Source organism: Oncorhynchus nerka, linkage group LG19 (assembly GCF_034236695.1).
Source record: "Oncorhynchus nerka isolate Pitt River linkage group LG19, Oner_Uvic_2.0, whole genome shotgun sequence".
NCBI classification, from domain to species: domain Eukaryota; kingdom Metazoa; phylum Chordata; class Actinopteri; order Salmoniformes; family Salmonidae; genus Oncorhynchus; species Oncorhynchus nerka.
Window position 1 is genome coordinate 6,178,756 of NC_088414.1, and position 72,089 is coordinate 6,250,844.

Sequence of the window (72,089 nt, forward strand, 5' to 3'; positions counted from 1 at the left end):
CAACCCCTCTGTCCCTTTGCTTTCAGCAGTTCGCGAACGATTCACTTTTTTGAACAACTCTTTTTACTGACTCGAGACTCATGAATCTTTTTTCTGGGTGACTCATTCATTTTAGTCATTCGATTAACTGCTAGTCGCAATGAGTCCTACTCCCTACAGTAGGATTAAAGGGGAATTTCACCCTGTATCTGAAACGGCATATAGTCATTGCTATATTAACACCATCATGATTTTATCATAAACTTCACAATTAGAACTAGCACATTCCCCCCCCTCCCACTTGTAGAATGGGGAAGTTACAGCTCTCTGTGTATACATCGGCTCATATTGAAACTCAAAAGTCACGCATTCATAGCGATTGCTGATACCGCCCACAAACTTGAACAACGGCGTTGTTTACTTCGAACGACCAATAAAAAGTAACCTCACAACTTCTCCACGCAAGACTTTGAGTTCTTCTCTGTTTGTTATCATGCCCGTGTGGTGTTCTGTGCCTGGTTGTGCTAATTACAAACACGCGCAAAAAAATGTGTTACCGTTCACCATTCTACCTACCAGAGATTAACACCAATTCTGACAGTGATTTGCGGCTATACAGTGGTTCAGTAACCAAAGATTATCAAAGGGATTTTCAGGCAGAATTGATGGGGAATCTATTTCGACAACAGCTGAGAAGTGACGCAATACCATAGATGTTGTTTGTTTTGTTTTTAACAAAACTGAAGATTCTCAATTAGAGGTAACCTTAACGTTAGCTATCCTACTAGCCTAACTGGGTACGTTAGCTATCCTACTAGCCTAACTGGGTACGTTAGCTATCCTACTAGCCTAAATGGGTACGTTAGCTATCCTACTAGCCTAACTGGGTACGTTAGCTATCCTACTAGCCTAAATGGGTACGTTTAGCTATCCTACTAGCCTAACTGGGTACGTTAGCTATCCTACTAGCCTAAATGGGTACGTTAGCTATCCTACTAGCCTAAATGGGTACGTTAGCTATCCTACTAGCCTAAATGGGTACGTTAGCTATCCTACTAGCCTAAATGGGTACGTTAGCTATCCTACTAGCCTAAATGGGTACGTTAGCTATCCTACTAGCCTAAATGGGTACGTTAGCTATCCTACTAGCCTAAATGGGTACGTTAGCTAGCTAGCTAATGTAACAGTCCTGTATTGAACTCTGAAAGCCATCAGCTAAATCATATAGCTATATTTTGGTACCCGCACTGTCAATCAATTTCGCCTATGCCATGGTAGTCACTGCTAGACTGGTAGTCACTGCTAGACTGGTAGTCACTGCTAGACTGGTAGTTACTGCTAGACTGGTAGTCACTGCTAGACTCGTAGTCACTGCTAGACTGGTAGTCACTGCTAGACTGGTAGTCACTGCTAGACTGGTAGTCACTGCTAGACTCGTAGTCACTGCTAGACTGGTAGTCACTGCTAGACTGGCAGTCACTGCTAGACTGGTAGTCACTGCTAGACTGGTAGTCACTGCTAGACTGGTAGTCACTGCTAGACTCGTAGTCACTGCTAGACTTGTAGTCACTGCTAGACTGGTAGTCACTGCTAGACTGGTAGTCACTGCTAGACTGGTAGTTACTGCTAGACTGGTAGTCACTGCTAGACTCGTAGTCACTGCTAGACTGGTAGTCACTGCTAGACTGGTAGTCACTGCTAGACTCGTAGTCACTGCTAGACTGGTAGTCACTGCTAGACTGGCAGTCACTGCTAGACTGGTAGTCACTGCTAGACTCGTAGTCACTGCTAGACTGGTAGTCACTGCTAGACTGGTAGTCACTGCTAGACTGGTAGTCACTGCTAGACTCGTAGTCACTGCAAGACTGGTAGTCACTGCTAGACTGGCAGTCACTGCTAGACTGGTAGTCACTGCTAGACTCGTAGTCACTGCTAGACTGGTAGTCACTGCTAGACTGGTAGTCACTGCTAGACTCGTAGTCACTGCTAGACTGGTAGTCACTGCTAGACTGGTAGTCACTGCTAGACCTTCAGCAGAGTAAACATGTTTGTTTGTTTGTTCTATCTTTGACTGACGTTAGCTAATGTAAGCTAGCTAATGTTACCAAATAAAGAGTCTCTATTTGGTAGCCATCTATTCCACCCTTGTCTGGAAAATACTCCGTTACCAAAAATAGAATTGTCGATATACAGTGGGGCAAAAAAGTATTTAGTCAGCCACCTGTATTAATGGCACATGTTTGAACTTGTTATCAGTATAAAAGACACCTGTCCACATCCTCAAACAGTCACACTCCAAACTCCACTATGGCCAAGACCAAAGAGCTGTCAAAGGACACCAGAAACAAAATTGTAGACCTGCACCAGGCTGGGAAGACTGAATCTGCAATAGGTAAGCAGCTTGGTTTGAGGAAATCAACTGTGGGAGCAATTATTAGGAAATGGAAGACATACAAGACCACTGATAATCTCCCTCGATCTGGGGCTCCACGCAAGATCTCACCCCGTGGGGTCAAAATGATCACAAGAACGGTGAGCAAAAATCCCAGAACCACACGGGGGGACCTAGTGAATGACCTGCAGAGAGCTGGGACCAAAGTAACAAAGCCTACCATCAGCAAGGGCATTGAAGATGAAATGTGGCTGGGTCTTTCAGCATGACAATGATCCCAAACACACCGCCCAGGCAACGAAGGAGTGGCTTCGTAAGAATCATTTCAAGGTCCTGGAGTGGTCTAGCCAGTCTCCAGATCTCAACCCCATAGAAAATCTTTGGAGGGAGTTGAAAGTCCATGTTGCCCAGCAACAGCCCCAAAACATCACTGCTTTAGAGGAGATCTGCATGGAGGAATGGGCCAAAATACCAGCAACAGTGTGTGAAAACTTTGTGAAGACTTACAGAAAACATTTGACCTCTGTCATTGCCAACAAAGGGTATATAACAAAGTATTGAGATAAACTTTTGTTATTGACCAAATACTTATTTTCCACCATAATTTGCAAATAAATTCATTAAAAATCCTACAATGTGATTTTCTGGATTTTTTTTCTCATTTTGTCTGTCATAGTTGAAGTGTACCTATGATGAAAATTACAGGCCTCATATTTTTAAGTGGTAGAACTTGCAAAATTGGTGGCTGACTAAATACTTTTTTGCCCCACTGTAGCTAACTCACTCTGTTTGTGTGTTAGTAGCAATGATGAATGTGTATAAATAGTCTATAGTTGGTTAGGTGGTCCTCAACCAGTCTCAGTTGGCTAGCAATCTTTCTGCCAATTTAGTGACGCTAGTTAGCTAACAGCAAGCTGACAATATTGGAATGTTAACATAAGGTATGCCTAGCTAGCCAGTCAAATAGAGATCAATACAATTAGTGGGGTGGTTAAATTGTGTATTGTTTTGTATTTTGTTGTAGGTGGTACAGAATCTGATTCCACCAAAATGTGCAAAACCTGTAAGACCTTGCAGTCTAAAAAAAATGATGGAATAAGTGAGAGGAGAGATGACCTGTAAGTGCTTTAGGGCAGGGCCTGGAAGGATGACATCAGTCCATACAGCATTCTAACCACACCCCCTCATTAGGTCCTAATCTTCCTAGCTCTGAACAAGGTGAAGGTAAGTTGGCCAAAATATTCACCAGCTGACGGCTAAGATAGCTACATTTACAGTAAGCATGGTATAAACATGAAGTGGATAGTGTTTGTTTTGGTTTGTGCTATGAGGTTATAGGTGGTTGAGGCAGCCTGAGTACCACAGAGTCCCTTCCGGACCATGTAGTCAATTTAGTCTGCTTCTCTTTTAACCCATTATTATTGTACAACCTCAGGTTGTCTGGAGTCATTCCACAGGGCTGAAAAATACCCCAAAGCGGGAGCATTTTGGTTACACAAGCATGACGGAGCGGACACACCTTGAGGTTATGGAGCACGAGGAGATTGTGGGACAGAAACTAGCAAGGGACACTGAAAATGTATAAAATCAAGACAACACCAGTGATGACACAACCACCTCATTATTCCCTCTGCAAACTCTCAAAACACAATACAAAAGACACGTCTGCAAAACTCCCCTGCAAAGGGCCACTATGGACAAGAATGATCTGTCAAAGTCAATGGGCTGGGGGAGGTTTACAAACAGCACTTTGAGAAGAGGAAGTGAATGGGCTGGCTGAGGTTTACGAACAGTACTTTGAGAAGAGGAAGTTTTTTTGGGGGGGTTGTGCAGGGTTGTGCTTAGACAGTAAATATACTGTTATGTATGAGAGCTATTGAGGTGCCATTTCTCCTCCATCTCCCATACACAACCGTTCATATTGTGTAAGAACTGTCTTCCTAAGACTTTTCACACCTTCTTTCGCCACCCAGACCATTGACTTCGTTGACTGATCTTTCCCCTCAAAACCAGCTCCAACGTCCCCTCATTGTCCCTAAACAATGCTCTAGCCCAGGGGTGTCAAAGTCAAATGGACGGAGGGCCAAATAAAAAAATCAGCTACAAGACGAGGGCCGGACTGTTCGAATGTTCATTGAAAAATTTTAAATGACGCATATAGTCTAGTGAACCTAATTGAACCTACTGAAAACCTAACAAATATATTACAATATGATCAGATAAATAAAGCAATATTTTCTTATGGCTCTGTCAGTAATCTTTAATTTTCAACAGACACAAAAGACAAATTTCCTTTATATAAATATCCCCATAACATGAACATTAAATGAAAGAAACCGGTATTCAAGGCACCATCAGTAGACTATATTTTCTATTTTAGCAAAAGTGGGCTAAATTTACTTCAAAGAAAAAACAATAATAGCAATTTTCTATCATCCACTCAACTGAAATATTTTTAAAATATAATTGGATTGAAATACAAAAAAATAAAGTGCAAAAATCTATTAATCAAAAACAACACTTTGTTTAAGGAGAAGTAACATGCAGTGAAAACAAATATTAAATTTTAACTTTTAAACTTGAACTGAGTAAAAACTCTAAATATGTGATTGCACAGTAATGTTCACTTGTTTGAGGTTGAGGGTGATACTTGGTGGTGTCCCATCTTTTCCACAAGTTCATCAATGTTCGGGGTAAGGCTCTGAGCTGAAGAAATCCTCAGAATTGAGTGGAGGTGTTCAGCAGTAAGTCGACTTCTGTGTGATGTTTTGTTCAGGTTCATCAAAGAAAACAGTTGTTCACACAGGTATGTGCTGCCAAACATAGACAACGTTTGAGCAGCCTGGATGCGCAGCTGGGGCATTGTGCCGGGGAGGAAACGGGCGAACTCCGCAGCACCCACTGCCGCATATTTTGCCCTCAGTGCATCATTGCATTGGAGGTCAATCAACTCCATTTGGAGGTTTGGTGGTGAGCTTTCCACGTCAACAGCAAATGGGTTACCGAGCAGTTCCAACCTGCTTTTTTGTGCTTCAAAGTCAGCAAATCGGCGTCGAAAGTCAGCGGCAAGCATACCTATTTTATCAGCCAACTGTGTGCTCGGGAACGCACTGGTAGAGAGCTTCTCTTTCATGGTCTGGCAGCTGGGAAAGTGGCTCAAATTTTCTTTCCGCATCTGCGTCTCCCACAGAGTCAGTTTGGTTTTAAATGCCTTCACTGTACTGTACATATCAGAGATGACACGATCCCGACCCTGCAGCTGCAAGTTTATTGCATTCAGATGACTCGTAATGTCACACAGAAAAGCCATTTCACACAGAAACATTTCGTCTCGGAGTTGTGTTGTGTCTTTCCCTTTGCTGTCCAAGAACAGACAAATCTCCTCACGAAGCTCGAAACATCTTTGAAGCACCTTTCCCTGGCTTAGCCATCGCACCTCTGTGTGATAAGGCAAATCACCATGCTCCGTTTCTAACTCCGTCAGAAATGCCTTGAACTGGCGGTGATTCAAACCTTTGGCTCTGATAAAGTTAACTGTGCGCGTGATGATGCTCATTACATGCTCCATTTTCAAGGCTTTACCGCACAACGCTTCCTGGTGTATGATACAATGATAAGCTGTCAGCTCACCTGTCGCGTTTTCCTCTTGCATCTTTTCCCGTATCTTCGCCACCAGTCCGCTCCTGTGTCCACACATCGCAGGTGCTCCGTCGGTTGTCAAACCCACGAGTTTTTCCCAAGGCAGCTCCATCTCATTTACACATCTTGACACCTCTTCATACAAATCATGCCCCGTAGTTGTGCCATGCATAGGACGTAAAGCCAAAAACTCCTCTGTCACGCTTAGGTTGGAGTCCACTCCGCGGATGAAAATTGACAACTGGGCAATGTCAGAAATGTCGGTGCTCTCATCCACAGCCAAGGAATATGCAATAAAATCTTTTCCCTTTTTCACAAGCTGCTCTTTTAGATTGATGGACAACTGGTCTACTCTCTCGGCAATGGTGTTTCTGCTCAGACTCACATTTAAAAAGAGTTGCCTTTTTTCTGGGCAAACTTCGTCACAAACTTTAATCATGCAGTTTTTGATGAAATCCCCCTCCGTAAATGGCCGGGCTGATTTAGCGATCTCTTCTGCCAAAATAAAACTGGCCTTGACAGCAGCCTGGCCTTGTGATTTGGCTTTTTGAACAGAGCCTGTCGAGATTTGAGGCCTCGTTTTAATTCCTCTGCCTTTTGTAGCCTTTGTTCCATGTCCATATTCTTGTTTTTGTCCGCGTGTTTCGTTTCATAATGTCGTCTCAGATTATACTCTTTCAGTACCGCCACACTTTCTCCACACAGAAGACACACAGGTTTTCCAGCTACCTTCGTGAACATATACTCCGACTCCCACCTTGTTTGAAACCCCCGGTTCTCAGTATCCACCTTCCGTTTTGCCATTTTTGATGGGTATCTGAAAGTTAATTTTACTGTGATGCTGACGACTGCTGTGCCAATAAATATTGAAATGAAGCAGCCTACTGCTCGGTGCGTCACCTTTGCATTGTGGGAAATGTAGTATTGGTGCGTGTAAAAGATCTGCGGGCTGCCGGCTTGCTGCGGGCCGGTTCTAATAATAAATCAAGATCATCCCAGGGGCCGTAAAAAACCTTCTTGCGGGCCGGATGTGCCCCGCGGGCCTTGACTCTGACATATGTGCTCTAGCCAGTCCCATTTGGTTGATACCTGTACCCATAAAGGTGTTTTGCCCTACGTCCCTTCCACAAAAAGTGTAAAATGCTAAGACCACAACCACGTCTTTCCAGCAGACGTACCAGCAAATCTTCTGCAAGAGGACCAAACAGTTGGTGGTTAAAAAGCCCTATACCACTTTCGGCAGAGTCTTATCCAGCTGGCCGTCCACCGCAGACAGGACAAGCCCATTGCCATAAGTACAAAGCTTACTGAACCCGGGCAATTTACACAGGCAGCCCAATACTGATATTTTTTTCACAATCAGATCAATTCTGAAAAAGATCTGATGTGATTAAGACCAATTAGTGGAAAAAATACCAGAATTGGGTTGCCAGTGTGGCTCAGCATAAGATCATGTAGAACAGGGATCGCCAGTCCTGTTCCTGGAGAGCTACAGTGCATTCGGAAAGTGTTCAGATCCCTTGACTTTTTCCACATTTTGCTACGTTACAGACATATTCCAAAACAGATTTTTAAAAACAATTTGTACACACAATGCCCCATAATGATAAAGCAAAAACAGTTTTAAAAACATTTCAGCAAATATATAAAAAGTGTTCAGACCCTTTACTCAGTACTTTGTTGAAGCACCTTTGGCAGCGATTACAGCCTTGAGTCTTAATTGGGTCTTATTGGGTCTGCTTGGCACACCTGTATTGGGGGAGTTTCTCCCATTCTTCACTGCAGATCATCTCAAGCTCTGTCAGGTTGGATGGGGAGCGCCGCTGCACAGATATTTTCAGGTCTCTATTCTAGTTGGATTCTAGTTGTGCCACTCAAGGACATTCAGAATCTTGTCCCGAAGCCCCTCCTGCATTGTCTTGGCTGTGTGCTTAGGGTCGTTGTCCTGTTGGAAGGTGAATCTTCACCCCATTCTTAAGTCCTGAGCGCCCTGGAGCAGGTTTTCATCAAGGATTTCTCTGTACTTTCTCCGTTCATCTTTTCCTCGATCCTGAATAGTCTCCCAGTCCCTGATGCTGAAACACCGCACAGCGTGATGCCGCCACCACTATGTTTCACCGGAGGGATGGTGCCAGGTTTCCTCCAGACGTGATGCTTGGCATTCAGGCCAAAGAGTTCAATCTTGGTTTCATCAAACCAGAGAAATTGTTTCTCACTCTGGAGCTCTATCAGAGTGACAATTGGGTTCTTGGTAACCTCCCTGACCAAGGCAATTCTCCCCCGATTGCTTAGTTTGGCTGGGCGTCCAGTTCTAGGAAGAGTCTTTGTGGTTCCAAAATTCTTCCATTTAAGAATGATGGAGGCCACTGTATTCTTGGGGACCCTTATGCTGCAGAAAATGTTTGGTACCCTTCCCCAGATCGGTGCCTCAACACAATCCTGTCTCGGAGCTCTAGGGACCATTCCTTTGACCTCACGGCATGGTTTTTGCTCTGACATGCACTGTCAACTGTGGGACCTTATATAGACAGGTTTGTGCCTTTCCAAATCATGTTCAATCAATTGAATTTACCACAGGTGGACTCCAATCAAGTTGTAGAAACATCTCAAGGATGATCAATGGAAATAGGATGCACCTGAGCTCAATTTTGAGTCTCATAGCAAAGGGTCGGAATACTTATGGAAATAAAATATTTCTGTTTTTTATTTGTAATACATTTGCAAAAAATATATTTTTTTGCTTTGTCTTTACGGGGTATTGTGTGTAGATTGATGAGGGAAAAAAACAATTAAATTAATTTCAGAATAAGGCTGTAACATAACAAAATGTGAGAAAAGTCAAGGCGCCTGAATATGTTCCAAATGTACAGTACCCTCCTTCAGGTTTTCACTCCCAGTTGTCACTAACCTGGTTCAGCTTATCAACCCGCTAATTATTAGAATCAGATGTACAGTACCCTCCTTTAGGTTTTCACTCCCAGTTGTCACTAACCTGGTTCAGCTTATCAACCCGCTAATTAGTAGAATCAGGAATCTATCAATCATCAACATTTGTCTGCCCTTATGGATTCACAGAAGATTTTTAATATAAAGCTGTCCAGGGCTCTGTGGTGTCAAACAGAAGCTAGATATTCAGATATGCAAAGAATGTTTGTTTATTTGTCAAAATCTAAAATAGAGGAGATTGTACACTATTTAATGCTAACTCAAGAGAACAACAATGTTACATGGTAAAAGTAACATACAAACATAATCGTATGAAACGTGTAGTACAGTTCAGTGTGTCAGTGTGTCTCAGGTGTAGAGATACACGAGTGCCGAGAACTGTAGCTACAGATTGTTACACCAGATAATGTGATTTACCCAAAGATATTTTGCCGACATCTTGTCTATTTCAAGTCTTCTCTCACAGAGCTCTATGTCATGATGACAGATAGCTGTCTCGATCAAAGTGTGAGAAGACTTGAAATACGCACGATGGCGGCGCACATAGTTTGATTACTTGATGGAGCAAAAAATATATATATATATATATTTTAATAACGGAGCATTTTCTAAATTCAAACTGACCCCCTGCAACTGGACACAAACATTTTGAGAGACTCCTGTCTCCCCGAATCGAGGACAAAGACGGCACCTCTAAGGTTGATTTCTCAGGAATGGATACCCAAATCAAAATCACTGGGGTTATCTGGTGTAACAATCTGTAGCTAAGAGAACTGGTGATCAGCAGATGATGGGAGAGGTGGCCATGATAAAATTGCCATTCCAAAGAAACACAGTAAGATCAGGCAATGCTTGTAAAACTGTGGGAGGAGTGTTGTCATGATCAAACTGCCATTCAGCTCCTCGTGAGTCATCTTCTTGAAATCCAGCGTGATGTCTAATCGCTCGAGATGGGTACAGCTCACCGGATACAGTTCTGCTACAAACGAATCCTGTTTCTGTGTCTAGAATCCACTCCAGGAAGTTGTCCAGGCACCAAACGGTGTTGTCTTTAAGACAGAAAAATGATCACTATACTCTATTGAACAGTTTGAGCAAACAGTTGAACCGTGCCATCATAACATCAACATTAGGGTAGACTAGTTGAACACGCATACATGTGCACAGGCAGAGAGATTACATTTACATCCAGATCTAGCCTAATAGAAAGAAATATGGCATAACCCTCAACCATTTTACAGTGACCAGACTGTACAAATGTGCCTGGGTAGGTAGGCAGACAGTATCTACCTACAGCCATGTCTATCAAGCATGCTGTGGGAAATATTTGTTTATAGTAAAACCAGCTGCAGTTTTTTGAGATTTACAACTGTAAATTGTTCTATTATTGTTTCTCCTCACTGTTTGCTAGTAAACTTATGTAGCTAGTAAACTTATGTAGCTAGTAAACTTATGTAGCTAGTAAACTTATGTAGCTAGTAAACTTATGTAGCTAGTAAACTTATGTAGCTAGTAAACTTATGTAGCTAGTAAACTTATGTAGCTAGTAAACTTATGTAGCTAATAAACTTATGTAGCTAGCTGGCTGGAAATGCTTTACTTGTTATTTATATCTGTCGGGAATCCTATATTATATAGGATATATAGTATAGTATATAGTATAGTATATAGTATAGTATATAGTATAGTATAGTATATAGTATAGTATATAGTATAGTATAGTATATAGTATAGTATATAGTATAGTATAGTATATAGTATATAGTATATAGTATAGTATATAGTATATAGTATAGTATATAGTATAGTATATAGTATAGTATAGTATAGTATATAGTATAGTATAGTATATAGTATAGTATATAGTATAGTATATAGTATAGTATAGTATATAGTATAGTATAGTATATAGTATAGTATAGTATATAGTATAGTATAGTATATAGTATATAGTATAGTATAGTATATAGTATAGTATAGTATATAGTATAGTATAGTATATAGTATAGTATATAGTATAGTATAGTATATAGTATAGTATATAGTATATAGTATAGTATAGTATATAGTATAGTATAGTATATAGTATAGTATAGTATAGTATATAGTATAGTATAGTATAGTGTATAGTATAGTATATAGTATAGTATAGTATATAGTATAGTATAGTATATAGTATATATATATACTGCGTCATACCTATAATTCTGTGAGATTGAAATGCACCCAAGGTCATAATCATAACCAATTTCAACCTTGGTCAATTACGGTGCATACTGTAGCTAGCTAGTCAAATTATTTCCAGTTGCTGATGTTACACGTTTGCTAACAAGTTACAAATGTGAGGCGTGGCGCATAACAAGTTAGCAGGCGCTAACTTTTGCTGGTCAACCTAGCTTTAGGTGGGTGGGTGTGACATTGTAGCTTGCTGTTTAGTAGCTAGCCACATCTACGACATATCTATCGAGATACAAAAGTTCTCTGGTTGTAAAATCACTTCTATTTTTAGTTTTGGCTGTCGGTAGTTGTTTAGCTAGCTGACTTAGCGAGATAGCTAGCTGACTTAGCGAGATAGCTAGCTTACTACATAAGTTAACAAAGAGAAAAATAATAAGATTTCCCCCCCACTGTAATACGTTTATTTGGCAGCAATATGGGTTTCAGTAGATAAACTGATTACTTGATGTAGATAAACTAAAGTTAGCTAGCTAGCTAGGTGGCTTTCTGGAAAAATAACTTACTTAGCGAGGCACTGTATTTGTCATCTGCCCTCTTGGTGCTGGCATCGGCTGTAGCTGAGCTTCTAACGTTAGCTAAATCCAACTCTTTGTTTAGAATCTATATTCCGGTATGTATGGTTGATGTATGTATGGTTGAATGTCACCATGTAGCTAATAGATGCTCCATTGTCGAATTCTTGTTGAAATGTGACAGCTTGTATATTTGGAAATGAATCTGCCGATCGGAATATCACTGAAAGACTTCCTGTTCATTTATAGAAAAAGGACAACCCCCCCCCCCCCCCCCTCCAATACACCGGAAGCCGTCATTGGGTATATGATTCAGCTTGTGAGTTCCTGACCTGTCTTCCTCCTGGGCAATTACATCTCACTGTCCACGAAATGCCGCAAACATAATGAAAACAAGCCCAGGTTCCCCCAGGGTGAAATTCCCCTTTAATACACTCCGGCTCAGCGGCATAGAGAAGAAGAAGAAGAACATATTTAGAACTGATAATTGATTGCAATAATGAATACAATTAATTGATTGTTGAATGTTATGATGGACACAGATTTGTAGAACCAAAACACACACAAGCCTCTGCTCAACAAACTCCAACTCGAGAACAAATCATTTGGGGGTGGGCTGCAGTTCACGAATGACATTGTGCTTATCACCCTCACGGCAGTCATTTAAGAGTCCTTCACAATCTAGACCGGTTGCGGCCACAACCACACCTCATTTCAAATGTATGAAGAAATAGGCTAATCTTAAGCCCAGCAATCCACAAATGTACATTGTTTATAGCACACATTTACATGTCTCTTGTCACAAATGACAGCTCCAATAAGCCCGCTATGGTGAACGAGATGTGAACGAGAGACTTGCAGAATTATGACTCTTTCGATTTTTCAGTCAATCGTTCAGCGTTAGGGGGTCCTGTGTGCTCTGGGCATTACTGACTCAAATTAACGAAATGAGTCGAACAATTTGTTCTTTTGACTGAACGAGTTGAAAAAAATCTTAGTCAATAAGTAGAGACAAACTTCCCATCACTACCTTGCACACACCCTTTCCCCCTCTCTCTCCTAGAGAGGAAACAAAATAATCCTCTTGTTCCTCCTTCCTTTCTTCTTTCTGATTGGCATGACTCCCTCCTCATTCCCTTATGTATGTATGTGGGTGTGTGCTTGTGTGTGCGTGTGAGAGAGCGTGTGTGTGCGTGTGAGAGAGAGTGTGTGTGCGTGTGAGAGAGCGTGTGTGTGCGTGTGAGAGAGCGTGTGTGTGCGTGTGAGAGAGCGTGTGTGTGCGTGTGAGAGAGCGTGTGTGTGCGTGTGAGAGAGCGTGTGTGTGCGTGTGAGAGAGCGTGTGTGTGTGTGAGAGAGCGTGTGTGTGTGTGTGTGAGAGAGCGTGTGTGTGCGTGTGAGAGAGTGTGTGTGTGTGTGTGTGTGTGTGTGAGAGAGCGTGTGTGTGCGTGTGAGGTAAAAACGGCATGTCTGCGTGTGTGTGCTGGTCCACGTGTGTGTTCTGGGAGTGTGTCTCAGAGAGAGCTTCTGTAGCAGTTCCTTTTCCCCAATGCCTCATTACCACTTCTTAGGCTTGTAATTACTAGGTGACACAGGTCCCAGCAAGCCCTCTGCGCAAACACAAACACTAGTGTTGCCAGAGAGGGCAATTAAATCACAATCATCTCCATTACTCTTCACTTGAGGACACGATTGCAGAAAAGCGGAGCGATTAAGGGACTTAACAGTTCTTACACTTTGAAGTATTATATTTTTTTAAGCATATAAGATTAGGTTTTTATAATTCATAGATTATCTTTATATATATATTTTTGTTGTATGTACATTTGTTCATTTGTACACATAGAAAAACAAAATGGCATTGGAAAATGGTGTTTCCCCCTGCCTCTTCCTCTCTGCTGCAAGGAAGACGAGCCTACGTCCCACCCTGTTCCCTATTTAGTGCACTACTTTTAACCAGGGCCCAAAGGGTTCTGGCCAAAGGTAGTGCACTATATCGGAATAGGGTGCCATTTGGGACACAGCTCGTGCCTCTAACGTGTGCGGTTGTCTCTCCGACTGACATGGATTAGGAGACACCGACCCCAGACTGACCACTGTAGGAGCACATCTTCAGCTAGAGCTCTAGTGCCGATGGCCTCATTGTCCGGCAAGTGTCCAATTGAGATCCACAGAATGTAGCCACTAGCCAACACAGAAAGAGTGACAGCACATGAGATATAGATACACACAGGCAAGAGAAGGGATTGTTACAGGGAGTATCCCACAAACCAAGGTCACAAGGGTGGTGGAAGTCCATGATCCATGGGAGAAATCTCGGTAACACTTTACTTGACACCCAGCGTCATAGCACACGGTCATTACCATGTCATAATATGGTCATAACACTATCATGACACATATATTTAGATCTGTGTTGACATATATTGCGTTATTCTATGGCTGGTTATGACACCTACATAAGAGTGTTAAAACTCACATAACCTACCACACAAGGTAAAAACATTCCATTACACCATAGCCTACATGTCAACAGCATCTTTATATTGTAAACTCAGCAAAAAAAGAAACATCCCTTTTTCAGAACAGTGTCGTTCAAAACCAATTCGTAAAAATCCAAATAACTTCACATATCTTCATTGTAAAGGTTTTAAACACGGTTTCAATGAACCATAAACAATGAATGAACATGCACCTGTGGAACGGTTGTTAAAACACAGCTAACAGCTTTCTACTGACTCTGAAAAACACCAAAAGAAAGATGCCCAGGGTCCCTGCTCATCTGTGTTAACGTGCCTTCGGCATGCTGCAAGGAGGCACGAGGACTGCAGATGTGCCCAGGGTCCCTGCTCATCTGTGTTAACGTGCCTTCGGCATGCTGCAAGGAGGCACGAGGACTGCAGATGTGGCCAGGGCAATACATTTCAATGTCCGAGACGCCTAAGACAGTGCTACAGGGAGACAGGACGGACAGCTGATCGTCCTCGCAGTGGCAGATCACTTGTAACAACACCTGCACAGGATCGGTACATCCGAACATCACACCAGTGGGACAGGTACAGGATGGCAACAACAACTGCTGAGTTACACCAGGAACGCACAATCCCTCCATCAGTGCTCAGACTGTCCGCAATAGGCTGAGAGAGGCTGGACTGAGGGCCTGTAGGCCTGTTGTAAGGCAGGTCCTCACCAGACATCACCGGCAACAACGTCGCTTATGGGCACAAACCCACCGTCGCTGGACCAGACAGGACTGGCAAAAAGTGCTCTTCACTGACGAGTCGCGGTTTTGTCTCACCAGGGGTGATGGTCAGATTTGCGTTTATCATCGAAGGAAAGCATCATCGGACTGAGCTTGTTGTCATTGCAGGCAATCTCAACGCTGGGAGACATCCTCCTCCCTCATGTGGTACCCTTCCTGTAGGCTCATCCTGACATGACCCTCCAGCATGGCCTCCAGCATGGCCTCCAGCATGGCCAGCGAAGAGCCCGGATCTCAATCCCATTGAGCACGTCTGGGACCTGTTGGATCGGAGGGTGAGGGCTAGGACCATTCCCCCCAGAACTGTCTGGGAACTTGCAGGTGCCTGGGTGGAAGAGTGGGGTAACATCTCACAGCAAGAACTGGCAAGTCTGGTGCAGTCCATGAGGAGGAGATGCACTGCAGTACTTAATGCAGCTGGTGGCCACACCAGATACTGACTGTTACTTTTGATTTTGACCTTTGTTCAGGGACACATTATTCCATTTCTGTTAGTCACATGTCTGTGGAACTTGTTCAGTTTATGTCTCAGTTGTTGAATCTTATGTTCATACAAATATTTACACATGTTAAGTTTGTTTCTTTTTATGCTGAGAAAATAAACACAGTTGACAGTATCATTGAGAACGACACACAATTAATCTTTCTTTTTTTATGACCAGGTGAGTTTATATATTTTGCGGATCACCACCTTTCGGCAAAAGCTGCTCTTCCTACTGCCCGTTCCATTGTTCCATTGCTAAGAACATCCTGTTGATGTCAGACATTCACCTACCCCAATGCTCTGTTGGGATGACTGGGATGAATGAAGGAGCAGATTTCAGCAGCAGGACAAGACACCCTCTATGTGACTGACCCCCTCCCCCTGAAAAAGATTTAGATGCACTACTGTTCCACTGGAGGTCATAAGGTGAATGCACCAATTTGTAAGTCGCTCTGGATAAGAGCGTCTGCTAAATGACTTAAATGTTAAATGTTAATTGCAAACATGTTGATGTCACTGACATAAGGGACTGACATAAGGGCATGTACGTGACAGGCCTATCTGGCTTATATGATTATGATGGTCGTAATGCTTCATGACAGTGTCATAATGTGTATTTTCTCTGTTCCAAGTAAAGTGACACAGGATGGTCGTAATGCTTCATGACAGTGACATAAAGTGACACAGGACGGTCGTAATGCTCCATGACAGTGACATAAAGTTATTTTAAAACAAAGGATTTCAGAAACTTTCAAAGGAAAGGAAAGTTCTTGGAAAAAAACTCATTAGAATAAATGTGGGTTTTGGCACTTCTTATAACCAGCCGTAAAACAACACAATATATATCACAACATGTGTAACCGTATGGGTCATGACAGTGTTATGACAAGTCATGTCAGCTGTTATGACATATTATGACATGGTTATGAATGTGTCATGAAACTGGCTGTCAAGTAAAGTGTTACCGAAAATCTCATGGGTGCAACTCAACTTAGAGTGCAGCTGTATCCGCGTCTAGTTGTGGGGCTTAAGCTTGAATTAAACTGAAGGATACTAAGGTGGAGGGACCAATACAGTATGTAGGCCTATGCCACTTTGCCCCAACAGCCCCCCTCTCCTCTCTACCTCCGCTGTGCCTATACCTCGTCCCTTCTTTCTCCATGACAAGTCTCTCTCTCTCTCTACCTCCTCTACTTCCTCCTATAGCGCCACGTTGAACTCAGTGACCAGGAAGTCCACGTGGTCCCTCTCGTTGGTCTTGAAGGCCTCTGCGATGAGGCGTGCGGCGTCCCTGTGCTCCCGGCCCCTCAGGGAAACCCCGTTCACCTCCAGGATCACCTGACCCACCCGCAGCTGCCCGCAGTTATGCGCCGAACCGCCCCTCTGAGAGAAAGAAAAAGATTGGGGGAGAGCGAAAGAGAGGAAGACCAACAAAAATGAGTGATGAAGAGAGCACAAACAGATGTCAAATGCTCGTTGGTGATTGGTCACCATTACAACTGCTAACGAACCAGGAAGCAAAAGGACCTTTGTGATCTCATCTCTCGCCACAGTTCCAGTCCCTTAAACGCCATTATCTGCATGATTATCACTATACCTTTTGTTATTCAGAGCATTATTGGTTCCCTTTTTTTACCGAGCCACAATTACCCCCGGCCACTGGAGCGACATGGAGATGCCTGTGATAGGGACTGCAGCAGCAGCAGCTCAGGGAGAGTGGTACGGAGTGATAGTGGCCGCGGCGGCGCCTTCACTCTACAGGGCTACTGGCCTGGAACGATCACCACATCGTGGACTGCGCTGACCGGGGAGACTGAAGCTACAAGAGGAAAACTAACGCGTTACTACTAAAACACTATTGTAGTGCTGTACAGGGCCCGGGGAGCACCAGACGGACCTAGATATGATTCCCAAATGGATCATCCTGAATGAAGCAAACGTCTTAGGTGTTGTGAACGGTTGGGAATACTCTATATGTGTATACGTGTGAGTGTGGTGTGAGTAAGCAATCGTTCAGGAATGTTGCTAGGGTATGATGTGAGCCCTGTTTACACTCATTGATATGGCTTGTAGCTCTGAGTCTGCGTCCCAAGGATGTGCTTTGGTCAAAGGTAGTGCACTACATAGGAAACAAGGAGCCATTTGGGACGCATAGTTCCATCGGTGATTTCGAGCCAATTAACGCCCAGTCCCATATTAACCTCTCTGATAATGGCATGGGTTCTTCACTGGAACTACAGTGGAATGGGAGAGGTTATGATTGGACCATCCGACCCCCCCCCAACCAATATCGATGCTGATGAGGCCGTGTCCCCTGTGACTGATTGTGGACACTGTGATGTCATGGTAGGGGAGTTGATATGAAAATCAGCCTGGTTGGCGAGCACGCTCGGGTACCTTGTACCGACTCCCAACTCCTAAGATAGTGAGAAACGGAAAAAAACACATAAATAAAGAGAAAGGGGGGGATGAGACAAAAGAGAGGAGAGCGCGTCCATATATCATGGCTCATGCATTTGGTCTGTGCATTTCCATTACAGCCGTTGATGAGGAGAGCTACGGTCCCGGAATTAAAACCCACTCATGCCTGTCTGTCGCTAGCCCGCCTCTCTCTCTCTCTCTCTCTCTCTCTCTCTTCCTCCCCATCTCCCCTTCTCTGCACCCTTTCTCAGTCCACGTCCCCTTTATTATTAACACACTGTAAAACATATTCTCTTCTGTCTCTGTATATCTCTTACCCCTCCCTCTCTCACCCCTCCCTCTCTCACCCCTCCCTCTCTCCCCCCTCCCTCTCTTGCTCTCTTTGATTTTGAATATGCTGATTTCCCAGCAAGAGCCTTTGTCGCTCTTCTCGCAATCAGTGGCTCTTTTATTTTTCATTAGCCTTTCACGCCGTTCTCACCAAAGCATCTTTCGAGCTGGGGCTTTCAGTGGTTCACTGAACTCCAGAGAACAGCACAGCTCCCTCCCCAGCCCTCCTCTCTCCTCAGTCTTTATGCTAATCAATAGAGGCACAGACAAATCAGAGCAGAACAGAGCTACAGCCAGACTCACTCACTGTTATTACCCTCAGCTTCTTATAGCTGTGGCCTTCAGCCAAGGTGGCAACACTTTTATTCCACATAATGGTCAGTGCTCTCAGTGGATGTACTCTTTCAGGTAAAGGGAGAGAACTCAACTCTTATCTTCTTGCGTAAACAAACGAAAGGGTGCCTGGAACAAAGCTAAAAACATTTTGATGTACTCTTATAGTAATCCATTCATGTCAAGCACCTGGCAAGGTTCAAACATTTGGGGTATCTCAGATTATCCTGGCAGTTTTCACGTAGAAACTTATTTTGGGAGGGAGAATGTTTGACCTGATTTTGATATTTTACAACTTTTTTTTTATCAGGATGAAAGTGGCCATTTTAGGCCCTTTACCTCCTGTAAGACCCTTTTGATCCGAGAACTGTACACGATACAGACAACATCTTGTTGGCGTTATACTGCTCTAACATATGCTAGATACGGAAATAGAAATGTTCACATTAATTTATTCAACATTAAATATATTAATAGTGACATCTCAAGAGTACAATTTTGGATGTTGTCTTTTTAAGACATTATTTGGAACAATATACAAGTACATCACATTTCCAGAGAGGCTGGAAAGTTCTGATCCATTTTATGACCATATTTGAGAGCACACAAGAAGCATAATGTCACCAGGATGTTGTCTGTTTCGTGTGCAGTTCACAGTTCATAGGGTCAAACAGAAGGTGTGCATAGGCCTAAAATGGCCACTTTCATCATTAAAGAAAATGTGTGAAACAAATGTACAAAGCCGATCAAAACATCCTCCCCCCCAATGACGTTTCTATGTCAGAATTGCCAGAACAATCCGAGATACCAAAAATATTTTCGGGCCATCTTGAGCTAGCCCCCAACAGACATCTTACCTCAGCCACGAGATCACAGGGTTTATGTTCGACCCTGTTGCCATGGCTACTGCAATATTTGAATCTAAACCCCTCCCCCTTGGCAGCAGTTTCTCGCTAGCATACCAACACAGAGCCATATGTGGAGAGGAAGGTAGCCTAGTGGTCCGAGAGGTTAGAGCATTGGGTCAGTAACCGAAAGGTGGCTAGTTTGAATCCCAGAGCCCACAAGTTGAAACATTTGTCGATGTGCCCTTGTGCAAGGCACTTAACCCTGATTGCTCCAGGATTGCCATTGAATGGCAGACCCTGGCTGTGACCCCACTCTCTGAGGGTGACACATATAATAAACACGTGCGTTCTGAAGGTTATAAACCTATAAAAGCTCTGTTTGAGGTCTCTACTTCCAGCATGTAAACGCAGACTGATCTGACAGAGGCTGCGTTGCGTAGCCAGGTGTTGAAGAGGAGGCGGCACGGACCAATGACAGCGCAGAGTCGCAAAACAGTACCATGGTTGGATCATTTCTGACAGGTGCAGGGGATTGCCTGGCAAACTGTCATTTCGGGGATGACTTGAGGGATGTTAGGCTGTTTGACACCCACCTGTATGGTGACGATGCGTGGCAGGGGCTGGCGTGTGTTGGCACCCCCTTCGATGGCGATGCCGAGGGTGCTGGCACTCTTTGCCACCCTCACAAGTGTGGAGGTGGGTTCCAAGAGACCCGGCTGCAAAAAGACAGAGAGAGAGAGGGTGGATAACATAACTCAGCTTTTTTTACTCAAATATTCACCTTGGCGAGCCTGGTCTGCCTGGTCTGACCATGTACACTTTTGTTCTGCACCTTTGTTACCTATTGGTCCGCCCATTCAGTTTGGAACGAATCAACAATTTCCCTTCCACCCAACCACCAATCAGCAATAAGCATAAAGGGACAGGCAGAGGACACGAGAGACCTCTACTGCAGTATGAGATGTGATTAAATGGATGTAAAATCATTGAAAGGACACAGAAATGAGTCAATGAGCAAAGAAAGAAAAACTATGTGCACAAAAGAGAGAAGAAAACACAAGGAAATCACAGTTAGGATTGAGAACGAGCCCCAAGACAAAATGGAGAAGTGAAATTAGACACCTTGGCTCTATTTCTCTTCTTGTCATTCTTGTCACTTTTGGCTCCCCCCACAACCATCCATCATCCATCCATTCATCCACCCATCCATCCAGTCAACCCTCCATCCATCTCCCTCTTTTCTCTCTCTGTGTCTTCTCTCTTCCCGCTGGTGTGTCCTCCTCACCGGTTTGGAGGGGGTGTCCCCTCCTGCCCCCTGGAGATGTCGTGGGGGGCGTATGCGGGCGGGACGGGGACTGCTTTCCTTGCTGAAACGCCCTGACTCGCCAATGTCCACCCCGCTGTCCTCGCTCAGCGTCTGTCCACTGTCTGACAGCTGGGACAGGTTGGCACCTGGGGGGTGGGGGGGTGCAGGAGGTTAGAGACTGGCATAGGGACACACTCAGGTAGAAACACATACACCCATGAGTACACATAGACATGCACTTCCTCTTATTTGTGTAACCAATCCTTTGCGTCCAAATCAGCTCCCATGGTTTTCGGAGTCCAACTTCCAACCTCCTCCCTTCAGTAATCCTGGCTGTCCCCCATGCCTCTTACCTCGTGCCTGGGGGAGTGACCGCACCTCGTTGACATCAGACTCTGCATTGGGCCTATGGACCTCCACCATGACAAAGTGCTGTTTGTTGGAGCCAGGGGAGGACTTGTCCTGGCTGTGGGGAAGCGGAGGGGGTGCGGATGGGGCAGTGAGCGGCGGCGGAGGGGGTGGAGATGGAGAGGGGCGGCAGGCTTGGTGGTCCTAGTAGGGGACTGGACTCGGGGAAGGGGCCTATAGGGTGCTTGTTGACCATGGAGAGCTGGGCAGTTGCCATCTCCTTCTTAGTGGGGGCAGAGGGGTCCTTCTTGGGGGGACCTTGGGTGAGGAGGGGGTCCTTGCTCCCCCTCTGGTTAATGGGGGTTACGGGAGGGGGCGGTGAAGTAGAGCCCGGAATGGGAGGATTCGGAGGAGGGAAGCTTTTTGACCTGGTCCCGTCTGCTGGGGCGTCTCTGCACCCCTGGGGGTGGGGGTTTGAAGGTGGGGGAGATTCGGACGTGGATTGCACCTCATCCTAAGGTAAGAGGAGAACAAATAAATCACATTCCCCTCATCCCATAAAACACTCATATACTACAGCACATCTCATCATTCCACCCACACACACACACACACACACACACACACACACACACACACACACACACACACACACACACACACACACACACACACACACACACACACACACACACACACACACACTGTCACGCCTCAGAACTCAACACAACTGAATTAGTCAGGCCAGGACTCAGTTATGGTCTTTGTGTAACCTCAGGCTACATCTTCCCAGTCCGCGGCAACAAGCTCTCCCCTCCAACCAAAACCAACGGTGAAATGAACAACGAAAACAGCAACATGAGTGGCCAGAGAATGAATGAAGTGATTGGTGAAAATAAATAATAAGAGAAAGCAATCAGAACTAAACACAAATATGTTCTGGCTGAATGGAGTTCAAGTGTTTTTAAGACTCTTCAGGTCTCTGCTTTCTGTGTCCCACATTACATCACCTTGGAACCAACACAACCTCCCATCAACATCGGTTACTGTTGCTCTGGTAACCGTGGTAGGTAATTATAGCTTTTACCTCAGGTGTCAAACAGAGAACTAGTTCCTCCTTAGTAAGGAGGGAGTAGGAGGAGGAGGAAGAGGAGGAACAGGAAGAGTGTGTGAACTAATATCTGTCTGTAAGCAGACTGCTCCACAAGAAAGAAAGAAAGAAAGAAAGAAAGAAAGAAAGAAGGGATGAAGGCTATATATATATACACACATATTATGCTGTTTAATATACAGTGGGGGGAACAAGTATTTGATACACTGCCGATTTTGCAGGTTTTCCTACTTACAAAGCATGTAGAGGTCTGTAATTTTTTTTTTTGTCATAGGTACACTTCAACTGTGAGAGATGGAATCTAAAACAAAAATCCAGAAAATTACATTGTATGATTTTTAAGTATTTGATCACCTACCAATCATTAAGAATTCCAGCTCTCACAGACCTGTGTAAGGACATCAGGGATAAAATTGTAGACCTTCACAAGGCTGGGATGGGCTACAGGACAATAGGCAAGCAGCTTGGTGAGAAGGCAACAACTGTTGGCGCAATTATTAGAAAATGGAAGAAGTTCAAGATGACGGTCAATCACCCTCGGTCTGGGGCTCCATGCAAGATCCCACCTCGTGGGGCATCAATGATCATGAGGAAGTTGAGGGATCAGCCCCAGAACTACACGGCAGGACCTGCTGGGACCACAGTCTCAAAGAAAACCACTAGTAACACACTACGCCGTCATGGATTAAAATTCTGCAGCGTAAGCAAGGTCCCCCTGCTCAAGCCAGCGCATGTCCAGGCCCGTCTGAAGTTTGCCAATGACCATCTGGATGATCCAGAGGAGGAATGGGAGAAGGGCATGTGGTCTGATGAGACAAAAATAGAGCTTTTTGGTCTAAACTCCACTCGCCGCGTTTGGAGGAAGAAGAAGGATGAGTACAACCCCAAGAACACCATCCCAACCGTGAAGCATGGAGGTGGAAACATCATTCTTTGGGGATGCTTTTCTGCAAAGGGGACAGGACGACTGCACCGTATTGAGGGGAGGATGGATGGGGCCATGTATCACGAGATCTTGGCCAACAACCTCCTTCCCTCAGTAAGAGCGTTGAAGATGGGTCGTGGCTGGGTCTTCCAGCATGACAACGACCCGAAACACACAGCCAGGGCAACTAAGGAGTGGCTCCGTAAGAAGCATCTCAAGGTCCTGGAGTGGCCTAGCCAGTCTCCAGACCTGAACCCAATAGAACATCTTTGAAGGGAGCTGAAAGTCCGTATTGCCCAGCGACAGCCCTGAAACCTGTAGGATCTGGAGAAGGTCTGTATGGAGGAGTGGGCCAAAATCCCTGCTGCAGTGTGTGCAAACCTGGTCAAGAACTACAGGAAACGTATGATCTCTGTAATTGCAAACAAAGGTTTCTGTACCAAACATTAAGTTCTGCTTTTCTGATGTAAACTTATGTCATGCAATAAAATGCAAATTAATTACTTTAAAATCATACAATGTGATTTTCTGGATTTTTGTTTTAGATTCCGTCTCTCACAGTTGAAGTGTACCTATGATAAATTACAGACCTCTACATGCTTTGTAAGTAGGAGAACCTGCAAAAGACTTGTTTTCCCCACTGTATATATACAGTTCTAGTCAAGAAATCAGAACTATGATGTATGTATACTGTATATATATAAAACTGCATATCCGTTGTTTCCTCTCCCTCACTCAGTCTTGTTGTTTTTTTCCCTAACCCTCCATCTTCTGCTCTGTCCATCTTAATGAGGTTGTGGGTCTGGGTCTTACTGCAAGGCTCACCAGAGATATGTCAGGCAGCGCATCCAGACTCTCCTGAGTATCCCCCCCATTACTCTCCACCGTACTGTCATTCTGAGAGAGAGAGAGAGAGAGAGAGAGAGAGAGAGAGTAAGAGAGGGGAGAAGAGATAGGGGGGAGGGGAGATAAAGAGAGAGAGGGAGAGAGAGAGAGAGACGAGGGGATAGAGAGACAGAGAGAAAGAGGGCATGGGGAGAAAGAGAGAGAGAGAGAGAGATGAGGGGATAGAGAGAAGAAAGACAGGGAGAGAGCAAGAGAGGAGGGAGAACGAGGGAGAGTACGTGAACAGATGACAAACACAGCTGCTTGTTTATCCCAAAGCAAATGTTGATCCAAATTGCATTTCGTTGGAGTTGCTCAATCTCTCCGTGGGAGGAAAAATAACTCAATATCATTCTAAATCTACCTTTCAATCTCAAAGTTTTGGAAGGTAGATATAGAACAAACACACACCTCTTTACCTCTGTATGGCACCTTCAAATCTCTAAGCTTGGAACGCAATACCACAGGTGGGTATTAGGCACAGACACACGACACACAACCAAAAGTGCAAACACACAAATTGAAACCAAAGATATCTGCATGGTGTTGTTCACTGTTAGTGAGTTCAAAGCAGCAGTGCCCTTCATTAAACTCTAAACCAAAACCCTACTAATTATACACTCACTATCGGCACGGGGGTTACTTACCTCCATCTATCTTGCACATGTGCATGGTGAGAGGAAGCTGTTCATGTATATGTGTTTGTGTGTGACTGAGAGAGAGAGAGAGAGAGAGAGAGAGAGAGACAGAGAGAGACAGAGAGAGAGACAGAGAGAGAGACAGAGAGAGAGAGAGACAGAGAGAGAGAGACAGAGAGAGAGAGACAGAGAGAGAGAGACAGAGAGAGAGAGACAGAGAGAGAGAGACAGAGAGAGAGACAGAGAGAGAGACAGAGACAGAGAGAGAGAGACAGAGAGAGACAGAGACAGAGAGAGAGAGAGAGAGAGAGAGAGAGAGAGAGAGAGAGACAGAGAGAGAGAGAGAGAGAGAGACACACACACAGAGAAAGAGAGAGAGAGAGAGACAGAGACAGAGAGTGTGTGTGTGTGTGTGTGTTTGTTTGTATGTGAATGCACATGCATGTGATCAGCTGTCAGTGTGTGTATGTGATTGGGTTTGTGACTCTACACCTCATTTTGTGTCTAGTTGATAAATCCAATGTTTGTGATCCCCCAGACTCACTAATCTCTCCAAAACAGTAGCAGCAGCATTCAACTGTGACTCAAACATAAACAACTATAAGCTGGGCCACAGTCCAGACCACACACATGCACATGCACACGCACACCTAAACACATATACACACACACAGGTCTGGAGGTCTGGCCTTGTCCAAGGTGTACTATGGTAAGACAGCTGCAGCTTATCTCAACTGTCCAGAGTGTATTGAGTCTGTGTGTCTGTGTGTGTGCGCATATGTCTGTGTGTGTGTGTGTTTGCACATGCCTTGGTGTGTGTGCGCGTACGTGAATGCCGGTGTGTTTGTTTGAGTGTGTGTGACATAGCTAGCTGGTTAATAGTGTTGTTCTCTGGTTTGCGCCCCAGAAGGAGACATCAATAGTGGACAGTCTGACTGACTGTAATTACTCTGGCAGAAACAATGTGTGTGTGTATGCATTGCGAATAGGGAAACACATACGCACACATGCATGCAAGCACACACCAGAATGCATGCTCATGTATGCCGTACGCACACTCACATGCGCACATACGCAGACACGCACACACATCAACACACACAGTCTTGTTTTACTAACCTTGTGGGTGGACACACAATTCAAAATCCTATTTCCCTATCACCTAACCCTACACCTAACCTTAACCTTAACCCTACACCTAACCCTAACCCCAAAACCTAACCTTAACCCTACACCTAACCCTAACTCCTAACCTTAACCTTAACCCTACACCTAACCCTAACCCCAAAACCTAACCTTAACCTTAACCCTACACCTAACCCCAAAACCTAACCTTAACCCTACACCTACACCTAACCTTAACCTTAACCCTACACCTAACCCTACAGCTAACCCTAAACCTAACCTTAACCCTACACCTAACCCATAAACCTAACCTTAACCCTACACCTAACCTTAACCCTACACCTAACCTTAACCTTAACCCTACACCTAACCTTAACCTTAACCCTACACCTAACCTTAACCCTACACCTAACCTTAACCTTAACCCTACACCTAACCTTAACCCTACACCTAACTCATAAACCTAACCTTAACCCTACACCTAACCCTAACCCTACACCTACACCTAACCCTAACCTTAACCTTACACCTAACTCATAAACCTAACCTTTAACCCCTAAACCTAATTCTAACCGTGACACTAATTATAACCTTAACCCTAAACCCGGTAGAAATAGCCTTTTTCATGGTGGGGACAGGCAAAACGTCCCCAATTTGTACATTTTTTTGGTCCCCACAAGTATGTCCACACACATACAACACACACAGGGATACACAGAAATTTTCAAAAGGACAGTCACATCAACAGAAAAAGTTATATCCATTGTCTTTATGCAACCTGACAAATGAATGCAGACTAAAGCACTCCAAACTGTATTCACTTCAAAATTAGAGGCAGAGAATCACTGCAAATGGATGTAAAATAAGAGAATTGGCAACAACTCCTACCTCCATCATATCTATCAACCACAGCAGTCTTTCCTGGGGGTTTGAAAAGGGAGGGGGTAGTCGGGGTTAAACGGAGGAAGTTTCTAGATAAATACGTCTCTTTCATCTCTAGTGAAGGGTTTAGGCCAGGGTTTTAAAAATACATGTGGGCCTCCCAGGTAGCGCAGTGGTCTAGGACACTGCATCGCAGCGCAAGCTGTGCCACCAGAGACTCTGGGTTCGCGACCGGGAGGTCCGTGGGGCGACGCACAATTGACGTCGTCCGAGTTAGGGAGGGTTTGGCCGGTAGGGATATCCTTGTCTCATCACGCACCAGCGACTCCTGTGGCGGGCCGGGCGCAGTGCGCGCTAACCAGGTCGCCGGGTGCACGGTGTTTCCTCCGACACATTGGTGCGGCTGGCTTCCGGGTTGGATGCGCGCTGTGTTAAGAAGCAGTGCGGCTTGGTTGGGTTGTGTTTCGGAGGACGCATGACTTTCAACCTTCGTCTCTCCCGAGTCCGTACGGGATAGTAACTACTAGATAGTAACTACTAACAATTGGATACCACGTAATTGGGGAGAAAAACAGGGTAAAATAAAAAACGTAAAAAATACATGTGGAATTTCCATTGTTGGACATAAAAGACTGTAAAACACCAGAAAATCAGCCCCAAGTTATTTTAATTTAAGAAATCTGTTCCCAAGTATTCCCACGCATAATAGAGAGACGTGATATTATATGTAAGCAAGGTTTGAAATGATTATATTTCAGTCAATTTGCAGTCTACATATTCCAGAAAAAAATGGTCCCACGGCTGGATCTAGTTAATGATCCCTTTCCAACTCAGCAGGGGCACAGTGCTCTCATCCCTGACGATGTCCCAAATGGCACCTTATTCCCCATTTAGTGCACTACCTTTTAAGGGGCCTGGGCAAAAGTAGTGTACTATATAGGGAATAGAGTGGCATTTGTGACATAGCACCTCTGTCCTGCAGAAACCCTTGTCCTTGCCCCATGACACCTTCAAATCGGTCTGCTTCGAGACAAAAGTGACACCTAAAAATGAGGAGTGACTCAGACTCTCACCGACATACAGACAGACAGACGGACGGACAGACGGACACGGCAGCCTGACAGACAGACAAACATAGCCAGCCAGAGACAGAGCCAGACAGACAGTTTGACTGCGGCCCAGCCTCCCTACCCGTGCTGAGCTGAGGGTGGTGGAGGTCATGTAGCTGGCTGACGAGGAGGCCAGGGTATCTGGGTAGGAAACCATGGAGAGGGAGTCAGGGTGGAGGGCGGCCGCACTGGCACCCCCCTGCCGGGCCTTCAAAGCCTGGATCTCGCGGCGCAGCACCATCCCATCGAAACGCTCCAGATCCTGGGGTGTCACCAGGCCACGCACCTCTGATAGTAGGGAGAACTAAGAGGAGTGTTGGGGGAGGGGAGGGAGACAGGGTTATAGAGTTATAGGGAGCTATAACATGCATCAGGAGACCATGAGGAATGCAGACTGCAACAAAAAGCACTTTACCAATTGTGAATTCAATACATTTGATAAATCATTGTTTTATATGAGGTGCAGGACATTGACAGAAAGACAAGTGGCTTTCTAATAAGCTGAGAAAAACAGATGTCTGAGCAACCACAAAAGCCTTAACATAAATCACGGAAAGTCTCACAAAACTTGTCATTCAAGTGATGGATGTACAGAGAAAAGGCAAGCAATCACCATAAGCACTACGAGTGAGGGAACACAAGAACCCAACACACGATGCACCTCACAACAACAGACACACGCAAAACACACCGGAAAGACGTCTTTCTCTGTTTCTTGCACACATGTATGCAATGTACACAATACTAAGACACACAATTCTAAGTCTCTCTCTCTCTCTCTCTCTCTCTCTCTCTCTCTCTCTCTCTCTCTCTCTCTCTCTCTCTCTACTCTCTCTCTCTCTCTACTCTCTCTCCTCACCTTGGCGTGTGTGTTGAGCAGTTCAAACAGGGCCATGACCAGCTGCTCCACCCCTATGTGTCCGTCTCGGTACTCCTCCACGTAGTAGCCCATGGTCTGCCTCTCTGTCTCCGTCAGCAGGTGGCGGGCCTGCTCCTCCAGCATGGCTCTGCTCTGGTTCACCAGGCTGGACAGGGTCACCTGGGAGCCCGCCACACCCTTATAGAACACCGGCTGGAAGGGGAGGGGGGGAGAGGAGGAGGGTCAGAAAAAGGACAAGGTGAGGGAGAAAGTGTGTGGGTGAGAAGTAGGAAGGTGACACAGGCGAGACCAGAGGTGAGAGGGGAGGTGTGTGTCAGGCAGGAAATGAGAAACAAAGGGACAGAAAAAGAACAAAGAGAGAGAAATCATGTACATGCATTTGTCATTGCTCATCATCCATCCATCCCACCCACAGCTGGCGTGAAGGGGCCAGAGTACATCAGTCTAACACTGGTCACTAAGGCTCTCATCTCTTCCACAGAACCACAGCCTACTCTATGCAACTGACCTTCTCATATGCCACTGCCAGCTCAGCCAATCCAATCAATTCACTCAGCGATGGCGCCACGGCACTTGAGAACCAGATGAGAATTGTACCCCGAATTCATACATACACACTCTCTCTCTCTCTCTCTCTCTCTCTCTCCTCGCTCTTCCTTGTCCTGACTTTATCCCTCTCTTCCTATCTCTCTTTCTCTCGCTCTCTGTATCTCCTCACAAACAGCTTTTCTTTAATTAGCTCCTTAATCAAAGACACCACTTCAAAGTCACCAGCCGCAAGGCCATGTGTAAGAGAAAGAGAGAAAAAAGATAGGGAGAGGGAGAGAAGAGAGTGAAAGAGGAAAGAGAGAGAGATATGGGGAGAGAGAGGGGAGGGAAGGAGAGAGGGGCAACTCACTCTCCTCCCCCTCGCCCCAGACTCCTCATCCCAAACTCTTAACCACTCTCATTCGTCTGAGTTAGCCACCAGGTCTGGAGGAGTGAGGTGCTGCAACCTTTGCCAAATATAAGTCCCTACCCCAAGGTGAAGCCACACTTAGTCAGTATCCCAATTAACTGCTTACAACATACATTTACCTGAAAAAAGTGAATTTACCTTGAAAAGTGCCCATTGGGTGTGTCCCAAATGGCACCCTATTCCCCATAGAGCCCTGGTCAAAAGTAGTGCACTATGTCGGGAATAGGGTGCCATTTGGGACACAACCTGAGAGTATAGTTCAAACCTACAAGGTGTAAGAACAATCAATCCCTTAATGACAACTTATTTGATGGTTGTTAGGACATGTATGACGCCAACGATAATAATGAAAGAGATTCGCCTCTGAGACCCTGTTCTAACCTGTACCCCATGTTAAACTAAGACTCACAGGCTGACTACACCATTTGCGTCAAAATACATTTAAAAAATCTATATTATTCAATTGTTGCACCCACACTGCTCGCGCGCGCCAATGACCGTCTGAATTGCCCAGGGCTAAAAATAGAAGTCAGTTCTATTTGTGACGCAGATCGCGTTGCAAGTCCTGCCTCTCCCATCTCCTCATTGGTTTATAGAAGCAGGTACTGTGGCGGAGGAATCAGAATTAGTTGTGTAACATAGATATTTAAGATGTCTTATCTGCATAATATGCTTATGTGATATACTTGTTATTAGAATGTACCCTTCGGACTCTGGTGATGGCAGATGCACTTCTTCCCTCAGCTGGGGCTCAGTCACCTGGGGCCCACCTGGGGCCCACCTGGGGCCCAACCGGGGGCCCACCTGGGGCCCAGAGACTCCATTGGTATTGGGGGAAGTGTGTGGTAGTGTCTGGAACCATTGTATGTCATCTCTGATGTTGCACCTATCCTGGGTTAGTGTATGACCTAGAGGCTCACTCCCCTCAGTGAGCTTGTCCAGGAGTGGGGTCAAGAAGGGTTTTTACATGAGATGGGTGTATCTGGAGTTGACAATTGATTTATGCCATTGGATGAGTTGGTGTTTTTGTGCTATGAAGTACCAGGAATGAGATTGGAACCTCGTTTTAGGGACCAAACTGAACGATAATTTATAGCGAATGCTATCTGGCTACGGGATACACCTTTCTCATTTAAAAAGTCTCACCTTGTGACCCTTTCAAAACATCTGTGGTTTGTTATGTACACTAGGGGGTGGATTTTTGCTATAAAAGATCTCAGTAGCCTTTGTGTTGCCGCTCTCAACGGATCTTCAGAAACGTTGATTCGTCGACAAGCCATTGCTATTGCAAACTCTCACTATGAAAGATTTAGTTTAAGTATGACTCTGACTTGTGTGATAAGTTGGTCTCTCCTCATTTGATTGTAAAGAAATGAACCACCACAGTACCCACGTGCCATCTCCTCATTGGTTATACCCACGTGGGTGACTGAAAGACGAACGAGGTCGTGGCGGTAATGCACCTAATTTATGAAAGTTGTTAATCGCAATATAAAGTCAGGAGAAGAAAAAGCCTGGAAGGAGGAGAGATGACTAGAAACGATTCGGTTGACCGTTTTATTATGTGGATTAATTGTCGGCGTAGAGGACCTTGTGCATTTCAGGTAGAATAACAACTCAATGTTTATATCCCAGGACAAATTAGCTAGCAACAGCAAGCTATCTAAATATGACAAATTAGCTAGCAAGTGCAAGCTAGCTAGCCAAATTGCCATGAACATTTAATGCTTTTCGACCAGTCCTCAAATTAATGTAATTGGTTCAGAGTTTGTTTTGATATTTTAACCTGCATGTCGTGATCACGTTTAGTGTGGGGGGACAAAATAAATGTATGCATGATGGCGCACGATGGCGCACGGCGGGTTTGGGTTCCGTGTCAGATCTAACCTGTATCCCATGTTAAAGTAAGACTCAGATCTAACCTGTATCCCATGTTAAAGTAAGACTCAGATCTAACCTGTATCCCATGTTAAAACGTAATTGGGATAGGGGGCAGTATTTTCACATCCGGATGAAAAGCGTGTCCAAAGTAAACTGCCTGCTACTCAGGCCTAGAAGCTAAGATATGCATGTTACTAGTGGATTTGGATAGAACACACTCTGAAGTTTCTAAAACTGTTTGAATGATGTCTGTGAGTATAACAGAACTTATTTGGCAGGTGAAACCCAGAGGACAAATCATTCAGATTTTTTTTTTTTGAGGTCACTCTCTTTTCAATGGGTTTTCATTGGGAATCCAGATTTCTAAGGGACTGCTTGCAATTCCTATTGCTTCCACTGGATGTCAACAGTCTTTAGAAATTGGTTGAGGTTTTTCCTTTGAGAAAAGAAGAAGTAGCACTGTTCAGGATGAGGGTAGAGAGAAGTGTACTCTTTGTTAGAGGCGTGTGACCAGAAAGCTCGCTACACATTGTTTTCCTCCGGTATTGAACACAGTTTATCCCGTCTTAAATTTGATCGATTATTTACGTTAAAAAATACCTAAAGTTGTATTTGGAAAGTTGTTTGAAATGTTTGGACAAAGATTACAGGTAACTTATGAGATATTTTGTAGTCATGTTGCGCGAGTTGGAACCGGTGTTTTCTGGATCAAACGCGCCAAATAAATAGACATTTTGGATATATATTGACGGAATTAATGAACAAAAGGACCATTTGTGATGTTTATGGGACATATTGGAGTGCCAACATATCCCACATATCCCAGAGAAGTGTTAAACTAAGACTCAGATCTAACCTGTATCCCATGTTAAACTAAGATTCAGATCTAACCTGTATCCCATGTTAAAGTAAGACTCAGATCTAACCTGTAGCCCATGTTAAAGTAAGACTCAGATCTAACCTGTAGCCCATGTTAAACTAAGACTCATTAATTCATAATTTATCAAATACTACAATGGCCAGTGTGCTGCTGGATTCTGTCTGCATGCCAAATGGCACCCTATTCCCTATGTAGTGCACTACTTTTGACCGGGGCCCATAGTTCTGGTCAAATCTGACCCCATTCCAATGACTACCCAGAGAGAGGGATAGGACCAAAACAAGACGAGATAGAGACCAGACAGGTCCAATTCACACCACTGCACTGTCTAGCACTCTGTTGTAGATCAATGTTGTAGATCAATGTAGATCAATGCCCTTTGATAGTAGGATCAAAGTGCTTATATTCAACTTTATGACACTGCTACCAGGGCCGTAAATACATATGAGGACACCCAAATCCGGACCTCAGCAATTTTAGAGGGGGGGGGCTCAGTCGGGGTCTTAACTTCCTCTTGAGGGCCAGAGTAGTAGAATACACAGGGTTGCAATTTGGAAAGTTAGTTGTGCATCAGCAGTTTTCCTCTTGTTATATGGCATTCACTCAATTAGCCCACATGGCAGTAGATTTTTAGATACAGTTGAAGTTTACGTACACTCAGGTTGGAGTCATTAAAACTCACTTTTTTAACCACTCCCCAAATGTCTTGTTAACAAACTATAGTTTTGGCAAGTCGGTTAGGACATCTACTTCGTGCATGACACAAGTAATTTTCCAACAATTGTTTACAGACAGATTATTTCACTTATAATTCACCACAATTCCAGTGGGTCAGAAGATTAAATACACTAACTTGACTGTGCCTGTTAGAAATAGGGGGCAGTATTTCCCCTTTGGATGAATTGCGTGCCCATAGTGAACTGCATCAAAATCTGTCCTAAATTGCTAATATATGCATATTATAATAATAATAATAATAATATTGGATAGAAACCACTCTGAAGTTTCTAAAACCGTTTGAATTATGTCTGTGAGTATAACAGAACTCACAGGGCAGGCAATCTTCCAAACTAGTTTTGAAATCCTGAAAGTTGGGGCAACTTTGACGTCATCACCCCCTCCCTTCCCAACAAGTTATGGATCTGGAAACACTTCCTATGTCTTCCACTAGATGTCTTCATTCAGTAGAAAGTGTAATGGAGCATTTGCTGTGAACTTTGACCTAATGGGAAGGAAAGTACTAAGTGTCGCAAAAGATTTCCATGTGCTTGAAGGCGCGTATGTGTTGGAGTGCTTCGGCTGTTCCAATCAGCCCCAGATAAACATGAATGGCCCGGTTGGAATGCTATTCGATCTGTATGATTATAACATCCTGAAGATTGATTCTGCACTTAGTTTGACCAGTTTCGTCAACCTGTAATATGTAATTTGGAAGTTTTGATGCAAAGTTATCCTGGACCAGAAGTCATTTTTTGGGCATTTGAGCTGAAAATAGTAGCAAATGCTGCTACTTGGACACTAGAATTGAACATTATGAAACAAAATGATTTATTGTTGAACTAGGACTCCTTGCACTACATTCTGATGAAAGATCATCAAAGGTAAGGCAATATTTATGTTGTAATTTTGTATTTCTGTTGACTCCAACATGGCGGAGAAATGAGCGCCGTCTCAGATTATTGCAATGTTAGGCTTTTTCCGTAACGTAAAAAAAAAATGTGACACAGCGGTTGCATTAAGAACCAGTGTATCTTTTAATTATATGTAGAACATGTATCTTTCGTCAAAGTTTATGATGAGTATTTCTGTTATCTGGCGTAGCTTTCTATAATTCCTCCGGACATTTTGGAGAATTTTCTGAACATGGCGTCAATGTAAACCGAGATTTATGGATATAAAATGCATATTATCGAACAAAACATAAATGGACTGTGTAACATGTCATATGACTGTCATCTGATGAAGATTTTCAAGAGGTTAGTGAATGATTTTTTTTAAAATCCTGCTTTTGTCATTTTATATTTATTATTTATGTTGGACAAAATGGCTACGTTTTTTCTTTGTTTTGGTGGTGGTCTAACATAAATATATGCTGTGTTTTCGCCGTAAAACATTTTAAAAACCTGACACGCTGGGTAGATGAACAAGGTGTTTATCTTTCATTTGAGGTATTGGACTTGTTAATGTGTGGAGGTTAAATATTTCTAAGAATATTTTTGCATTCCCTGCATCACCGTTTCAGCTGAACGGGGGGTGGAGTTCCTGTAGGGGAACCCATAGGCTTAAGAAGATTTATGGCGATATAGGACTCGTTTTACTGTGGATATAGATACTTTGTACCTGTTTCCTCCAGCATCTTCACAAGGTCCTTTGCTGTTGTTCTGGCATTGATTTGCACTTTTCGCACCAAAGTACGTTCATCTCTAGGAGACAGAACGCATCTCCTTCCTGAGCAGTATGACGACTGCATGGTCCCATGGTTTTTATACTTGCGTACTATTGTTTGTACAGATGACTGTGGTACCTTCAGGTGTTTGGAAATTGCTCCCAAGGATGAAGCAGACTTGTGGAGGTTTACAATTCTTTTTTTCTGAGGTCTTGGCTGATGTCTTTTGATTTTCCCATGAGGTCAAGAAAAGAGGCACTGAGTTTGAAGGTAGGCCTTGAAATACATTCACAGGTACACCCCTAATTGACTCAAATGATGTCAATTAGCCTATCAGAAGCTTCTAAAGCCATGACATCATTTTCGGGAATTTTCCAAGCTGCTTAAAGGGCCATAACCTGAAAGGCCGCTCAGCAAGGAAGAAGCCACTGCTCCAAAACTGCTATAAAAAAGCCAGACTACAGTTTGTGACTGCACATGGGGACAAAGATCGTACTTTCTGGAGAAATGTCCTCTGGTCTGGTGAAACAAATATAGAACTGTTGGGCCATAATGACCATTGTTATTTTGGAGGAAAAAGGGGGAGGCTTACAAGCCGAAGAACACCATCCCAACCGTGAAGCACGGGGGTGGCAGCATCATGTTGTGGGGGTGCTTTGCTGCAGGAGGGACTGGTGCACTTCACAAAATAGATGGAATCATGAGGCAGGGAAATTATGTGGATATATTGAAGCAACAGCTCAAGACATCAGTGAGGAAGTTAAAGCTTGGTCGCAAATGGGTCTTCCAAATGGACAATGACCCCAAGCATACTTCCAAACAACAAAGTCAAGGTATTGGAGAGGCCATCACAAAGCCCTGACCTCAAACCCATAGAAAAGTTGTGGGCAGAACAGAAAAAGTGTGTGCGAGCAAGGAGGCCTACAAACCTGACTCAGTTACACCAGCTCTGTCAGGAGGAATCGGCCAAAATTCACCCAACTTATTGTGGGAAGCTTGTGGAAGGCTACCCAAAACATTTGACCCAAGTTAAACAATTTAAAGGCAATGCTACCAAATACTAATTGAGTGTATGTAAACTTCTGACCTACTGGGAATGTGAAGAAAGAAATATAAGCTGAAATAAATCATTCACTCTACTATTAATCTGACATTTCACATTCTTAAAATAAAGAGGTGATCCTGACCTAAAACAGGGTATTCTTACTAGGATTAAATGTCAGCAATTGTGAAAATGTAGTTTAAATGTATTTGGCTAAGGTGTATGTAAACTTCCGACTTCAACTGTAGTTAAATTAGTCTCGTTAGTCTAGCAAGCCATCTAAACTTAGTAGTAATCATAGCGAATTTCCGACCGGGCATGGAGGGTACATGGGCCCTAACCCCTAGGCCCCATTGATTTTGATATCATATTAACATGACATCTCATGGAACAATTTGTAGAATTACAGGAAATTAGCTTAGAAACTGCAACAAATTATCCCCAGCCCATGGCAAAAAGTGTGTTTTTATCATACTTTTCTGCTAACAGATCCTACTGTATGTATTAAATTATAGTTTTCAATCCCAGTGCTGAGTTAATGTGAGTTAATTTGTAGCGGCTAATTATATAGCTAATAGGCTAGATGTTTGTTGATCGACTGAGGTGAATGGAGCTACAGCAATCAAATGTGATAATGCTTGGGGTAGTTTTTGCTGTGCTCCAAATATAATTGTAGAGTTTTTAAATTGTAAAGAAATGTAGTAAATGAGCTTCAACTGTCTTAAAATGTCTTGGATGGGGGGGGGGGCATCATTAGGAAACCAGTGTGAAGGGTGTTTAGTTTATTTCCCTGTATGTCCTAATCCAGCCCCCCCAGTCCCAGTATGGACTGTTCCAGGACACTGCTGCCTGACACCACTCAGCACAGTCCCTAGTGACAATGACAACTCTCTCTGTTTCCTCACGCTCAGTGTTTTTGTAGAAATGAGAACATTATCTTTCACAGGGGGAAGAACACGTCCAAGGCTGCAGCTCAGGGATTTATAATGACAGAGGAAGAGGAGGAGGAGGAAGAGGCGAGGAGAGTTTTCACCGGGGTAAGAAAAATGTCCACGCAAAAGGGAGGACAAATCGATTTCACATGATGTGGGACAGATTAGGTGTGACCTTGGAAGGCATACATCCAGGTATTAAACCCTATCCCTACAGAGAGTGGGACCCAGCAGACACATATGTAATGGAATGGTATCAGGCCCAGGGACACATTCTCTAGTCTAGAACCCTTAAACCATGCTATACATTTCTACCTCTTCCAATTTCACCGCGTGTCGAAAAGAAGCCCAAACAGTTGATTTACAGTAAAAGCCTATGGGGAAAATATATATATATGTTCTTGTGGCTGAGCGTCTAAAGCTAGGCAGTTATCACATTCACACTGGGCATTTTAGATGGTAGGCAATTAGTGTATTGATTGACATCCATATTTCCCACTGGGGAATGCCTGCTGATTAAATCACTTTACCAGACTGTGGTCCTGCTCTCCTTAATCCAATCCGATAGAGAAATGAAAGGACTATTGTTTCGTAGCAATAACCATCAAGCTAGTGTACTGTACTGGAGCATCTTGGACCCCCTGCCAAACCATGCAGAATCAAACTCTCTCTGTGTCCTAAATGGCACCAAATTCCCTGTGTAGTGCACTACTTTTAATAACCAGGTCAAAATGTGTGATTTGGGACATATTTCCAAATCTCACTCTTCATCTTCCTGCACATATAACTGACCACCACAGAAGTGAAATCAACCTCTGACCTAGCAATTAAAGGTGCACTATGCAGAAATCGCCACGCCATTTTCCTGGTTGATAAAATTACAATAGTTTGCCTAATTTCAGTTTGTATGACAAAACAATCAAGTATTATGCAGATAATCATTGTACCATCTAAACCACTGTGAAATATATTTTCTATAACCAAAAATATTGTATTTTCAGCTGTTTGACACTGGTGTACAAAAAAACAAAAGTAAAAGATGCAAAAATTCAACTTAAGAACAGGAAGCATAGAAATAGTGCACTTAGAACAGGTCTACCACTTCTTAGACTTGCTTTCGATGAGAATGACAGCTCTATAACTCACATTACTACAGATTGTATCTTTAAGCATTAGATTCAACTTCATCAGAGGGATGAGCTCTTACCTAGCTATACCGAGGGGCAACTTACAGTGGGGCAAAAAAGTATTTTGTCAGCCACCAATTGTGCAAGTTCTCCCACTTAAAAAGATGAGAGATGCCTGTAATTTAATCATAGGTACACTTCAACTATGACAGACAAAATGAGAAAAAAAATCCAGAAAATCACATTGTAGGATTTTTAATTTATTTATTTGCAAATTATGGTGGAAAATAAGTATTTGGTCACCTACAAACAAGCAAGATTTCTGTCTCTCACAGACCTGTAACTTCTTCTTTAAGAGGCTCCTCTGTCCTCCACTCGTTACCTGTATTAATGGCACCTGTTTGAACTTGTTATCAGTATAAAAGACACCTGTCCACATCCTCAAACAGTCACACTCCAAACTCCACTATGGCCAAGACCAAAGAGCTGTCAAAGGACACCAGAAACAACATTGTAGACCTGCACCAGGCTGGGAAGACTGAATCTGCAATAGGTAAGCAGCTTGGTTTGAAGAAATCAACTGTGGGAGCAATTATTAGGAAATGGAAGACATACAAGACTACTGATAATCTCCCTTGATCTGGGGCTCCACGCAAGATCTCACCCCGTGGGGTCAAAATGATCACCAGAACGGTGAGCAAAAATCCCAGAACCACACGGGGGGACCTAGTGAATGACCTGCAGAGAGCTGGGACCAAAGTAACAAAGCCTACCATCAGCAACACACTACGCCGCCAGGGACTCAAATCCTGCAGTGCCAGACGTGTCCCCCTGCTTAAGCCAGTACATGTACAGGCCCGTCTGAAGTTTGCTAGAGAGCATTTGGATGATCCAGAAGAAGATTGGGAGAATGTCATATGGTCAGATGAAACCAAAATAGAACGTATTGGTAAAAACTCAACTCGTCGTGTTTGGAGGACAAAGAATGCTGAGTTGCATCCAAAGAACACCATACCTACTGTGAAGCATGGAGGTGGAAACATCATGCTTTGGGGCTGTTGTTCTGCAAAGGGACCAGGACGACTGATCCGTGTAAAGGAAAGAATGAATGGGGCCATGTATCATGAGATTTTGAGTGAAAACCTCCTTCCATCAGCAAGGGCATTGAAGATGAAATGTGGCTGGGTCTTTCAGCATGACGATGATCCCAAACACACCGTCCGGGCAATGAAGGAGTGGCTTCGTAAGAAGCATTTCAAGGTCCTGGAGTGGCCTAGCCAGTCTCCAGATCTCAACCCCATAGAAAATCTTTGGAGGGAGTTGAAAGTCCATGTCGCCCAGCAACAGCCCCAAAACATCACTGCTCTAGAGGAGATCTGCATGGAGGAATGGGCCAAAATACCAGCAACAGTGTGTGAAAACCTTGTGAAGATTTACAGAAAACATTTGACCTCTGTCATTGCCAACAAAGTGTATATAACAAAGTATTGAGATACTTATTTTCCACCATAATTTGAAAATAAATTCATTAAAAATCCTACAATGTGATTTTCTGGATTATTTTTTCTCATTTTGTCTGTCATAGTTTAAGTGTACCTATGATGAACATTACAGGCCTCTCTCATATTTTTAAGTGGGAGAACTTGCACAATTGGTGGCTGACTAAATACTTTTTTGCCCCACTGTATCTGTATGACTGTCCATGGAGGAGCAGTGAACCCCTGGAGCCACACAATGGCTACTAAACACACAAAGCCTTGTGACAGCTATTGATCCCCTTGAGGTGGGGGTAAGGGTCAAGGTGGGGGGAGGGTGGTCAATGAGTGTATTTGTGTGTGTGTGTGTTCCACTGTTCCATTGTCAGATGTAAACAGAACAATCCAGCATGCTATCTTCTCCACTGATTGTGTGAGCTTCTCCAATCGATGGCTGAAACGGAGAGAATCCTGTGTAAAAGCGTATCCACCTCCAAAATCTAATTGTGAGACCAGACTTTGTCATTCTTTAGACAAGGTTTCTTTCAGGGGAAAAGCTATTAGCCAATAATAGCCGTGTCAAAACCAATTAGAGCATAGCCACTGATTGGGCTATCCCATCCATTCACCATGAAATGAAAGGGGTCATATCCCTGATCCTTTGCTATGAGACTTTTGCAGTGCTGAACCCGTGCTCGGTTTGCCGTGCAACCTAATTCTTAATTAATTAGCTTATCGGTCCATTCTGGCCTTTGGCTCTAATTAAAAAAGAGAGGGATGGAGGAAGGGAAAGAGGGATGTGCACGAACAACAGTCCCTCTATGACCAGTGTGATGGACTGAATCAAGGTGGAGGACAGAGAATGGTGTGGAGCGGACGACAGTTCTCGACTTGTTAAGATGTCATCATCAGGCTGTATCTTCACAGCTGAAATGAGTTGAGAGCTGAGAGCTGTCGACGCTGTATAGGAGGTTGGGGCGGATGGATATTTAACTTTACTGAGTGCTCCTACCTGTTCATATTGAACAGCTCTGAAGCTATTATACAGTGTGTTAACAGCCTTCTCAGCTAACAGCTCTCAGACTACAACGCTGCCCGCTTGCATGTATTACAGCCAGCTCTGGTAGCATCTGGCTAGCTGCTGGGTACACTTTGAAAACATATTGAAACTCCCTCCCTACTTCAGTAGAATTGCCCTCCTTATCCACTCTCTCTCGTTCCCCTCCTCCCTTCCTCTGTCCCCCTCATCATCTCTCGCTCTCTCTGAAGAGTGCCCTGTGTTTTTGTTTACTTCAAAATCCTTTTAAGAGCGTCAGCCACAGATTGCCAATTACTTGAAAGCAAGGTGTTTAACTTAGATTGAAGGAGCTCAGAGATGTCTGGAGGGGTGAGCAGAGCTGGAGGTTTCTCTCTCACACACACACACACACACACACACACACACACACACACACACACACACACACACACACACACACACACACACACACACACACACACACACACACACACACACACACACACCAGAGGCTACAATGGGGACACACCAGAAGGCCAGAGGCTACAATGGGGATTAACCCTGCTCTGCCTGGGTGTTTTTGATTGATTTGACAGGCAGTCCATAAAAAAACAACACTGACATCGGGTCTGACATCTATCCTCCGTCTGACAGAGTGACAGATAATGGCTTCAGTCATATCACAGAATCACTGAATGAACCTTGGATGTCCAACAACATCACAACAGAGTTTGTGAAACCAATGTCCTGCCTGGGGGGGGGGGGGGGGGGGGGGGTCAGTTCAACCCCAGTCACAACCATAATCATTTGTATTTCTATGATCACAACCCTATTGGCTGATGGTGACGTCGCCCTGCTTTGACGAACACTAGTCAATTCTCTGCATTTGCCTGAACTAATGACGTGCTGTATATGTGTTAAAACGCTGGCCTGAGGCTCTGCACAGGCAGACATGACACAAGGCTCAGGGAAAGCCTGCTGGCTATTCACTAGTGGGACTCTGAATCTGTGTCCCAGATGACACAGTGTTCCCTACATAGTGCACTACTTTTGATTATGGCCCATAGGAATCTGGAGACAAGTATTTCATGTAGATTGTTTCGGATGGTTTGACCCAGGAAATCCAAGAAAACCAAATACATCCCATTTGCCCTTTTCAGGAGATAATCGGCTTCACTGGAGCACAGACACTGTGCAGATAACACACTTTCTCTGTTTACACACACATACGTACGCACGCACACCGACGCGGAACTGCAGTGTTATGCTCCCCTCCCTCTCCTCTCCTCTCCCTGTTACGCCCTGATCTGTTTCACCTGTCCTTGTGCTTGGCTCCGCCCCCTCCAGGTGTCGCCCATCTTCCCCACTTATCCTCTAGGTATTTATACCTGTGTTTTCGGTCTGTCTGTGCCAGTTCCTCTTGTTTGACAAGTTTACCAGTGGTTTGTCCTGTCAGCGCCTGTCTTTTCCCAGCATCGCTTTATCTCGTCCTACTGGTTTTTGACTCTTGCCTTGCCTGTACCTGCCTGAGCACTCTGCCTGTCCTGTACCTGCCTGAGCACTCTGCCTGAGCACTCTGCCTGTCCTGTACCTGCCTGAGCACTCTGCCTGAGCACTCTGCCTGAGCACTCTGCCTGAGCACTCTGCCTGAGCACTCTGCCTGTCCTGTACCTGCCTGAGCACTCTGCCTGAGCACTCTGCCTGAGCACTCTGCCTGAGCACTCTGCCTGAGCACTCTGCCTGAGCACTCTGCCTGAGCACTCTGCCTGTCCTGTACCTGCCTGATCACTCTGCCTGAGCACTCTGCCTGAGCACTCTGCCTGAGCACTCTGCCTGTCCTGTACCTGCCTGATCACTCTGCCTGAGCACTCTGCCTGTCCTGTACCTGCCTGAGCACTCTGCCTGAGCACTCTGCCTGAGCACTCTGCCTGAGCACTCTGCCTGAGCACTCTGCCTGTCCTGTACCTGCCTGAGCACTCTGCCTGAGCCTGACTGCCGTCCTGTACTCTGGATTATCGACCTCTGCCTGCCTTCCCCTGTTACAATAAACATTGTTACTTCACACAGTCTGCACTTGGGTCTTACCTTGATACCTGATTCTCCCCCTCGTCTAAGACATTATAAAGGACTGTACTGTCATAGTATCTGGGTTCTCATGCAGGGTATCACTTTTATGGAAATAAATATATTTTTGCATATGAACCACTATTGTTTTCACTATATATTCTACCTCTTGGTGATGTCATTCGGAAACACAATGTCAACTTTCACTGCTATGCGGACGACACACAGCTGTACATTTCGATGAAACATGGTGAAGCTCCAAAATGGCCCTCCCTGGGAGCCTGTGTTTCAGACATAAGGACAAAACAGAGATGCTTGTTCTAGGTCCCAAGAAACAAAGAGATCTTCTGTTGAATCTGATAATTCATCTTGATGGTTGTACAGTCGTCTCAAATAAAACTGTGAAGGACCTCGGATTTACTCTGGACCCTAATCTCTCTTTTGACGAACATATCAAGACTGTTTCAAGGACAGCTTTTATCCATCTACGTAACATTGCAAAAATCAGAAACTTTCTGTCCAAAAATCATGCAGAAAAATGTATCCATTCTTTTGTTACGTCTAGGTTAGACTACTGCAATGCTCTACTTTCCAGCTACCCGGATAAAGCACTAAATAAACTTCAGTTAGTGCTAAATACGGCTGCTAGAATCCTGACTAGAAACAAAAACATGATCATATTACTCCAGTGCTAGCCTCCCTACACTGGCTTCCTGTCAAGGCAAGGGCTGATTTCAAGGTTTTACTGCTAACCTACAAAGCATTACATGGGCTGGCTCCTACCTATCTTTACGATTTGGTAATGCCGTACATACCTACACGTACACTACGGTCACAAGACGCAGGCCTCTTTACTGTCCCTAGAATTTCTAAGCAAACAGCTGGAGGCAGGGCTTTCTCCTATAGAGCTCATATTTTTATGGAATGGTCTGCCTACCCATGTGAGAGACGCAGACTCGGTCTCAACATTTAAGTCTTTACTGAAGACTCATCTCTTCAGTAGGTCCTATGGTTGAGGGTAGTCTGGCCCAGCAGTGTGAAGGTGAATGGAAAGGCACTGGAGCAATGAACCGCCCTTGCTGTATCTGCCTGGCCGGTTCCCCTCTTTCCACTGGGATTCTCTGCCTCTAACCCTATTACATGGGCTGAGTCACTGGCTTACTGGTGCTCTTCCATGCCGTCCCTAGGAGGGGTGCGTCACTTGAGTGTGTTGAGTCACTGACGTGATCTTCCTGTCCGGGTTGGCGGATATCTTCGTGGGCTATACCCGGCCTTGTCTCTGGATGGCAAGTTGGTGTTTGAAGATATCCCTCACAGTGATGTGAGGGCTGTGCTTTGGCAAAGTGGGTGGGGTTATATCCTGCCTGTTTGGCCCTGTCCAGGGGTATCGTCGGACGGGGCCACAGTATCTCCCGACCCCTCCTGTCTCACTCTGAGTATTTATGCTGCAATAGTTTATGTGTTGGAGGGCTAGGGTCAGTCTGTTATATCTGGAGTATTTCTCCTGTCTTATCCAGTGTCCTGTGTGAATTTAAGTCTGTCTGTCTGTCTGTCTGTCTGTGTGTGGACCTGAGCCCTAGGACCATGCCTCAGGACTACCTGGCCTGATGACTCCTTGCTGTCCCCAGTCCACCTGGTTGTGCTGCTGCTCCAACTGTTCTGCCTGCGGCTATGGAACCCTGACCTGTTCACCGGACGTGCTACCTGTCCCAGAGCTGCTGTTTTCATCTCTCTAGAGACAGTAGGAGTGGTAGAGATACTCCAACTGTTCTGCTATGGAACCCTGACCTGTTCACCGGACGTTCTACCTGTCCCAGAGCTGCTGTTTTCCTCTCTCTAGAGACAGTAGGAGCGGTAGAGATACTCTGAATGATCGTTTATGAAAAGCAAAGTGACATTTACTCCTGAGGTGCTGACCTGTTGCACCCTCGACAAGCACTGTGATTATTATTAATTGACCCTGCTGGTCATCTATGAACATTTGAACATCTTGGCAATGTTCTGTTATAATCTCCACCCATCACAGCCAGAAGAGGACTGGCCACCCCACATAGCCTGGTTCCTCTCTAGGTTTCTTCCTAGGTTCTGGCCTTTCTATGGAGTTTTTCCTAGCCACCGCGCTTCTACACCTGCATTGCTTGCTGTTTGGGGTTTTAGGCTGGGTTTCTGTACAGCACTTTGTGACATCAGCCCCTGTGGACTCGATGCCTTGTGATATCAACGGAGAGGATCAGCACTTCAGGAGATGTGTAATCGATGGTGATTTCTTGGCGTCTCTTCCTCTCCTCTTCTTCCCTTGCTGTCCTTCCTTTTGGCAGATGCTGTCTCCCCCAAACTCTCCACCTTTCCATCTAAATCAATCTTCCCTGTGGCACTGATGGCAAAAGTCAAGCACACCCACTAGACTATACAAACCATATACACCAGGGTTCGTCAACTAGGTTTGGCCCCGGGCCAATTTCTTTCTGTGCTAATAGTCGGCGGGCCAGAACAATATTAGCACAATTTATTGGTCTACACGACAAATTGAGCAACATTTTTAACACATCTGATTAGTACATAATAAGTTCAGTGACAACAACAATCATTTTGATCTGATTACGCTCGTACAATTATTTTTCTCTGTGATTGAAAACATTCGTTCAGAACCATTAGCTTGATAGCAAGAGAAAATGTCCCTCTCAAAAAAGTATCAAAAGAGCAGAGAGATGTGCGCTCATCTTACCATCTTTTCCCAAGCCAGTGTGTCTTATTTGCAATGAAAATGTCGCCGTTTGCAAAGAATTCAATCTCAGACATAATTATGAATCTGGAACTTTGAAGCATGGACCTTTCAAAGTGGCCTTCCTGTCCCAGACAGAGGCCCGACGCAGAAACATCGAAACACCAACTGTAAGCAACGCACACAGCTTTTTATTGCCTGACATTCTGTAAATGAAACAGTTTAAATCTGCAGTGAAAAGGAAGAGGGAAAACAGTCGTGGACACGGTGGGAAAGCTTGAGGCCTTTACTAGGAAGTCGTTCGATTTCGACTTGTCATCTAGAAGGCAACGCCATTTCAGCACACTGAAGAAACAACAGGCAGAGGGACCAGGCCACAGCATTGTCACAGAGGTGATGGAAGATTTCAACAAGCAGCTGAGGGACTTCTCCACTAGATTTGAAGATTACAGCCCAAGGATATCATTGCGTTGCGTACGTGCTCTTCTCCCAGTCCGCCCAGGTGGAGAATTCTCCTCCCTTGCTAAGAAAACGATACCTTCGCTGGATGAGGCCGAAATTCAAACTGAGCTGATTGAATTCCAGACATCGAGACAAATCAGGGATGCGCTCTGGAGAGCCGAGTCCTTGTGTGCATTTTGGTGGCATGCTTATCCCTCTCTCTGGTCTCCCTACCACCCTCTAGGTCGCTGAGGCTCTGTTTCAGCAGGTCTTCCAGCACTATGGCCTTCTGGGGGATATCGTCTCTGACCGTGGTCCCCATGTCTGGAGAGCCTTCATGGAGAAGCTGGGGGTCACGGTCAACCTCACATCCAGGTACTGACCTCAGTCCAACAGGCAGGTGGAGAGGACGTGAGGCTCCAACGCTGATGCCGTCCCCCATGACACCTCTTCCGCCTCCCCTGGACATCGAGGGTAGTCACGTCACATCCACTCCGACTAGACCGCTCTCCAGCGATCGACATTGCCAGTCTGCTAACCCCCAGTCCTGGCAACCCATTCTTATGCACATCTGGCAACCTTCCTTACGCATACCTTCGCCTCATTAGGCACACCTGGACTTCATCACCACCCTGATTACTTCCGCTTTACACTCGGTTGTTATCACCCACCAGGAAGTATTGTTTATGTTTCCATGTTCGTCGTCATTCAACGACCTGCTTCCTGCTTCCTGCTTCCTGACTCCCTGCATCTACATTACAGTTGAAATGAATTACTCGTCTGGTGTAGTTTTTCTCCATCTGTTGCTGTGTGCCACTTGCATCAGACGTTAGCTATATTTTCAGCACCAGGCGCTGTTCACCTCCTCTTGATTGCGCTGTGGTTGCAGCTTTACGTTTCAGCACCACAAAATGGTCCGCTGCCTGCTTTATTAGTTGACTGTCTCCTGCATTCTCTCTCCTCATGAGTGAAATGAAAATGTAGCGTCTGCATTATTTAGGTGGGGTAACTCCCTTCTTGGGATATTGCATTTAGGACTTTTTGCATCTCGGGTTCGAGATTTATTCATTTCTTTATTTTAATGAAAAAATATTGATAATTAAATTGGGGGGCTTTTGGGGGGGCCAAACATTATTGTTGGCGGGCCAGATATACACACTCACGCACATTACATTGACATGCCCACACAAAACCCACATACATTCCCATACACTACATACGCCCACACACACACACCCAGACTGAGAACACAAACACACATACACATTACACACATACTTTTACACACATAATTTGCTGCTGCTGCTCTGTTCTTTACTCTACTCTTATTATTATCTATCCTGATGTCTAGTCACTTTACCCTGCCTTCATGTACATATCTACCTCAAATACCTTATTATCTATCCTGATGTCTAGTCACTTTACCCTGCCTTCATGTACATATCTACCTCTAATACCTTATCTATCCTGATGCCTAGTCACTTTACCCTGCCTTCATGTACATATCTACCTCAAATACCTTATTATTATCTATCCTGATGTCTAGTCACTTTACCCTGCCTTCATGTACATATCTACCTCTAATACCTTATTATTATCTATCCTGATGCCTAGTCACTTTACCCTGCCTTCATGTACATATCTACCTCTAATACCTTATCTATCCTGATGCCTAGTCACTTTACCCTGCCTTCATGTACATATCTACCTCAAATACCTTATTATCTATCCTGATGTCTAGTCACTTTACCGTGCCTTCATGTACATATCTACCTCTAATACCTTATCTATCCTGATGTCTAGTCACTTTACCCTGCCTTCATGTACATATCTACCTCAAATACCTTATTATTATCTATCCTGATGTCTAGTCACTTTACCCTGCCTTCATGTACATATCTACCTCTACCTCAAATACCTTATCTATCCTGATGCCTAGTCACTTTACCCTGCCTTCATGTACATATCTACCTCAAATACCTTATTATCTATCCTGATGTCTAGTCACTTTACCCTGCCTTCATGTACATATCTACCTCTAATACCTTATCTATCCTGATGCCTAGTCACTTTACCCTGCCTTCATGTACATATCTACCTCAAATACCTTATTATCTATCCTGATGTCTAGTCACTTTACCCTGCCTTCATGTACATATCTACCTCTAATACCTTATTAGTATCTATCCTGATGTCTCTTTACCCTGCCTTCATGTACATATCTACCTCAAATACCTTATTATTATCTATCCTGATGCCTAGTCACTTTACCCTGCCTTCATGTACATATCTACCTCAAATACCTTATTATTATCTATCCTGATGCCTAGTCACTTTACCCTGCCTTCATGTACATATCTACCTCAAATACCTTATTATCTATCCTGATGTCTAGTCACTTTACCCTGCCTTCATGTACATATCTACCTCTAATACCTTATTAGTATCTATCCTGATGTCTCTTTACCCTGCCTTCATGTACATATCTACCTCTAATACCTTATTATTATCTATCCTGATGCCTAGTCACTTTACCCTGCCTTCATGTACATATCTACCTCAAATACCTTATTATTATCTATCCTGATGCCTAGTCACTTTACCCTGCCTTCATGTACATATCTACCTCAAATACCTTATTATTATCTATCCTGATGTCTAGTAACTTTACCCTGCCTTCATGTACATATCTACCTCAAATACTTTATTATTATCTATCCTGATGTCTAGTCACTTTACCCTGCCTTCATGTACATATCTACCTCAAATACCTTGTACCTCTGCACAATGATCTGGTACTGGTACTCCCTGTACATATATATTTTTTAAATGTCACCTATATTTAACTAGGCAAGTTAGTTAAGAACAAATTCTTATTTACAATGACGGCCTACACAGGCCAAACCCAGACGACGCTGGGCCAATTGTGCGCTGCCCTATGGGACTCCCAATCACGGCCGGATGTGATACAGTACCTTCTACAGTACCTTCTACAGTACCTTCTACAGTACATTCTACAGTACCTTCTACAGTACATTCTACAGTACCTTCTACAGTACATTCTACAGTACATTCTACAGTACCTTCTACAGTACATTCTACAGTACATTCTACAGTACCTTCTACAGTACATTCTACAGTACATTCTACAGTGCATTCTACAGTACCTTCTACAGTACATTCTACAGTACATTCTACAGTACATTCTACAGTACATTCTACAGTACCTTCTACAGTACATTCTACAGTACATTCTACAGTACATTCTACAGTGCATTCTACAGTACATTCTACAGTACCTTCTACAGTACATTCTACAGTACCTTCTACAGTACATTCTTGTGTATTTTATTTTATTCATCTGGTGTTACTTTTTTATTTTTAAACTCTGCGTTGTTGGGGAGGCCTTTAATTTCATAAGCACGCATTTCAAGGTAAAGTCCACACCAGTTGTATTCGGAGCACAAATAAAATGAGATTTTGAAGTCAAAGACAAAACACGGAGTGTCATGAGAACCCGAGGACCTTTTAACTACTTTCTGCTGATCAGGCATTTCTCTCTCTCTCTACAGCACAAGCATACTGGGACGTCATGTTCAGATAGAGCACTGCATGGTCAAGTAGGTGAAGAATGACAACCACAAACCACATTACATACGGTGCCTTAGGAAAGTATTCAGACCACTTGACTTTTTCCACATTTTGTTACATTGCAGCCTTATTCTACAATTGTTTCCCCCCCTCATGAATCTACACACAATAACCCATAATGACAAAAACAGGTTTTTAGAAATGTTTGCTAATTTGCTGACATATCACACTGCTATGCTTTATCTTGGGCAGGTCGCAGTTGTAAATGAGAACTTGTTCTCAACTAGCCTACCTGGTTAAATAAAGGTGAAATAAAAAAAATATATATATTTAATTTTTTACATAATTATTCAGACCCTTTACTCAGTACTTTGTTGAAGCACTTTTGGCAGCAATTACAGCCTCGTGTCTCCTTAGGTATGACGCTACAAACTTTGCACACCTGTATTTGGGGAGTTTCTTCCATTCTTCTCTGCAGATCATCTTAAGATCTGTCAGGTTGGATGGGGAGCGCTGCTGCACAGCTGTTTTCAGGTCTCTCCAGAGATTTTCGATCGGGTTCAAATCCGGGCTCTGGCTGGGCAACTCAAAGACATTCAGAGACTTGCCCCGAAGCCACTCCTGTGTTGTCTTGGCTGTGTGCTTAGGGTCGTTGTCCTGTTGGAAGGTGAGCCTCCACCCCAGTCTGAGGTCCTGAGCGCTCTGGAGCAGGTTTTCATCAATAATTTTTCTGTACTTTCCTTTGTTCACCTTTGCCTCGATACTGACTAGTTTCCCAGTCCCTGACGCTAAAACACCTTCCCACAGCATCATGCTGCCACCACTATGCTTCACCATAGGGATGGTGCCAGGTTTCCTCCAGATGTAACACTTCGCATTCAGGCCAAAGAGTTCAATATTGGTTTCATCAGACCAGAGAATCTTGTTTCTCATAGTCTGAGAGTCCTTTAGGTGCCTTTTGGCAAACTCCAAGTGGCATGTAATGTGCCTTTCACTGAGGAGTAGTTTCCATCTGGCCACTCTTCCATAAAGGCCTGATTGGTAGAGTGATGCAGAGATGGTTGTCCTTCTGGAAGATTCTCCCATCTCCACAGAGGACCTTTGGAGTTCTGTCAGAGTGACCATCGGGTTCTTGGTCACCTCCCTGACCAAGGCCCTTCTCCCCCGATTGCTCAGTTTGGCCAGACGGCCAGCTCTAGGAAGAATCTTGGTGGTTCCAAACTTCTTCCATTTAAGAATGATGGAGGCCACTGTGTTCTTGGGGACCTTCAATGCTGCAGATTGTTTTTTATATCCTTCCCTAGATCTGTGCCTCGACACAATCCTGTCTCGGAGCTCTAAGGACAATTCCTTTGACCTCATGGCTTGGTTTTTGCTCTGACATGCACTGTCAACTGTGGGACCTTATATAGACAGGTGTGTGCATTCCCAAATCATGTCCAATCAACTGAATTTACCACAGGTGAACTCCAATCAAGTTGTAGAAACATCTCAAGGATGATAAATGGAAACAGGATGCACCTGAGCTCAATTTCGAGTCTCATAGCAAAGGGTCTGAATACTTATGTAAATAAGGTATTTCTGATTTTTATTCTAAAAACCTGTTTTCGCTTTGTCATTATGTGGTATTGTGTGTAGATTGATGAGGAAAATGAAAAGAATGACCAGCATCAGCAAGCTGCACGTAATGCCTTGGACCAGAGCTATGTACAGTCCCGCTCCCTCTCCTCAGGTAATGTCTTGGACCAGAGCTATGTACAGTCCCGCTCCCTCTCCTCAGGTCATGTCCTCTAACCCTGGCCTCTCGCCCTGCTGATGCCCTCACACTCAATAACACTGGGGCCCACCGAGTGACATGGCTGCAATCCCAGCATCCCCCTAGAGGCTGACATGACACCAATTCCAGCGTCCCTCTCTCCCTAGAGGCTGACATGACACCACGCTGTCCCAGATGTGGACACAGATGAAGAGAGAGCAAATATGATCATACAAACAACATTTGACAATAACATTTGATTTTATTTGAAATATGATAATGTGCACACCGACACAGCCTCCAGCACACACACACACACAAACACACAAGCATGGGAAGTAAGTAGTGCGTTCTCACGCACACACGCACACAGACAAGTACATACGCATGCACACACAAGTATAAGACTACCGATTTCAAAGACAGATCTCCGTGTGGAGGTCTTACCTTTCCTGATGAGGCTCCTTGGTCCATGGCCAAGCTGCAGGACACACAGGTAAACAGAACACATTATAGCACTGTACTCATGACAGTTCATTCCAGACACACATTTTCTAATTTCCTGTCTCTCTGAGAATATGTGGACACACACAAACGCACGCACACAAACACACACACGCATGCACACAAACAATCACACACACACACACAAGCACACACACACACTCTTGTTTAACTAACCTTGTGAGGACACACAATTCTTGTCCCATTCAAAATCCTATTTTCCCTAACACCTAAACCTAACCCTAGCTCCTAACCTTTACCCTAAAACTAGCCCTAGCTATGTGCGCTCCGAGGCAAACAACACTGAGGTATGCATGAGAGCACCAGCTGTTCCCAGACGACTGTGTGATCATGCTCTCCATAGCCAATGTGAGTAAGAACTTTAAAACAGGTCAACATTCACAAGGTTGCAGGGACCTGTACTCCGAGCATGCGCTGACCAACTGGCAAGTGTCTTGACTGACATTTTCAGTCCCTGACCGAGTCAGTAATACCATGTTTCAAGCAGACCAACATAGTCCCTGTGCCCAAGAACACCAAGGTAACCTGCCTAAATTACTACCGACCCGTAGCTCTCACATCTGTAGTCATGAAGTTCTTTGAAAGGCTGGTCATGGCCCCTCAAGGGTGCACCATCGGGAGCATCCTGACTGGTTGCATCACCGCCTGGTATGGCAACTGCTCTGCCTCCGACCGCAAGGCGCTACAGAGGGTAGTGTGAACGGCCCAGAACATCACCGGGGCCAGGCTTCCTGCCGCCCAGGACCTCTATACCAGGCGGTGTCAGAGGAAGGCCCTAAAAATGTCCTAAGACTCCAGCCACCCTAGTCATAGACTGTTCTCTCTACTACCGCATGGCAAGCGGTACCGAAGTGCCAAGTCTAGGTCCAAAATGCTTCTTAACAGCTTCTACCCCCAAGCCATAAGACTCCTGAACAGCTAATCAAATGGCTACCCAGACTATTTGTACTGACCCCCCCACCCAATTTTACACTGCTGCTAATCTCTTTTTATTATCTATGCATTGTTACTTTATCTCTACCTACCTCAATTTTCTTATTTTTTGTATTTTTATTTATTTATTGTTTACTTCAGTTTATTTAGTAAATACTTTCTAAACACTTATTTTTTCTTAAAACTGCATTGTTGGTTAAGGGCTTGTCAGTAAGCATTTCACTGTAAGGTCTACACCTGTTGGTTCAGGGCTTGTCAGTAAGCATTTCACTGTAAGGTCTACCTGTTGGTTAAGGGCTTGTAAGTAAGCATTTCACTGTAAGGTCTACACCTGTTGGTTCAGGGCTTGTAAGTAAGCATTTTACTGTAAGGTACTCCGGTTGCATTCAGCATTTCACTTTGAGGTATTCCTGTTGTATTCAGCATTTCACTGTGAGGTACTCCTGTTGTATTCAGCATTTCACTGTGAGGTACTCCTGTTGTATTCAGCATTTCACTGTGAGGTCTACCTGTTGTATTCAGCATTTCACTGTGAGGTATTCCTGTTGTATTCAGCATTTCACTGTGAGGTACTCCTGTTGTATTCAGCATTTCACTGTGAGGTATTCCTGTTGTATTCAGCATTTTACTGTAAGGTACACCTGTTGTATTCAGCATTTCACTGTAAGGTACACCTGTTGTATTTGACGCATGTGACACATTTGATTTGATTTGTTTAACTCCTAACCCGTACCCTAAACTGAATTCTAACCCTAACACTAAATCAAACCTTAACCCTATAGAAATAGCATTTGATTTGATTTTGAGCTTGTAGGGCATGGGTGTCAAACTCTGGCCCGTGGGCCAAATTATATTTGGCCCGCGAGACAATACCAAATTACTACTAGAGCTGGCCCGCCGGTATTATACAGCGCATTCACCACTAACACTACGAATCCCATAATGCTCTGCTGTTTTCGCGCGCCAATCAGGACAGGACCCAGAAACGCTCTCTCCTCTGTGACAGTAGTCATAGCAACATAGATGCTACAACTGTCAGCGAGCTAACCCTTCCCAAAAATGGCGAAAAGAAAGGCAGAAAACAGGAGCTTTCTGGACAAGTGGGAGGCAGAATATCTGTTTACATATGTAAAAGACAAACCTGTTTGTCTTGTTTGTGGAGTCAACGTGGCTGTAAGTAAGGAGTACAACATTAGACGACACTATGAAACGAAACACCATGACAAATACAAGGACCTGGACATGATTCAAAGGAGCCAGAAAGTAGAGGAGATGAAAAGAAGTTTGGTTTCACAACAGAATATGTTTAAAAAAGCCACATCACAAAGCGAGGCTGCTGTAAAGGCTAGTTATATAGTGGCAGCAGAGATCGCAAAATCAGCCCGGCCCTTTAATGAGGGAGAGTTCATGAAAAAGTGCATGATGAAGGTTTGTGAACTCGTATGCCCAGAGAAAAAACAAGCATTTTCAAACGTGAGCCTGAGCAGGAACACAGTAGCTGATCGCACATGTGATCTTGCCACCAATCTGTATGACCAGCTGATGGAAAAGGGAAAAGATTTTGTTGCGTTCTCCCTCGCTGTGGATGAGAGCTGCAACGCATCTGATACTGCTCAGCTGTCAGTCTTCATCCGTGGAGTGGACTCAAATCTGTGTGTTACGGAGGAGCTATTAGGATTCAAATCAATGCATGGCACAACCACAGGAAAGGAAATCTTTGAGGAGGTTTCCAAATGTGTAACTGAAATAAAGCTGCCGTGGGATAAACTCGTTGGATTAACGACAGATGGTGCGCCAGCGATGTGCGGTAAAAAGAGTGGACTGGTGGGCATGGTTCGGGAGAAGATGCGGGAAGAGAACTGTGCAGGTGAGCTAACTGTTTACCACTGCATCATACATCAGGAAGCACTGTGTGCCAAAGCCCTAAAGATGGAACATGTTATGACCACAGTAACACAGGTAGTTAACTTTATAAGAGCCAAAGGTCTAAATCACCGACGGACAGACGGGGGACAGACGGGGGACAGACGGACAGACGGACAAACGGGGGGACAGACGGACAGACGGACGGGGGACAGACGGACAGACGGACAGACGGACAGACGGACAGACAGGGGGACAGACGGACAGACGGACAGACGGGGGGACAGACGGGGGGACGGGGGGACAGACGGACAGACGGGGGACAGACGGGGGGTTTTTCTCACAGACGGGCAGACGGGGGAACAGACGGGGGGACAGACGGGGGACAGACGGGCAGACGGGGGGACAGACGGACAGACGGGGGGACAGACGGACAGACGGACAGACGGGGGGACAGATGGACAGACGGACAGACGGACAGACGGACAGACGGGGGACAGACGGACAGACGGGGGGACAGACAGACGGACAGACAGGGGGACAGACGGACAGACGGGGACAGACGAAACAGGGGGGGACAGGAGACGGTGGGGGGACAGACGGGCAGACGGGGGGACAGACGGACAGACGGACGGACGGGGGGACAGATGGACAGACGGACAGACAGGGGGACAGACAGGGGGACAGACGGGGGGGGACAGATGGGGGGGACAGACGGGCAGGGGGGACAGACGGACAGACGGACAGACGGGGGACAGACGGACAGACGGACAGACGGGGGGACAGATGGACAGACGGACAGACGGGGACAGACGGGGGGGACGGGGGGGACAGACGGACAGACGGGGGGACAGACGGGGGACAGACGCCTGCGGACAGAGACGGGACGGTGTGATGTGGATGGGGGGACAGACGGGGGGGACAGACGGACAGACGGGGGACAGACGTAAATAGGGGGACGGGGGACAGACGGGGGACAGACAGGGGGACAGACAGGGGGACAGACGGACAGACGGGGGGACAGACGGACAGACGGGGGGGGACAGACGGACAGACGGACAGAGACAGACGGGGGGACAGATGGACAGACGGACAGACGGGGGGGACAGACAGGGGACAGACGGGGACAGACGGACAGACGGGGACGGGGGGACAGACGGACAGACGGACAGACGGGGGGACGGACGGGGGACAGACAGACAGACGGACAGACAGACGGGGGGACAGACGGGGGGACAGACGGACAGACGGACAGACGGGGGACAGATGGACAGACGGACAGACAGGGGGACAGACAGGGGGACAGACGGGGGGACAGACAGGGGGGACAGACGGGCAGACGGGGGACAGACGGACAGACGGACAGACGGACAGACGGGGGGACAGGACGGACAGACGGGGGGACAGACGGGGGGACAGACGGGGGGACAGACAGCGGGGGGACAGACAGACGGGGGGGGGACACGGGGGACAGACGGGGTGACAGACAGGGGGACAGACGGACAGATGGACAGGGGGGACAGACGGACAGACGGGGGACAGACGGGGGACAGACGGGGGACAGACGGGCAGACGGACAGATGGGGGGACAGACAGGGGACAGACGGGGGGGGACAGGACGGGGGGACAGACGGGCAGACGGGGGGGGGACAGACGGGGGGGGGACAGAGGGGACAGACGGGGGGACAGACAGGGGGGACAGACGGACAGACGGGGACAGACAGACAGACGGACAGACAGGGGGACAGACAGGGGGACAGACGGACAGACAGACGGGGGGACAGACGGACAGACGGGGGGACAGACGGGGGACAGATGGGGGACAGACGGACAGACGGGGGGGACAGACGGGGGACAGACGAACAGACGGGCAGACGGGGGGGACAGACGGACAGACGGACAGACGGACAGGACGGACGGGGGGACAGACGGGGACGGGGGGACAGACGCGGACAGACGGGCAGACGGGCAGACGGGGGGGACAGACGGGGGGGGGACAGACGGACAGATGGGGGGGACAGACGGGGGACGGGGGGGACAGACGGACAGACGGGGGGACAGACGGACAGACGGACAGACGGGGGGGACAGACGGGCAGACGGGCAGGCGGGGGACAGACGGACAGACGGGGGGACGGGGGGACAGACGGACAGACGGGGGGGGACAGACGGACAGACGGACAGACGGACAGACGGGGGGACAGACGGACAGAAGGACAGACGGGGGGACAGACGGGGGGACAGACGGGTGGACAGACGGACAGACGGGGGGACACGGGGGGGGGACGGGGGACAGACGGACAGACGGACAGACGGGGACAGGGGGACAGACGGGGGGGGACAGGGGGACAGACGGGCAGACGGGTCGACGGACAGACGGGGGACAGACGGGGGGGACAGACGGACAGACGGACAGACGGGGGGGACAGACGGGCAGACGGGGGGACAGACGGACAGATGGACAGACGGGGGGACGGGGGGACAGACGGGGGATGGACAGACGGGGGGGATGGACAGACGGGGACAGACGGGGGGACGGGGGACAGACGGGGGGACAGACGGGCAGACGGGGGACAGACGGACAGACAGACAGACGGGGGGACAGACGGACAGACGGACAGACGGGGGGACAGACGGGCAGACGGGGGGACAGACGGACATACGGACAGACGGGGGGACAGACGGGGACAGACGGGGGGACAGACGGACAGACGGACAGACGGGGGACAGACGGGCAGACGGGGGACAGACGGACAGACGGGCAGACGGGCAGACGGACAGACGGACAGACGGGGGGGCAGGCGGGCGGACGGGCAGACGGACGGACGGGCAGACGGGCAGACGGACAGGACGGGCAGACGGACAGACGGACGGACGGATGGACGGGCGGACGGGGACGGGGGGACAGACGGACAGACGGGGGGACGGACAGACGGACAGACGGGCAGACGGACAGACGGACAGACGGGCAGACGGACAGACGGGCAGACGGGCAGACGGACGGACAGGGGGCGGACAGACGGACAGGGGACAGGGGGACAGACGGACAGAGACAGGGGGGACAGACAGGGGGGGGACAGACAGGGGGACAGACGGACAGAGGGGGGACAGACGGGGGGGACAGGGGGACAGACGGGGGGGGACAGACAGGGGGACGGACAGGGGACGGACAGGGGACGGACAGACAGGGGACAGACAGGGGGTATGCTTAGACACCAAGCTGTTCAGAGGTTGTGCTTCATGTGCTTGGGATTAGCTGGGAACTGACATTTGATTGATGGTTTAAGTAGTGACATTTATATCCCCTTTTTTTTCTTCCTCTATTTCTCATTTCACTTTTCCCCAGAGTGACACTAAATAACCTGGCACACATGGACACATCATTTGAATGGAAATGTATGGAAGTCTTTCAACTGAATTTACGACACATACGTGCCTCATGACATGCACGCAGAATCGATCTACAGTACCGGGCAGAATAGATAAACAGGTACTTGTGTCTTTCATCACAATGCGAAGAAGTCCAACGTCTTTTGTCTTTGTGAAAGTGATTCTAGTTTATTGTAGCGATCAAGCAGCCGATAACATAATTCGTTTTTAGACCATGAGAAAATAAACCAACTCAAAGCATGACTGTTGGGGCCAGTAAAGGGACATACTGTAAAATAAAATAAAATAAAAAATTGTGCGATGCCCTCTTGAAATGGCACATTAAATCCAGCGCTTGTGCCACCCGGAGATTCCAATTTAATTAGCAAATCCTAGTTTTAAATGCCCCCTCCCCCCCCATCTCCCTCCACCACTCTCTCTCTATAGTGTGGCTGATCTTCAAAAATCAATTACCCCCTCTGCAATCCCCTCGTCTATATCACACAATCTCACCCTTCCCCTTATGTCATCCTGCCATATTTCACCCCCTTCCTTCACCCTATACCCACCATAGTCTCCCTATCTCTCCCCACCCCCATCTCTCTTACCCAGCCACGCTGCCGCTGGCGGAGCTCTCTGCTATCTGGGAGCTAGTGATCCACTTGGTCTCCCCCACCACCGTCCTGGCGTGCGGCAGGCGCCCCCCTTCCTTCACCCTATACCCACCATAGTCTCCCTATCTCTCCCCACCCCCATCTCTCTTACCCAGCCACGCTGCCGCTGGCGGAGCTCTCTGCTATCTGGGAGCTAGTGATCCACTTGGTCTCCCCCACCACCGTCCTGGCGTGCGGCAGGCGCCCCACATCCTTCACCGTCATCATCAGGTGGCGCGACGACTTGAGCATGCGCACCGCCTCGTCGTGTGGGATGCCCAGGAAGCTACGCCCGTTCACCTCCAGGATCTGGTCGCCCACCTGCGGGGCGGGGAGGGCATAGAGAGGAAGGGCTGGTGGGTGGAGTGGCATGGGCAGACACTAGGTTAGAGTACACAGGTCAGAGGTGACACAGTGGGGTCAGAGCGGTAGAGTCCAGGTAGAGAGAGTTAGATAACAGAGTTAGATTGGTAGATCGGCTGGACTTCACAGGGAGGTACAGTGCCTTCAGAAAGTATTCACATCACTTGACTTTTTCCACATTTTGTTGTGTTACAGCCTGAATTTAAAATGGATTATATTTAGATTTTGTGTCACTGGTCTATCTATATACAGTACCCCATAATGTCAAAGTGGAATTATGTTTTTATGCATTTTTACAAGTTAATTAAAAATGAAAAGCTGTAATGTCTTGAGTTAATAAGTATTCAACCCCTTTGCTTAGGCAAGAATAAATAGGTTCAGGAGGAAAAGCCTGCTTTAATAAGTCACATAAGTTGCATGGACTCGCTCTGTGTGCAATAATAACATGATTTATGAATGACTACCTCATCTCTGTACCACATGCAATTATCTATAAGGTCCCTCAGTCGAGCAGTGAATTTCAAACACAGATTCAACCAAAAAGGCCAGAGAGGTTTTCCAATGCCAACAATAGTGAGAGTACGTGGCGCAGACACGACAATGTCAAAGGCAGTGGATAGATCTAGGCCTTCCTATTTTTACAAGTTAATTAAAGAATTGGTAGATGGGTAACAAAAAAAGAAGCAGACACTGAATATCCCTTTGAGCATGGTGAAGTTATTAATTACACTTTGGATGATGTATCAATACACCCAGTCACTACAAAGGTACAGGCGTCCTTCCTAACTCAGGTGGTGGAGAGGAAGAAAACCACTCCGGGATTTCACCATGAGGCCAACGGTGACTTTTAAACAGTTTAGAGTTTAATGTTTGTTCTCATCCTCCTAGATCTATCCACTGCCTTTGACATCATGAACCATCAAATCCTGTCAGGGCATTTTAGGCTATGCACATTCTTGGAGTGCATCCTCCATGAGAGGCCGCTCCTAGCAGGTGACGTGGAGTGGACCTGTGTCTGCGCCACGTACTCTCACTACTGTTGTCCCCCAGGGCTCGGTTCTAGGTCCTCTCCTCTTCTCTAGGTCACTCGGCTCCGTCATATCCTAACATGGTCTCTCCTATCATTGCTATGGGAATGACACTCAACTTATTTCCTCCTTCCCCCCCTTCTGACACCCAGGTGGCGACACGCATCTCTGCGTGCCTGGCAGATATCTGAAATTGGATGAATTGAAGGCTCTGTAGATCCCAGGTAGAGACGTGGAACTCTCCGACTCCTGGTGAGACTGTGAGGAGTTTGAGAGTAGAGATCTAGAGGCCACTGAAGACTACTCTGTCTACTGATGTTGATCTCCAGCTGCGAACGGTACCCTATTCCCTATGTAGTGCACAACATTTAACCAGTGCCGTTGGGGTTCTGGTCAAAAATTGTGCACTATGTAGTGAATAGGGAGCAATTTGGGACATCACCCATGTCTCACTGCACACCCCCTCACACATGACCTCTGACCTCACATGAAGCACTTGGCTGATCTCTGATCATCTACAAGATCATCATATGCGTTAAATGATATAGCACTCTGGACTGTTGACTATATAGATAAATAATGTATGCATCCCAAATGAAACCATATTCCCTATAATATAGAGACTATATTATGAGGGGAATAGGGTGCCATTTGGGAGGTAGCCCATCTATGCAGCAGTACAGTAAGTATAGGGACCCACTCCACTAAACAGAGAGCAGACATACGTGGGTCTTTCTATAAATCTAATGGGGGCAATGTGTGACATTGAGATAAACACTTTGAAATGGGCTGAAACAGTAATAAAAAGGATTTCTATGCAGTTCCGCATGTGTACTTAGAGGAATGAAATGGAATACATGCAAATTGGCCCATAACTTCACCTATACAACAACATAGGCTTAGGCATCTTTTAAGCAGGGTTCATACAGACATTGGCAAGTCAAATTGAAGAACTTTCTGGGACTTAAAAAATAAATAATTCACAGACCTTAATATTATCCAATTGTATAATTAATATAATTGTACATATAGGGCCTATTATAGAACCCCTCCGTCACCCCCGAAAAGCATGAAAAAGTAGGCCATTACCACAAGAATAATGATTTTTTTTCAGGCCTCAATAGTCAAATGATTATTACATTCTAAAATATGGGAGAATAATGTGGACATTGCCTGACTAAATAGACCAGATGCCAGCATCACCATCGTTGTTTTTATAGTGAGAAAGTGACCAAAAAACAGGTTCCTTTTTTGATGGAGCATTGAAGAAATGTCTGATTTTCAAGGTAGGCCGATTCCAATAGCAGAATTTCTGATTTTCAAGGTAGGCCGATTCCAATAGCAGAATTTCTGATTTTCAAGGTAGGCCGATTCCAATAGCAGAATTTCTGATTTTCAAGGTAGGCCGATTCCAATAGCAGAATTTCTGATTTTCAAGGTGGGCCGATTCCAATAGCAGAATTTCTGATTTTCAAGGTAGGCCGATTCCAATAGCAGAATTTCTGATTTTCAAGGTAGGCCGATTCCAATAGCAGAATTTCTGATTTTCAAGGTGGGCCGATTCCAATAGCAGAATTTCTGATTTTCAAGGTGGGCCGATTCCAATAGCAGAATTTCTGATTTTCAAGGTAGGCCGATTCCAATAGCAGAATTTCTGAGCTACTTAAAGCCCCTTGTATTGTTTAAAATTGCAGGTGTAACATGGAATCCAACATGTATTTGTCATGTTATTTGATTACCAGATCATATTTTTGAATAAGCCCACTAGGCTACGTAATCATTATATCCAGAATAATTCATAGGAATCGTGTTCGGGTGTTGTGTAATGTGTCATTATATTTATTTATTTTATTAGGCGGCCTCCCCCGACCAAACCCTAACCCAGACAGTGCCCGGGCCAATTGTGCGCAGCCCTATGACACTCCCAATCACAGCCGGGTGTGATACAGCCTGGAATTGAACCAGTTAATAGGAAGAGCGTTGGGTGTTGCACAATACTCCACACTACCACAATATTACTCAGTAGACTCAGTGTTCAACCCGAGACACAAAAACATGAAATCATTACCTTGATATTTTCTCTGTTAAATCTAATGACAACCTGCTGTAAATCAAGCAGAAAACAGATTATCAACAATTGGCTAGGGATATTATATCCAACGTGGATCCAGCCACAAACCATCTTCACCGGCATAATGAACGAGACACCAATATATTCTGGACATTCCTAGCAAACAACCTCTTTTCCCCCCAGCAGTTAGGCTGTCGTTGCATTGCGCTGTCACAACAGCTGTCCGTCACTTTTCATTCTGGAAATGTATGATGACGTGTGAAAATATGTGTGGGGGGGAAACAGCTTAACGCCAAACGCGCATCCAACATGTATGATGCATAATCATTGAAGAACCACGTTAATGTCAGTATCGATTTAGGTTGTATGTATCAGGGTAAGGTGACTCTTTCGGGTTAGACGCATTTGATATTTCAATATTTCAATGGCATGATTTTATTGGGGATTTGTGTGCCCACGAAAACTGTTTTCACCCGGTAACATAAAGAGGCACAAATTGTTACGTAGTTGTACTGCATTTCTGAGATCTCTCGACAAAAAACTGTCTGACAGCCAGATCCAGGATTCTTACAGAGTTCAAGTTCAATGTCTAATTTAACTGGTTAATGCTTAATATATATGATACAGAAAAGTAATGCTTTATGTCACACGATTTTGGACAAATCCATCAAGACACCAAGATAAAGGGTTAAACACTAGATATGCAAAAGTATGTGGACACCCCTTCAAGTTAGTGGATTCGGCTACTTAAGTCACTCTCGTTGCTGATAGGTGTATAAAATCGAGCACACAGGCATGCAATCCCCATAGACAAACATTGGCAGTAGAATGGCCTTACTGAAGACTTCAGTGACTTTTAACGTGGCACCGTCATAGGATGCCACCTTTCGAGCAAGTCAGTTTGACAAATTTCTTCCCTGCTAGAGCTGCCCCAGTCAACTGTAAGTGCTCTTATTGTGAAGTGGAAACGTCTAGGAGCAACAACGGCTCAGCAGCGAAGTGGTAGACCACACATGCTCACAGAACGGGACCGCCGAGTGCTGAAGCGTGTAGAGCGTAAAAATTGTCTGTCCTCGAGTACAACACTTGTCGGGAGCTTCCTGAAATGGGTTTCCATAGCCGAGCAGCCGCACACAAGCCTAGGATCACCATGAGCAATGCCAAGCGTTGGCTGGAGTTGTGTAAAGCTCACCACCATTGGACTCTGGAGCAGTGGTTAGCGTTCTCTGGAGTGATGAATCACGCTTCATCATCTGGCAGTCCGAAGGACGAATCTGGGTTTGGCGGATGCCAGGATAATGCTACCTGCCCCAAAGCATAGTGCCAACTGTAAAGTTTGGTGGAGGAGGAATAATGGTGTGGGGCTGTTTTTCATGGTTTGGGCTACTGTAGGCCCCTTAGTTCCAGTGGAAGGTAATCTTAACACTACAGCATATAATGACATTCTAGTTGATTCTGTGCTTTCAACTTTGTGGCAACCGTTTGTAAAGGCCCTTTCCTGTTTCAGCCTGAGAATGCCCACATACACAAATCAAATCAAATCAAATTGTATTTGTCACATACACATGGTTAGCAGATGTTAGTGCGAGTGTAGCGAAATGCTTGTGCTTCTAGTTCCGACAATGCAGTAATAACCAACAAGTAATCTAGCTAACAATTCCAAAACTACTACCTTATAGACACAAGTGTAAGGGGATAAAGAATATGTACATAAAGATATATGAATGAGTGATGGTACAGAGCGGCATAGGCAAGATACAGTAGATGGTATTGAGTGCAGTATATACGTATACATATGAGATGAATAATGTAGGGTATGTAAACATTATATTAGGTAGCATTGTTTAAAGTGGCTAGTGATATATTTTACATCATTTCCCATCAATTCCCATTATTAAAGTGGCTGGAGTTGAGTCAGTGTGTTGGCAGCAGCCACTCAATGATGGCCTTGAGATAGAAGCTGTTTTTCAGTCTCTCGGTCTCAGCTTTGATGCACCTGTACTGACCTCGCCTTCTGGATGATAGCGGGGTGAACAGGCAGTGGCTCGGGTGGTTGTTGTCCTTGATGATCTTTATGGCCTTCCTGTAAACATCGGGTGGTGTAGGTGTCCTGGAGGGCAGGTAGTTTGCCCCCGGTGATGCGTTGTGCAGACCTCACTACCCTCTGGAGAGCCTAACGGTTGTGGGCAGAGCAGTTGCCGTACCAGGCGGTGATACAGCCCGACAGGATGCTTTCGATTGTGCATCTGTAGAAGTTTGTGAGTGCTTTTGGTGACAAGCCGAATTTCTTCAGCCTCCTGAGGTTGAAGAGGCGCTGCTGCGCCTTCTTCACGATGCTGTCTGTGTGGGTGGACCAATTCAGTTTGTCTGTGATGTGTACGCCGAGGAACTTAAAACTTACTACCCTCTCCACTACTGTTCCATCGATGTGGATAGGGGGGTGTTCCCTCTGCTGTTTCCTGAAGTCCACAATCATCTCCTTAGTTTTGTTGACGTTGAGTGTGAGGTTATTTTCCTGACACCACACTCCGAGGGCCCTCACCTCCTCCCTGTAGGCCGTCTCGTCGTTGTTGGTAATCAAGCCTACCACTGTTGTGTCGTCCGCAAACTTGATGATTGAGTTGGAGGTGTGCGTGGCCACGCAGTCGTGGGTGAACAGGGAGTACAGGAGAGGGCTCAGAACGCACCCTTGTGGGGCCCCAGTGTTGAGGATCAGCGGGGTGGAGATGTTGTTGCCTACCCTCACCACCTGGGGGTGGTGAGGGTAGGTGAGGTTCATACAGAAATGCTTTGTCGAGATCAGTGTGGAAGAACTTGACTGGCCTGCACAGAACCCTGACTGATCCCGTAGAGGTTAACAGCTTCTACCCCCAAGCCACAAGACTCCTGAACAGCTAATCAAAGGGCTTCCCAGAACCCTCTTTTACGCTGCTGCTACTCTCTGCTTATAATCTATGCATAGTCACTTTAACTATACCTACATGCAAATATGACCTCAATTACTTCAACTAACCGGTGGCCCCGCACATTAACTCTGTACCGGTACCCACTGTATACAATCCCACTTGTTATTTTACTGCTGCTCTTTAATTATTTGTTACTTTTATTTTCAATTTATCTATTTTTTACTTAACACTTCTTTTTCTTAACTTCTTAAAGCATTGGTTGGTTAAAGGGCTTGTAAGTAAGCATTTCACTGTAAGGTGAAACACCTGTTGTATTCAGCGCATGTGACAAATAAACTCGATTTTTAAACCTGGAACACACTACAATTTGCATTTCCTACTGCACAGGAAAATTCTCTATGACAACAGAGTTATCAAAATGAAAATAGTACACCTGTAGAGTAAGACTGCTGATTGCACAGGTTTGCCTTTTAGATCAAATTCTATTCAGGGCCCAAATTGAATCACAATGGAAAGCTTCAAGGGAATTCAGATGGAATTGAAGTGATGCATTTCGAGTTTCATCTTGTGTTTGGCATTTAAACATGATTTCCATATGCTGGCTATTCTTACCTGTTGTTGCACCATTTTATTTCACTCTGCTAAGGCATCCAAATCTCACCATCAATAACGTCAATAGCCCTTCAATCAAATCACTGCAGACACTGTGCTTGTTAAAAACACATCTAGAGACGGATGTTCAGTGACTGGTGTGAAGACAATACACTGAGTGGACAAAACATTAGGAACACCCGCTCTTTCCATGACATGACAGACTGACCAGGTGAGTCCAGGGGAAAGACATATTGTGTATGTATGCCATTCAGAGGGTGAATGGGCAAGACAAACGATTCAAGTGCCTTTGAACAGGGTATGGTAGTAACTGCAACGCTGCTGGGTTTTTAACACGAAACAGTTTCCCATGTGTATCAAGAATGGTCCACCACCCAAAGGACGTCCAGCCAACTTGACACAACTGTGGGAAGCATTGGAGTCCAAATGGGCCAGCATCCCTGTGGAACGCTTACGACACCTTGTAGAGTGCATGAATTTAGGCTTTTCTGAGGGCAAAAGGGAGGCATGGAACTCAATATTAGGAAGGTGTTCCTAATGTTTGGTACACTCAGTGTATGTTTGACCCCCCCCACCCTCCATCAGTCCCTACCTCCCCCACCCTCTCTCCCCCCATCAGTCCCTACCTCCCCCACCTTCTCTCCCCCATCAGTCCCTACCTCCCCCACCTTCTCTCCCCCATCAGTCCCTACCTCCCCCACCCTCTCTCCCTCCATCAGTCCCTACCTCCCCCACCCTCTCTCCCCCATCAGTCCCCACCCCCACCCTCTCTCCCCCATCAGTCCCTACTCTCCCCACCCTCTCTCCCTCCATCAGTCCCCACCCCCCACCCTCTCTCCCCCATCAGTCCCTACCTCCCCCACCCTCTCTCCCTCCATCAGTCCCTACCTCCCCCCCCTCTCTCCCTCCATCAGTCCCTACCTCCCCCACCTTCTCTCCCCCATCAGTCCCTACTCTCCCCACCCTCTCTCCCTCCATCAGTCCCTACCTCCCCACCCTCTCTCCCTCCATCAGTCCCCCCACCCCCTCTCTCCCTCCATCAGTCCCTACCTCCCCCACCCTCTCTCCCTCCATCAGTCCCCACCCCCACCCTCTCTCCCCCATCAGTCCCTACCTCCCCACCCTCTCTCCCTCCATCAGTCCCCCCCCCACCCTCTCTCCCTCCATCAGTCCCTACCTCCCCCACCCTCTCTCCCTCCATCAGTCCCCACCCCCCACCCTCTCTCCCCCATCAGTCCCTACCTCCCCCACCCTCTCTCCCTCCATCAGTCCCTACCTCCCCACCCTCTCTCCCTCCATCAGTCCCCACCCCCCACCCTCTCTCCCTCCATCAGTCCCTACCTCCCCACCCTCTCTCCCTCCATCAGTCCCCACCCCTCACCCTCTCTCCCCCATCAGTCCCTACCTCCCCACCCTCTCTCCCTCCATCAGTCCCTACCCCCCACCCTCTCTCCCCCATCAGTCCCTACCTCCCCCACCCTCTCTCCCTCCATCAGTCCCCACCTCCCCCACCCTCTCTCCCCCATCAGTCCCCACCCCCACCCCTCTCTCCCCCATCAGTCCCTACCTCCCCACCCTCTCTCCCTCCATCAGTTCCCACCCCCACCTCTCTCCCTCCATCAGTCCCTACCCCCACCCTCTCTCCCTCCATCAGTCCCCACCCCTCACCCTCTCTCCCCCATCAGTCCCTACCTCCCCCACCCTCTCTCCCTCCATCAGTCCCTACCTCCCCCACCCTCTCTCCCTCCATCAGTCCCTACCTCCCCCACCTTCTCTCCCCCATCAGTCCCTACCTCCCCACCCTCTCTCCCTCCATCAGTCCCTACCTCCCCACCCTCTCTCCCTCCAACAGTCCCCCCACCCTCTCTCCCTCCATCAGTCCCTCTCTCCCTCCATCAGTCCCTACCTCCCCCACCCCTCTCCCCCTATCAGTCCCTACCTCCCCCACCCTCTCTCCCTCCATCAGTCCCTACCTCCCCCACCCTCTCTCCCTCCATCAGTCCCTACCTCCCCACCCTCTCTCCCTCCATCAGTCCCTACCCCCACCCTCTCTCCCTCAATCAGTCCCTACCTCCCCCACCCTCTCTCCCTCCATCAGTCCCTACCCCCCACCCTCTCTCCCTCCATCAGTCCCTACCTCCCCCACCTTCTCTCCCTCCATCAGTCCCTACCTCCCCCACCTTCTCTCCCCCATCAGTCCCTACCCCCCACCCTCTCTCCCTCCATCAGTCCCTACCTCCCCACCCTCTCTCCCTCCATCAGTCCCCACCTCCCCCACCCCTCTCTCCCCATCAGTCCCCACCCCCCACCCTCTCTCCCTCCATCAGTCCCTACCTCCCCACCCTCTCTCCCCCATCAGTCCCCACCCCCCACCCTCTCTCCCCCCATCAGTCCCTACCTCCCCCACCCTCTCTCCCCCATCAGTCCCCACCCCCACCCTCTCTCCCTCCATCAGTCCCTACCTCCCCACCCTCTCTCCCCCATCAGTCCCCACCCCCACCCTCTCTCCCTCCATCAGTCCCTACCTCCCCCACCCTCTCTCCCTCCATCAGTCCCTACCTCCCCACCCTCTCTCCCCCCATCAGTCCCTACCTCCCCCACCCTCTCTCCCTCCATCAGTCCCTACCCCCACCCTCTCTCCCTCCATCAGTCCCTACCTCCCCCACCCTCTCTCCCTCCATCAGTCCCTACCTCCCCACCCTCTCTCCCTCCATCAGTCCCTACCTCCCCCACCCTCTCTCCCCCATCAGTCCCCACCCCCCACCCTCTCTCCCCCATCAGTCCCTACCTCCCCACCCTCTCTCCCTCCATCAGTCCCCACCCCCCACCCTCTCTCCTTCCATCAGTCCCTACCCCCACCCTCTCTCCCTCCATCAGTCCCTACCTCCCCACCCTCTCTCCCTCCATCAGTCCCCACCCCCCACCCTCTCTCCCCCATCAGTCCCCACCCCCACCCTCTCTCCCTCCATCAGTCCCTACCCCCACCTTCTCTCCCTCCATCAGTCCCTACCCCCACACCCTCTCTCCCTCCATCAGTCCCTCCCTCCCCCACCCTCCCCACCCTCTCTCTCCCCATCAGTCCCCCTGTAATCAGAGCATAGAGAAAAGTCTGAATAAGCCTGAGTCACCACAGAGACGTCACCTGAAAGTGATGGTGCTGCTGCACTGACGCTACTCTTCCTGCTCTCTCTATCACCCCATCTCACCCCTCACCCCATCTCACCCTCCATCTCACCCTCCATTTCACCCCATCTCACCCTCCATCTCACCCCATCTCTCACCCTCCATCTCACCCCATCTCACCCTCCATCTCACCCTCCATCTCACCCTCCATCTCATCCCATCTCACCCTCCATCTCACCCCATCTCACCCTCCATCTCACCCCATCTCACCCCCATCTCACTCCCCCATCCCTCCATCTCACCCTCCATTTCACCCTCCATCTCACCCTCCATCTCACCCTCCATCTCACCCCCATCTCACCCCATCTCACCCTCCATCTCACCCCATCATCTCACCACATCTCACCCTCCATCTCACCCCATCTCACCCCATCTCACCCTCTATCTCACCCCATCTCACCCTCCATCTCACCCCATCTCACCTCATCTCACCCTCCATCTCACCCTCCATCTCACCCGCCATCTCACCCTCCATCTCACCCCATCTCACCCTCCATCTCACCCTCCATCTCACCCCATCTCACATATCCCTCCATCTCACCCTCCATCTCACCCTCCATCTCACCCCATCTCACCCTCCATCTCACCCTCCATCTCACCCTCCATTTCACCCTCCATCTCACCCCATCTCACCCTCCATCTCACCCTCCATCTCACCCCATCTCACCCTCCATCTCACCCCCATCTCACCCTCCATCTCACCCTCCATCCCACCCTCCATCTCACCCCATCTCACCCTCCATCTCACCCTCCATCTCACCCCATCTCACCCTCCATCTCACCCTCCATCTCACCCCATCTCACCCTCCATCTCACCCTCCATCTCACCCCATCTCACCCTCCATCCCACCCCATCCCACCCTCCATCTCACCCCATCCCACCCTCCATCTCACCCCATCTCACCCCATCTCATCCCACCTATCTCACCCTCCATCTCACCCTCCATCTCACCCCATCTCACCCCATCTCACCCTCCATCTCACCCCATCTCACCCCATCTCACCCCATCTCACCCTCCATCTCACCCTCCATCTCACCCCATCTCACCCCATCTCACCCTCCATCTCCCCTCCATCTCACCCTCCATCTCACCCTCCATCTCACCCCATCTCACCCTCCATCTCACCCCATCTCACCCCATCCTCCATCTCACCCCCTCCATCTCACCCCATCTCACCCCATCTCACCCTCCATCTCACCCTCCATCTCACCCTCCATCTCACCCTCCATCTCACCCCATCTCACCCCATCTCACCCTCCATCTCACCCTCCATCTCACCCTCCATTTCACCCCATCTCACCCTCCATCTCACCCCATCTCACCCTCCATCTCACCCCATCTCACCCTCCATCTCACCCTCCATCTCACCCTCCATCTCATCCCATCTCACCCTCCATCTCACCCCATCTCACCCTCCATCTCACCCCCATCTCACCCTCCATCTCACCCTCCATTTCACCCTCCATCTCACCCTCCATCTCACCCTCCATCTCACCCCCATCTCACCCCATCTCACCCTCCATCTCACCCCATCATCTCACCACATCTCACCCTCCATCTCACCCCATCTCACCCCATCTCACCCTCTATCTCACCCCATCTCACCCTCCATCTCACCCCATCTCACCCTCCATCTCACCCTCCATCTCACCCCATCTCACCTCCATCTCACCCATCTCACCCTCCATCTCACCCTCCATCTCACCCTCCATCTCACCCTCCATCTCACCCCATCCCACCCTCCATCTCACCCGCCATCTCACCCTCCATCTCACCCCATCTCACCCTCCATCTCACCCCATCCCACCCTCCATCTCACCCCATCTCACCCCATCTCACCCTCTATCTCACCCCATCTCACCCTCCATCTCACCCCATCTCACCCTCCATCTCACCCTCCATCTCACCCCATCTCACCCTCCATCTCACCCCATCTCACCCTCCATCTCACCCTCCATCTCACCCCATCTCACCCTCCATCTCACCCTCCATCACATTATACATTCATTTGGGGGCTCAGAGAAGCTGGCATGGGAAGTAAGTACTGCTTTGCACACACACACAGATCAATGCACTGCGTCAGACCAGAGCGTGGCCAAGCTGTCAGGGAGCATCCTGGGTAATTAACCAGCAGCAGAAATGCTGGCCCAATGATAATGACATTTACAAACAAAAGGCCAATCAATGTGGAGATGAATAATAAGTGACTGTGTTTTCTGGGAATACGACTCAGGCCACAGATGAGTACAACTGGGTCGATGGCCATTAAACACGGCCCATTGTTTTCCCCACACACACCTCTCTGTCACAAATCTCACATTGCCATCGATTCCTCCTCTCTCCGTGTCCTTCCTGTTGTCTCTCTTTCTCAGCTTGTGGGCCAAAACCTCCACAAGGAAGCAACAACAACTCCCTCCCTCACTAGAATGACAACCAGAGAAACAGTCAGGGGACTGCGATTGGGCTACTGCAGTGGTGGCTGGTAGGGTGGAGATATAGGAGGATGGGCTCGTTGCAATGGACTGAATGGAAAGATATCAACAACATACTGTTCCATTCATTCCTTTCAAGCCATTACAGCTTTTCGTCCCATATCTCCACCCACCAACCACCACTGGACTACCGGTATATCACAGTGGATCAGGATTTTGATGAAGTCTGCATGTTAAGTGAATCAGATGAGAAAGTGAGAGCTGAAAGCTGACCAGAGCTGATCTCACGGCAGTAGGAAAAGGTTAAAGAGCCCTCATCTCAGGAGAGGAGAGCTGTGGAGAGCTGTGGAGAGCTGTGGAGAGCTGAACAGGCATCCCATTAAACCCCCTTTGAAGTGTCTTTCTTCCCTGACAATGTGTCTCTGTCCCAAATGACACCCTATTCCCTATACAGTCCACTAGTTTTGACCAGGGTCCATAGAGCTCTGGTCAAAAGTAGTGCACTATGGAGTGAATAGTCAGCCATTTGGGACGCGACCCGTATCTGTTTGATCTGGCTCACTGTCATGAATCCCATTGGCATTACAGTTGGGGGAAGATTACTTTACTGTGAGATGGGAGAGGGGGGTGGGAAGATATAAGAGTCCAGTCATCTATATACAGCCAGACACTCTCATCTTTTGGAATGACGTGTCTTTCACTTCGTTGTCCCTGTCTGAGCCTCATTGTTGTTCTCTTTTTTTATGCCCATTCTTGTTTTGTTTGTTGTCTTCTTTACTGTCTCTCTCTCATTGCCTTTCTCTGCTCTTTCTCCCTCTCTCTCCTGGGGTGCAAGGATCCATGCTGTGACGGAGCAGCGTTTGGCATTTGGCCACCCTCCGCTGTTCTCTACACTGGGGCACCCCTGACATTTCTCTCATGTTCTGTTCTCCAGTGAAGGAAAGAGGAGACCTGTGGAGAGATTAGATATCGACTGGCGCCATGCCCCTCTGTCCAACTCTCTGCTCTGTGAATGTTCTCCATTGAAGGAAAGAGGAGACCTGTGGAGAGATTAGATATCGACTGGCGCAATGCCCCTCTGTCCAACTCTCTGCTCTGTGAAATGCAGCATTTTTCTTTCTAACCGGGATTCCCCAAGTGAGGGAATGCAGATGGGGGTTTGGGAATATGGGGAGGTGTATGTTTGTGCCAAAAAGGGGGATAGAGGAATGTCTGGCGAGCTGGATCCCTTTATAGTGCACTACAGTACTTTGTTGATGTTGAACTTTTACAAAGACAATTGTCTCA

The 72,089-nt window shown here is 46.6% G+C and overlaps 1 protein-coding gene across 1 annotated transcript; it reads right to left on the minus strand.

The window, feature by feature from the left end:
• Positions 1–16,378: 16,378 nt before the first annotated feature.
• Positions 16,379–58,250, minus strand: LOC115146880 (whirlin-like). Its single transcript, XM_065004599.1, has 9 exons — positions 58,161–58,250; positions 51,311–51,344; positions 28,570–28,782; positions 27,793–28,014; positions 21,289–21,549; positions 21,041–21,239; positions 20,667–20,833; positions 19,975–20,097; positions 16,379–16,832 (listed from the first exon to the last, which is right to left on the minus strand). The coding sequence occupies exons 2-9, from the start codon at positions 51,335–51,337 to the stop codon at positions 16,650–16,652; spliced, it is 1,395 nt and encodes a 464-aa protein (XP_064860671.1). The 5' UTR covers positions 51,338–51,344; positions 58,161–58,250; the 3' UTR covers positions 16,379–16,649.
• Between the last annotated feature and the right edge of the window lie 13,839 nt (positions 58,251–72,089).

Bases quoted from the DNA above. Each gene is read 5' to 3' on its own strand.
- LOC115146880 (XM_065004599.1), bottom strand. From the start codon at position 51,337: ATGGACCAAGGAGCCTCATCAGGAAAG. The intron at 28,783-51,310 runs GTAAGACCTCCA...CTCCCCTTCCAG, and splicing joins AAGGAGCCTCATCAGGAAAG to CCGGTGTTCTATAAGGGTGT. The intron at 21,240-21,288 runs GTCAACAAGCAC...GTCCCCTACTAG, and splicing joins CAACTGCCCAGCTCTCCATG to GACCACCAAGCCTGCCGCCC.